Source organism: Aedes albopictus, chromosome 3, assembly GCF_035046485.1.
Source record: "Aedes albopictus strain Foshan chromosome 3, AalbF5, whole genome shotgun sequence".
NCBI classification, from domain to species: domain Eukaryota; kingdom Metazoa; phylum Arthropoda; class Insecta; order Diptera; family Culicidae; genus Aedes; species Aedes albopictus.
Genome location: NC_085138.1, coordinates 200288292 through 200360380, shown reverse-complemented (window position 1 = coordinate 200360380; position 72089 = coordinate 200288292). Strand labels below are relative to the sequence as shown.

The window sequence follows — 72089 nt, the reverse complement described above, 5'->3', positions numbered from 1 at the left end:
CAGTTCCTATAGCCCATAGCTTCCCAACCTTCGTTTCGCAAACCCACCCCCCCCCCCCCCCCACCCAAAACGGTTGCAGGCACACTTCAATTGTTTTACGAAAAGCGCAGTGACGACAGACTGGGGGGTCGCGAGAGCCAAGGTAGGGAAACGTACAGATGTTCATCAAGATTATGCTAAAGGTAACGGTTTCAATTCCCGGTCGAACTTTCGAACGGTCGAACGCAGTATGATTCAGTATTTTAGCAAATGTTTATCTATGTGAAACTGTACCTTTCTACAAAATTGTCTTTGTAGATGACAACACTGTTGAAAAATGAAATATTAAAAACCCATAGGTTTTATTTTATTTTACTTCAGCAGTGCCAAATATAAGAATACTATGTAAGAGTTCGTAAGAGGGTAATTCGCTAATTATTGAACACTACCCAAATGTTGAACAGTTTCTGAATATTTTATTATAAACCTTACTTAAGTAATTTTCATCCAACGTAAACTTATGATGTAGATGCTTATACATGTGGGTCACGATATTGCTGCACGAAACTGCACAATTCTTAAGATTAATTTTAAGAAATTGCTGTTACGAAATAAGCTTTGTGGGCAAATCGACCACAAATATCAAAGGCACACCATAGTTACAAGACATGGAAGGATGTCATTGACAGTTTAACATTGTTTAAAATCACATGGGTAACTCTCGCTGAGACCGTCCCACTATTTGCACACCATGTCTGGCTACTATTTACAGTTATAAAAAGTTGGGTCGGCCATATTGATTTTGGCCGCCATCTTGGATTTTTATACCAAAACTGTTTTTCCACCATGTTGGCAACCGCCGATTTTCAAAATTTTTCGAAAGCGGGGACATTTTTACACAACATATCAAAAATTTAGAGATGTATCTTTTTCCTATCAAAAGTTATCTGCACTTTTGTAAATCATGACACTTTAGCGCACTGGGTCAGGTGCTGGTTGTTTACATAAATGCAGCGTAATTTTACAGTGTTTACGAACATTTATTTGAAATTTGAATCCACTAATGAAAAGTTGAAAGTTTAAGCTTTTCAAAACACCAAAAAACTTTAAAAAGCAATGTCCGCATCATTGAGAAACAGTTAAAAACGGGAACGATCCTCCAAATTTCCCTAATTAGGCTGCAGGTGCCGTTGTGTATACATGCAGGCGTATTCTCTGATGCTGTTGGGTGTCGTTGCCGATGTGCATGGAAATGTATGAAGAAACCGTGTCATGATTAACAAAAGTGCAGATAACTTTTGATAGGAAAAAGATACATCTCTAATTTTTTGATATGTTGTGTAAAAATGTCCCCGCTTTCGATTGACGCAATAATTTTGAAAATCGGTGGTTGCCAACATGATGAAAAAACAGTTTTGGTATAAAAATCCAAGATGACGGCCAAAACAATATGGCCGACCTATGTTTTTATAACTGTAAATAGTAGCTATATCTTTCCTCTTTTCAACAACATTTTGTTATGAGGTGGTTTTTAGAGAAACTTTTGAGTTATAACGGTTTAAATGAGCCTACAATTGATCGAAATCGAGGGATCCGCAAAAATGGTTGTGGCTCTAACTAACGGGGGGTCCATCAAATTGTTAATCAATGCATTTTTCTAACTTTTTTGGGGAGGACTTTCAGAAAATCACCACCATACACATTTTTAAAGATATGGTGTTGTAAATAGTGGGATGGTCTCAGCGAGAGTTACCCATTTTCATTGTAATTTAATTTGAAAAATATTTTTTCTTATCACACTTTCATTATGCATCCCAATTGTCGAACACTGGCATAACCTACGATGTTAGCATGACTGCTAGAATTTTTTTTTTTCACTTTACCTAACCGTGCATTGCATGGGATTTCAAGGGCGTTCCAGGGATGTTCTAGGGGTGTTCCAGAGGGGTTCAGAAAGATTCTAGTGGTTTTCAATGGGTTTCAAGGGCGTTCCAGAGGTGTTCAAGAGGAATTCAGAGTGTTAAGGGGGTCCAAGGAGTATTTCAAGGTGTTCCAGGAAGCTCAGGAGCAACCCACGGGTTTTCAAGGGACTTCAGGGTCGTTCCATGTGTGTTCTTGGGGGTTGAGTGGGTCCCATGGGATTCCAGGAGTACTTTTCTTCTGTCGTTTTCGCTTCTAATCAAATCTTTTCAGCCATTTTTGTCATGTTTAAAACGATTTCAGTCCACTAGAGCTCTCTTCAAATGTGCGATTCCTTGCCATTTAAATGAATTGTCGATTATCTGCGCACAAAACACGAAAAACCCGGAAAAAAATCCGCCAGGGTGAAATAATATCGTATGTCGGGTCAACGTCGGGTCAAATTTTATCAAATGTTGGACCACTGTTGGACCCACATCGGGTAACTATCGTGCCTATGTTGGGTTTGGTGGCCAAAATAAAAACAGGTGAATGATAGGTTGATGTCGAGTTATACGTCATCAATTACGAACAAAGCTTCAACCGTTCAACAATTGGCGAGAACCGTCCAACATTAGGATGAGCTAGCTTAAGGAAGCGTTCAACATTTGGGTTACAGACTTCCCATACAAATGTTATATTTCCTCTTAGAAAATGGAATTTAAGGGAATACAAATTCAATGGGCAGTATAAGGGATAAGTAGATCTAGACGTTCACTGGATATTTTTCAACTAAAGTGGAATTATGCACGGAAAAACAAACGAAAACCAAAATGCCGGTACTAACCGTTCAACAATTGGCGAATTACCCTAGTTATTTAAATAACGAGTTCCAAAATGATGATTTTTACAGCAGAGTCGTACTCAATTGGGTTCTTAAGGGGTATCCGGATTATTTCATAATCAGATTCTCCGACCAAAAATAATCCAAAATTTTATAACTTTTGGAGTCCGAGAACTATTTTCAAAATTCATTTAAAGTTTGTATGGAGAATTTTTTTCGTTCGGGCCGAACTGTCACTTTATCGATTGAACTGTCATTCTATCCACGAAAATTTAAACTGTTTTGTTAATATAACCATCAAAACAAAAATATTGGAATCCAATAAAATCACGTTATACTCGGAAAAATAAGCTCTTTTGATTAGGCTATACAGAATAGCAATATTTTATTCACTAAACATCCCAATCGATGATTTATAAATCATCAGTATTAAACGGATTTGAACAAAAATCGCGCGTAATAAAAATTATTTTGGAATTGCTTGCATCATGACAAGGCGCATAAAATTCAATTATTTATTTATGTTTATGTTTGCTCCAAATATATTACGCCATAATGTAGCTTTTATTTCTATTGTCCTGATTGATACCGCTTTGCCACTAACAAATTGCCATTACGATTACGGTCAGGGAGGCTTGTTCTACGATTGCCGCGTGTTCGAAGATGTGTCGTGAATTGAAGCTACTCGATCCAAAACGATGAGAACGTGTTTGGCATGCTCGTGGCGAGCCTATCATAAACCATACTTGTCAGAGTGCTACGTGAGAACTTGAGAGATATCACCCTACGGCAAGGAAAGTCGGAACAGATCCGTGATCCTCCGGTACAGCACGAGCGCCGCCGCAACACCCTTAATTAAAATTGTCAAAATTAGCATTTTCTGATCGGATCAGAATCACCATCGCTCGCAATTCACGCTATCTCTAGGAAAGACGTATATCAAACCTCCCTCCCGGACCGTGTGGAGTTTGGAGATTGGTTCGCAAAAAAGACGAAAACCATAACAACGTGGACCTAGACATGATGCGCCAAATCAAATTGTGCCGCGATTAAAACTAAATCACTCCACAATGGCAGAGAAATTATAATATTCAAATAAAATATCCACTTCATATAAACACTGACCTTTCAGTCATCACTGCGACTGCACAAAGGTCTATAGCAGGGGTTCTCAAACTTTTTCAGCTTGCGACCCACTTTTGATTTTCAAAGAATTTAGCGACCCACCAGCACGAAAATTTATAATATAAGTTTGATTTTTATTTGCAAATTTAGACTACCTTTTTAAATAAATACATTTTATCATTTTCATAGGTTGTGATAAACTTACGTTACGTAGTCTTCAAACATTGATTTTTGTTTATTGTTATTTTTTGTTGTTTATTGTGTTTTTGTTTAGAACTTATTGTCAGATGAGTCCTCTTGAAATTTTTAACCCTCTAATGGATACCTGGGGTCCATTGGACCCCAGAGCCACTTTGAAGTGGTCGCAAAAAAGTTTGAATTGACACATCGGTCCCGTTTTCACAGTACCTTCAAACTACACCACGATGAGTTATTTGTGTAAAAATAACAAATATTTCATGGCGTACTATAGATTATTTTTTATGTCAAAGTTGAACCGGGCGATTTTGGTCCCCTGGGGTCCATTGGACCCCACGACACGAATGATTATATCTTGTGATCGTCACTTCCTAGAATAATGCTGTCTTCGACAAAATTGTTCAATAGACCAAGGGCAATCTTGTGACGAACAAATTGAATTGGAATTAGCCTAGTAGGTGGCGCCATTGTTTATTCAAATTATGGATTAAATGTTAAATTTAGCTTGAATATCTTGAGATTCGAAATGTATAGGAAGTTCGTGTCTTCGGCAAAAGTATTCAATACATCAAGGATTATTTGGTAATGAAAGTTATTTTAAATTTTTTCTGCAAAATGTCGCTAATTAGTTCGTATATGCCCAGCATCCTAGATTACCGAGTGGCAAGCGTCCTCAAATAAGTACGCTTCTTTTGAAGTGAATATCTTGAGAATAACACAATATAATTACATTCTGTTCACAATACCAATACTTCCAATTTGGTGGATAATTTACTTCAGAATTGATTCACCCGGATACCTCCAGGAATTCCTCCCAAAATTTCTGAAGGAACTCCTACCAGGATTCTTCCAGAAATTAATACAGGGATTCTTTCAGTAATTCTTCCCGAGGTTCCTCTACGATTTCATCTGGGAAATCCACTTAAAAGCCCTCCGGGAATGACTCCCAAAACTACATCAGGAATTCCACCAGGGATTCAACTAGGAATTCGTTAAAGGATTCTTCCACAAATGCTTCCCGAGATTCCTCCACGAAATCCTCCCAGAATTTCTTCAGGAATTTGTCTCCGAATTGCTCCCGGGTTTTCTCCAGAATTCCCTCCCGGGATTCCTGCATGAGTTTTTCTAGGGAATTCACTTGAAATTCTTCCTGGGATTTCTTCAGGAATTCCTCGGGGGTTGCTTCAGGAATTCCTCCTGGGATTTTTCCAGGAATTCTTACCGGTATTTCTTAACGAATTTCTCCCGGGATTCCTCCAAGAATTCTTCCTGGCATTCCTCCAGGAATTCCTCTCAGGATTCTTTCAGGAATTTCTCCCGGGATTCTCCAGAAATTTCTCCCGGGATTCCTCTAGGAGTTGCTCTTGAGATTCCCCTAGGAATTTCTTCCAGGATTCCTCCACGTTGAAATTTACATTCCATTTTATTCGATTTTTCATGAAAATATATTTTGTATCACAGAGAACAGACATCCAAGCCTATAGAAAATTGTCTCGAAAGCTGTGCAAGGATTCATTTTTTTAGCGTTGACAACACTAGCGTCACCTATGCGGCAAGTTGCTACAATTAGTGGTGAGTACGCATATCTACATAAGTTTTATATTCACCACCGACAACAGCGTGGGAACATTGGGATAGCAGCGCCACCACGATGTTGCACTTGTGTTGCCATTTCAAATGAACGTATAATTTCTTACACAGTTTTGAAACTGAGCTTGGATGTCTGATGTCTGTGCTGTGGAAAATTGTGTAGATTATGATCAAAGTATAATTGTATATATCCCATAATCTGTAATATGGACACTATAGATTCCATATGCTTTCCAAGGTGCAGACAACTGTAAGGGGCCGTCCATAGATGAAGTGGCATTTTAGGGTGGTGGGGAGAGTCTCTGATTATGCTACGAGCCATGTATTAGATATGGGAAAATAGGGGAAGAAGGGGGGTGTCAAAAATCGTCAAAAAATGCTACGCCATTTATGGATGGCCCCTAACCAAGCGATCTATCAATTCGTTTAGCCAAACGAGATTTACGGAACGATAACGACTGTGGGTTGTGTGACGTCATTTTCTATTAGTACACACTAAATTCACTATAAAACACTCTAAAATTGCGTAATTCAACTATTTCTCCCCAAGTCTGTAGATTCTATAGTGTCTATATTCGGTAGGTCCATGTCCTGCCAAATAACAGCTGTAGACACCATCTCTATAAATAATAAGCATCCCGCACCAGCGTCTCCCAATAGGAGAGTTCGTATCAAATGGCTCATCAACTGAACATTTTTGACCTACCCAACAACTAAGACACCATTTTTCTAAGAAATCAGGATCCTGAGATATTATGAGATAAAAAAATTGCTGGTGGAATATCGAATCAAACGGTCCATAATCTATATGTTCTTGACCAACCAAACAACTTTGCCGAAGACATCAACTATATAAGTAATCAGGATCCTGAGATATATGAGATTTAAATTTTAATAGTGTTACGTCTGTTTGTCTCTGATTCCTCTTGGGTTTATTCAAATATTACGAAACGCAAAATTTGACAACTTAAGGGCTCCTCCCTTCTCCGTGCAACAACTTTTGTATGGAAAATTTTGAATGAAACGTAACACAGCGCTAGACCACCTCCCACTCCTTTGCGTTACGTAATATTTGAATAACCCCTTTTGACCCGCTGGACATATATGCAGTGCTGAAAATTTCATTTCGTCATATCTAAATTCAACCACCTACAGCTCATTTTAGAAGCTAAACCTGAGAATATGATATATGAAAAACTTGTGCAGCTAGACCAGTTTTGCAAGAAAGTCACGGAAAAACCGCTATTTTTCGAATATTTCAGGTAAATGTCACGGACTACCTGTGAAAAATGCCAAATGATATTCACCGTGAATATCATTGGCATTTTTCGAAGGTAGTCCGTGACATTTACCTTAAATATTCGAAAAATAGCAGTTTTTCCGTGACTTTCTTGCAAAAGTGGTCAAGCCGCACAAGTTTTTCATATACCATATTCTTAGGTTCAGCTTCTAAAATGAGCTGTAGGTGATTGAATTTAGATTTGACGAAATGAATTTTTCAACACTGCATATATGTATGTCTACTCGTCTACAGCAGTGCGATTTACCCTATTGTTTCGGTACGTCTTGCCCTTGTCCGCTTGTTTAGGTACGTTATATCCTGTAAATCGGGAGCATTTTTCAACGCTCACTAGCACCACCTAGCGGAAACTTCCCGAACTAAATTGTTCATCACTAGATAGGCCTTGACTTTCCTAACATCTTTGCTGAAAACATCACCCTTTCAAAATGTAAGGATCACGAGATACGCGAGAATATATGTTGGGGTCCAATGGACCCCAGGGTCCCAAAACGGACCTTCATTTAAGGTATCCTCTTGAGGGTTAATGATATCCTTCATACACATTTATTTTATTACCATTTTTATTGAAATCACTTTTCGGTTGTTTCGTTAAAGCTCAAATTATCGACATTTATCGGAATTTCAAACAAGTTTAGCTTTACTGAAGGTAAGGTTTCTTGTCGAAGTTTGGTAATTTTCTGCTGTTCTGAGCTTTGGCATTTCTATTTTTTATATTTGAACTTCTTAAATTGGCGTGTACGTCTAACAGAAAATGCTAACTGCAAGCAACAACTTGAATTCATTTTTTTTATCAGAACACATGTAAAATCTAAAATTTTACCCTAATCTTAAAACTTCCAATTAAAAACTCATAGTTTTAGAACTCGATTTTAGAACGAAGAAAGTAGTTTCAATATTCAATATACTTAAGACAAGACTTATAATACAATATTTTGAACAGAATTAAGGAAAACCCGAAATTGTAGAAATAATTCTTCCAGAAAGGGATTCTCTAAGGGAGTACTTGATAATTAGAAAATGGTTAGCAATAGCATTCGACATAAATTAATAAAGACTTCGCGACCCATAAAAATCAGCCCGCGACCCACCAGTGGGTCGCGACTCATAGTTAGAGAAACGCTGCTATAGAATAAAGTAGAGGTTCCCGATCTTTTTGTACTCTATCAGTCAAACAATATTTTAACAATATAGGGGAAATTGGGTATTTTCAGCAGTTTTGTTCTCTTCGTCATGATTTTTTTTAAGCTGTTGAACTCAAAGTTTTTTTTAAGCTGTTGAACTCAAAGCCTCAAATCCTTCCCAGCCAAGCTGCATTATTCCATCAAGTTTCAGGAAGTTTGGCCGACAAGAACCTCCCATGACGAAGAAAACAAACGTGCCGATAATATCCATCGTCACCCTATATCATATTGCTTGTGATTTAGTGGCTTTTTGGCGGTTAGGCCCAGAAGTCTTAGTCAATCGTTAGTGTATTCATAATTTCTAAAGCAGTCTAGGTGTGTGGAAATGTTTGGGAACCTTTATTTGGTGTTTATACTTCGAAGCTCTTTTTTGTTCTATCGCGTGCTGAAATATTACCCGCTGTCTTAGATTGAAACATTCCCTCCTACCCTTCAAGTTGCGGATATGCGGAATCATACAGAGATCGAAACCGCTAAATCGCACCAAAAAAACTAAAAACCCATCCATGTGAGTGGTGCGCCTGAAATAATTAGGACGAAGCTCATAAGGATGTCTCGACAGTTGTTGATTGTGCTCATTCTCTTTTCGTCACTTCTCCTTCTATTTTCGCTTCCCCCCGTTTCTCTTAGTGATCATCTCTTTCCACGTACCTACTTTATTCGTCTTAATGCAAGTGCCTTTGTTTCGTTGCCATAAAATGCATCAATCTCAACTATTTCTTTGACAAAAACATGTCAAACACTGAAATTATCGAGCACAGGTAAAAGTTAGTCATGAATTCGTTTACCAATCGCAAGACCACCCACTTTTTTGAGCAACATACAAACGGTACAACATGTAATGCTCACGCAGATTGCCTGTCCCTGCGGCAGTAAAAGAGAAATGATAAACTTTGTTGGCTATTTCCACAATTAAATCATTAAACTAGTCTAGCACTGGTAATCACACTGACGACGATGAGGCAAAACTAATCCTGTACCTGCCGCCTGGTATGATTGCTTCGCCGTGCAATGCTCAGTAGTAAACATTGAAACTCACATTATTCGTCACTTTCCTTTAGTACGGCATTTCGCCAGGTTTAGGTAAATGAGTGTCTGAAGGTGCAATGAGCAAACAATACCGAAGCGGTAATTATATTTTGACCCTATTAATAATACAACGCCAGGCAGGCTGAAAGAGAAGGCAGAAACATAGTTTACTTTATGAAGTGCAATAAATAATCCTCTAAACTCAAATCAGCACATAATCTGCAAGTCTCGTTTGTCTATTCGTTTTTTTTCTTCACGGTAATCATCATTAAATCTCCGAGCGAAAAGCATTATGCGTTATAACTTGTACCAAGCGTTTCCGGATAACGTACGTAAAAGTAAATCATGTGTTTTTGTGTATGATTGGAGATCATTTTCAGTGCCATTTGTTCAAAGTATGCACGGTAAACACCAAATTCATTACACTGTATTTTAAATTGGGTTTGGTAATATCCATGGTAATACCCCTAAACCTATAACATTCATTTATTGCAAATTAACGATTTCGAAAAATTAAATCGTTATCAGAATTGTTCGGTCCTTAGGCAGAGGGACTGGCAGATAGTTGGGAAGCCATTCTTCATAACGTAATTCTTCATAGTAATTTCTTTGCCAATAATGCTCCGATATGCAGACTACGCTATATGATCTTGTTGATCACTTCCCAGCAGCAGGTTCCACAATCATCGTCAACAAGACTGAATAAAATTGTAAACACGGTCAACCCGTCCTGCCATCCGGTAACTGGGTAAGGTCAGGTGACGAATCGTCGTAAACCAAGACGTCAAGAGGATGTTGGAAATGAAAAATTATAACGTTAGAACCGAAGTTGCAAGAAAACGATGAAATTTTGAGGTTTGATGTCGAGAAACGAATTGCAGAACAGCTGAGGAAGCGCAACTTTGCCAATGCGCATTTTTTAAATAAAATTGACAAAGTAAATAGAAGAATGGAAATTTAGATCTTTTTTGTTCAACAAAACTAACAAATTTCACAAACTGGGGACTTCAATTACTCAATTCGACGTTTGTTTTAAATTAAACCTTTTCGTGTTAAATTTCGGACACCTGAAACCTACGAAACCTCTCAAATAAGATGTTACAAACTTCAAATAAGTGTTTGTTATCTAGGTTATGACCTAATTGAACAGGAAGCACAAAAATTTGCATGTTTTGCCACTGAATTTGTGGCACGAACCATTTGGTATCCGAAATCTAACGTGGACAGGTTTTTATGTTGTCCAAAACTTCATTTGACGACTGCACATTTTCGACGTCTTGTCCGCGTTTTGGTATTCGACGTTTTGAACCTAAGCCGCTAAGCAAGCAGGGTAGAATACTGAAACCTTTACCTAATAATATTATAAACAAGTGTGGTCTTTTTTCTGTTTTGTAGGCAATGATGAGTTGAAGAATACAAAATATGTGATATAAGCTTGATTTGGTGTTACGTTGTGTTGTCGTACCAAAGAATTCCTTAAATGCCCGAAACGGGACATGACATTACTCATCATCATCCAATATGAATCACGCAGCCAACGGTTTTGCTACTCAACACTAGACGTTGCAGAAGGACATGTTAGGCGACCATTTTTGGTGGTGTCAAGAGGGCTATGCTATGCACTGCAGGGCTGAAAATCGTCGCCGTCCGAACAGAAAAGTCGACGACGAGAACGGAAGCTAGGCAGTCGTCGTTGCTCGTTCCACATCGGATGACTCATTATAGCCAGCGAACCGTCATGAAAAAAACGTCGTGGTTCAAACAAAATTCTTGAGAGATTTGGAAAGTTTCTGAAGATTTTTTTAAAGAAAAACTTGTATAAATTTTCAAAAGAATCTAAGAGGATATTCCAAAAAGAATCTTAGGAAACCCCTTAAGAATGCATAGTGCATTGCCTAAAGGAGTTTTTAAAAGTAGCTCTTAAGGACTTCTTGGAGGAGTTCCTAAAGGAATCCTTGTAGCAATTTCTAAAGGAATTCTTGAAGGAATTCCTGAAATAATCCTTGAAGAAGGTGCCGAAGTCGAAATAGTCACTAAGGCAATTTTAAAGTAAACTTTGGAGGAAAGCTTGGAAGAATTCATGAGAAAAGTTCTGATGAAATCCTTGGTGGAGTTTCTGAAGTTCCCTGAGAGGAGTACCTAAAGGAATTAAGTACAAGAATTTCTAAAGCAATTGGCATAATTTCCTAACTGGGACAAAGCCTACTTCTCAGTTCTGAGCACTTCGACAGTTTTTAACCAAAAGCTTCCTCTTCCGATGACCATTTAGTACCTACATATTTGTATATCGCCAGACGCGAGGACGCCCAAGGAAATAAAGTAGGAATTTCTGAAGAAACCTTTGAGAAATTTCAGAAGGAACTCTGTGAGCAATTTTTGAAGTGATTCTTAGATCAATATTTGATCGAATACTTGGAGAAACTTTAAATTTAAAAAGATTCATGGAAGTTAACTTAAGTTATCCTTGAATAAATCAGTACAAGATATTTCTGAAAACAAAAATCTTGATGTACAGTGACCCCACACCGATGAATCACCTTAAATTTTGTACACTATTTATGAATCACCGTGTTGATCAAATGGAGTGATCCATAAACTGTGGTCATTTTTGCCGATTCATAAATTGTGGGGTCACTGTAATAGTTGCAAATTTATGAAAAAGAATCATTAGAGGAATTTTTGAGAATATCCCTTAAGGGATTTCTCATGGATTCGTTTGAGAAATTTGTTAATAATTCCTTAGAGAAATCCTTGATGTCAAAAATTATGGGGAAAATGTATATTAAATTGCATAGAGGAATGTATAAGAGACACTTACAATATATTTTTAACAAAACCTTGAAGCATTCCTGAAGGAATTCCTGAAAAACGCTGACGAATTGCAGCGCGCTGCAGCGGGTAAATTGCACATTAAACACTATCTAAAATACTGACTTGTTGGACATTGTATTTTCTAAACTATAGACTGTTTCAGAAAATATAAATACACTAATGATTGACTGCCATTTCAATTTGAGCACAATATCCAAAAAAGTTTATTTTAGATCTCAAAGTAAACATTATATCAAAGTAAAGAATACCAATTTAGGTGATGTTTCTTGTAAAAGTTTAAAAATAGGGCTCTATAAAATTTTAAGTTGCACAAAGTGGTCAAAAACGTAGCATTAGACCGATGCAAATATTATTTTTCTTTTATGTCCGAGACCTCTCATTGGTTACGAGGGGGGGAAATAATAAGGAACAAACGAAAAAAAAAACTATTGAAAAATTTAAAATTATACACACTATTGAAAAAATATTTTTCGACTATTGAAAAATTGTTGCTTGAAAACAATTTATCTATTGCAAATGGTGTTATTTTCCACCATGTTTTTTTTTCGCCCCTTCAATATTTTCGGATATTTGAAGGGGGGAGGGGGGGGGGTGACATAAACAAATTAAATATTTGCATCGGCCTTATAGAAAAGAAAAAAATTCCAATTTCCAAACATAATAAAAGTTACTGTATCGATAAGAAAATATATTTCTCAATTGGTTTAAGTGATTTTCACTGAAATATTTGATCAATTTTGTTACCAATTTCACAACAACACAGGTAGCAACAGACGTTAAGCAAACGAATGTCCTACTTACTGCATTCGTTTTTATGGAATGCCAAACTATGTCATCTAAAGGATCGAATGAGCTGAAAAAATAAATTAGTTTCAATCAAATGGGTAGAAAAAAGCTAAGAAACTATGTGGTAGGGCTTGTTACGTGGAAAATTAAAATAAAATAAGAAACTTGCACGGGTTCGAAACATCAACATCCAATGTTTCGCGCCAATCGATGCTGCCGAATTGCAAGATACAGAGAACTTTTACTGTCAACTGAATGCTGTCGTGGATAATATTCCAAGAGGTGATATAAAGATCCTCATGAGTGACTTCAACGCGAAGGTTGGTTTCGACAACTCGGACTATGCATCACGGATGGCTTCACGGGCAATGAAATCGACCACATCTGCATCAGCCGGAAATGCGAAAATCTTAATGTGCGGAACAAACTTAGTGCCGACATTGCGTTCGACCATCATCTCCTAATCGGTTAGATCCAGCTGCGTATTGCTAGGAACCATCGACAGGAGGAGACAATCAAGCGCCTGTTCAACACACGCCGATTGGAAGACACTGGGGTGAAAAGGTCCTTTGTCGAGGATCTAGAGAACCGTGCTGCAGATGTTCCGGAAGGTGGACGCGTAGAAGATCAATGGAACTCCATCAAGAACGCCTTTATTGAGGCATTCCGGTCGATGAAACCTGTAAAACATCCATCTTACTTTCTTACAAAAATAAAGGAGCAGGTGGGTCCACTGGTCGAAAGATCATACAAGATTACCTTTGTATGGGTCCCCTCACATTACTCAATTTATGGCAATGATAAAGCGGACTCTCTTGCAAAGGTGAACGCTCAGGAAGGCGAGTTCTATGATAGAAGAATCGCACAAGATGATATTTTTCCAATTTGTTCGCCAGAGATCTCTTCAAAGTTGGCAAAATGATTGGCGAGATGGTCAGCTGAGACGATGGTCGCTAGTGTGGGTCAGCGGAACCATTTTCTCAGATCAAAGCTTTTTTGTTTCCGTTTCGGGTCCTGAGTATCTGTGCAAAATTTGAGCACGATCGGTTGCGTCTACACTTTGCGCATTGCAATTGAAATTTGTATGGGATTTTGTATGGGCAAACATACTTTTTTTTGCATTTTTGTCATAAGTTGAAAAAGTTTGTGTGAACTTTTTAACCGATACTGTAAAATGATAGCCTGTGCTGAAAAACTTTGTTGAAGACCGCAAAGCGATCCGATGCTTGTGAAAATAGTTATAACCAACGAACTGCATGCACGTGTTTATGTTTTAACATGTAAAGGAATAACAATAGCAACAAAATCATGCTGTTTCGCCTAACAATGCCAACGCTATAACTTTTTTCATAAGCATCAGATCACTTCGCGGTCTTCGACAAAGTTTTTCAGGACATCCTAGGGTATGTTTTCATTCTATCGGTTACATGGTTTAAGAAAAATTCGAGAGAAATGCGAAAAAGTGTGTTTTCCCATGTAAAATCCCATACAAACTTCAAACGCGTTGCGCAAAACGTAGACATAACCGATCGTGCCCAAATTTTGCAGACTTATTTGCTTTGATCTGATGGGATACCATTAAATTTCTCATTTTTCCATATAAACGATGACCCACTCTAGTGTTTACATTCCATTATTCCTAATGTTTCTTTGCGAGTGTGGTGATATGGTTTGGATGTAAGTCGAAATTTCATTCGTTTGATTTCAAGACTTAAATATGTCCAACCATGACTCGTTAGACGTGCATTTACACAGGATGAACTTCGCGCTGAGCAATGTTTGTACTAAGTGCGGTTCCGGTTATAACGACATCGACCACGTAGTTTGGCAATGCCCAGATAATGACACCTCCAGAGCACTACTATTGGATACCCTTGAGGCCCGAGCTAGACAACCCTTTGTTCTTGTGAGAGATGTGTTGGGGACCCGCGATCTTATCAATATGCGGTCCATTTATGATTTCCTTCGCATGTGTTGTATAAAGGTTTAACCTCCTTGTGTTTTTTTCGCTTCAGTTTTTTTCTGTGATTAGTCCCTTTTGTGCTATATTGCTGGCCATCCGGCAAACGATAACCAGTGACAAGCCCATGCCACCTCCAGAAGCGATACCGAAACCAAGATACCTCCCGGATGTGCTACAACGAACTCTGAATTCTTATCCTCACCATGTCTATCTTAAAAATGATGTGACCCGCTAACCTCGAGCAGCCACGAGTACCCTGGCCTCCTCCCTGTATAAACATACTTAAGAACGCAATAAGTTGTATGTAATTATATTCAAAAAATGAATTCGGCTCCGTGAAGCGTTACACGCGATTGAGCCATAAATAAACGAACTAGATAAAAAAAGCACGCTTTCATCGCCACCGGCGAGAATAATGTGGGTGAGCTACGTATTCAGAGAAAGCAGTCAGTGGATCACAGATGATATCTGAAGGAAGGGAGAGGCGCGAAGGAACGTCGCGATAGACCAAGCGAAAACACGAGGAGCCAAAGCCGTAATCCATCAACGCTATCCGGTTCTAGCGAAGGAAGTGTAGCGCTCATGTAGACGGGACAAAAAAGCTTGGGCGAACTCCCTAGCCGACGAAGGCGAGAAAGCCGCAAATACCGGCGACATCCGTCTCCTCTACGATGTCTCATGTCGCCTTAGTGGGACTAAAATGAATGCTACGATGCCCGTGAAAGACATATCTGGATAGCTATTGACCGATTCGGCTGACCAGCTGAAATTCTGGTTCGAGAACTTTGGAAACCTTTATCGGCCACGCCACCAACACCTCTGCATGATCCGCCAAGGGTTTGACGCATTGCCAGTGTCAAGACCGAAGCTCCATCAGTGCAGGAGGGCTGACTTTGAGAGTTTAAGAAATGTATGGAAAAACAATGAGATTAGTCGACGCCCCCAATTCCAAATTTTCAACGTGAACGTGAAATTAGTGCTGCTGTACGCCAGTGAAACTTGGTGTGTATCAGCGGAGAACACTCAACGGCTGCAGGTCTTCATAAATAGATGCCTGCGGTATATGATTCGTGCATGGTGGCCTCAAAATTGGATCTCCAACGTGGTGGCCTATCGTCGATGTCATCAAAAGCCGACAGCGACAGGAATTCGGGAGCGTAAGCGGAGGTAGGTCTGCCACACATTACGCAGCAGTGGAATCGAAATCTGCAAGCAAGTGTTAGATTGGATCCCAGCAGGTCATCGCAGCCGAGGCAGACCCAGAGGTTCATGGTGGCGCAGCCTCAACAAGGATATGTTTGGAGAATGAAGTTAATTGTTAGAGAACTCAACTATTCTTCAAAATATCATGATATTGAAACGAAATACAAAAAAAATGTGGATCACAATATACTGTATTTTGAAAATAGTTGATAGAAACCATAAAAACAGTTTAATTTATTAAATAAACGAAGTGTATTTCTTCTTCTTCTTCTTTATGGCTCGACGTCCTCACTGGGACTTGGCCTGCCTCGCTTCAACTTAGTGTTCTTTGAGCACTTCCACAGTTATTAATTGAAGGGCTTTCTTTGCCTGCCATTGCATGAATTTGCATATTGTGAGGCAAGTACAATGATACACTATGCCCAGAGAGTCGAGAAAATTTTCCCGCCCGGAACGGGAATCGAACCCGCCGTCTTGGCGATCCATGAGCTTAACCACTAGGCTAACTGGAGACCCCACGAAGTGTATTTATAATTACTGAAACAGTCTATCTAAGTGGTCATCAATAAACTTCGTGGTCATGTTGGGGGGGTTCCGCTGGGTTTTTATGGTCACACGGATATCGTCATTATATGTAACATCCTCTGTATCTGTTTGATTTTGCGTTAAATTCAAACAAATGTCCTCTAGGGGTCCAAAATCGACCGTTACCCTATGTAGCTATCAACCGTTGTTATAATTAGGGTAATTCATGTATTTTGGACAGGCTGAAGACAACGTTGAAAACATCGTCCCCTAGCTTCCTTAGAAAGCAATTGATTATTTTGCAAAGTTACCTATACGCTTATAATATGATTGTACTTTGCGTTCCTGGTGAGAAAAACCTTAACGAAAGCATTTTAAGCTGAGAAAATAGCAATTTCCGATCGCCTGTAAGAATTGCATTTTGGACACCAAATATATGTTTTGGACACCTTCAGGTATTTATAATTTGGACAGGGCAATTATCTCAATGTTTAGCCATGAATACTGCTAGATCATGGAAGTAGCATAAATTAACAAATATTTTCTTACAAATAATCAAATTTCTCCGCTTAACAGGCATCTATATTGATAACTATTACAGTTTTTGTGAAAATCGAGGAAATATCGCCAAACCCACAGAATACGCCTCCAAGTATGCAATCGCACTGCATCCCCATGTAGTTCGTCAGATGACCAAAATATATCAACAGTAGAAAACATGCAATGTATTTTGGACACCACCTATTTTAAGCGTTCTAGATGAATGTTAAGAGATTGGCTGCCTTATGCTTCTTTATTGAACATGTTTAATTACAAAAATGCTTTTAAATTTCTTACAATTATTAATTCAACCATTTTGAGGTGAATATTGTTTGTGACTATGAAGTGTATGTCGTCTTGCATACCAGTGCATTTGAGGGGTTTTAGTGAAATAATTTACATTTTCGATAATTTTGAAGTAAATTCTTAATTATTAAGCGTATTTTCAACGTAAGTCATCAGAATAGGGTCTATTTGATCCAATGATCGATATTGAGAAGTATCTACTTTTATTAGCTCTCCAGAACAAGGCATACATCGCCGTGCATGTCCAAATTACATACATGTCCAAATTATATTTTTTACCCTATGCTATGTTTTTGTTATGCCTTCCCGATCGGGTGGTTCATTGGAAGGACTCTAATGACTATCAACTGGTTGGGCAGCGTCCACTTATTACGCAACGCTAAAATCGTCTGTTTTTGACGAGTTCGATTCCCGGTCGGTCCAGGAACTTTTCGTATAGAACAAATTTCCTTGACTTCCTTGGACATGGAGTATCTTTAGGCCTGCCACTGCAACTGCTTTTGCAAACTTCTTTTATCTTCAACTACAACTGCAACTTAAACTACCGTCGATGGGGGTGACAATGGGTCTGGGGGGTGAGATTGGGTCAAAACGGAGAAACATAAAATTTGAAATAGCTAATCAACTATGACTAATTTATATTGAAAACTTTATATTATTTTAAAGAGGAGATGTTTTTACACATCATGATGCAGAAAAAGATGTTTATCAATAATCGTTTTTTGTTCAAATTGTGGCTAAACTTATATGATGAAACTACTAGTAAATCACTCTGAAAAAATTTCTCCTTCAAATTGTTTCACACAAGCACCTAACCATAAGTTTTCTTATAAGTAGTTAGCTGTAGGTATTACCTGGTTGATGCAACGAAAAAAGTGAGCTGTCAATGAACTTTTTATATAAAAATTCAATATTTTCGACCCTATGTCTAAATATTAAAAATGGGGGTGAGATTGGGTCAAGCAAGTTATCGCGTGCACATAACCTTAACTAAAAATTGAACTTGTTATCCAGTCCCCATTTGATGTAAGAGTGGTGCCGTGTTTACCGTATCTTCATAAAAGTACGCTTTTTTCGAAAATATGTCGAAGAAGTGTCAAGCGAGTGTGTTCATACGTTTAGTGCCTAAAATCATTTATAACAATAAACATGGACAGCTCCTTTAATCATCATCTAACGTTTAGTGTACTGCAATATCCTAATCTCACAAAATAGACTTAAAAACGTTCTTCTTCTCCACTCATTTTTGAAATTTTAAGGAAATATCCTGAAACTACCAGACAGTAGTGGGATTTAGGAAATACAGGGGCTATAAAACCGGTAACATAGCACAATGTCGGAAAGCGAATGAACGTCGAATTTCGGTTTGGTTAAACATTTCTCATGCAATCTTTCAATGCGTCCCTCCCTCATTGTAATGCCCCCTCCTCTCATGGAGGTTGAAACTTTAAATGAGGATGACTATGGTGGCTAAAAATGGCGATACAGCATACAAACGTTATTTTATCAAATTTCAACATTTTTTTCGATTGTATTAGCCCTTTTAGGAGGATTAATCATCTTTTAAAATCACAAAAGTTTTTTTTAGTCATGGTTATATTGTTTTTAAGTAGGGTTACTAGATATTATCAATAAAATTAACTTATATTCATAGATAGGCGATTTCGAATATTTTGACCCATTCTCACCCCCTCTAAGGGGTGAGATTGGGTCAATTTTCAATCATTTGTAGTTTAGTAAGCAATTCATATAATGTAATAATTTCTTGCTAAACTATCAATACCACTTAGAAGAGTATACATACCAAATAAAAAGTTATTCCGACTTCAATTGCATTTGTTATTTAACAAACAATCTTTGAGTATCTGTTTTTGACCCATTCTCACCCCCAACGACGGTACAAAAATAGTTATGTTACTAAAAGTTGAATGACAGAAAAGCTGTTTTTCTGTAATCACGAAAAATTTGCTATTTTTAAAGTTTTTAAATGCAACCACACCAGAATTGCACGTACTGCGATGATAAGATCCGTTGGAAAGCGTTCAACACTGCCTCATCGAATGGACAGGGGAATGGTGCCATAAGGTGCTGCTGCTCCTATCCCAATAACCAGTTCAAATCTCGAGAAGTGTTTTTGCTGCACGGTTTAAAGATTTCTTCGAGGAGGAGACCAAATCCCCTCATCGTCGTCGTCTTGCCAATGCCGCAACAAAAATCTCAAAGGCGACGCAGGACCAAGAAGTGCGAAAGGAGGAATTATTTGTGTTTGTCTGGTAATAGGAAAAAGGGTTCGCACTAAATTTCTCTTCCTTATTTTTCGTGCGCTTGATAATAATCACTTATATGATATAGCAGCAGTAGCAGCAGTGCTAGGCCAGAAGCAGCCGTTTGGTCCGACTTAGGGAGAACGCCACGGAGTATCGAAAGAGGTCACGATGGTTGGTTGTGGGGGAAAACAAGACGAGAAAGGAGAAAAACAGCATCATATCGGCTACCACCTGGTACAAATTCGACTATCATCATCCGAAATCGGAACTGGGAGAAGATTTCTTTAAAGGGGCTGGGCCGATATTGCACCGTTCGTGTCATGTTGAAAATATATACCGAGGCCCTTGCATGGTACCATTTATAATTAATATATCTACGGATGAGAGTGGCTAATGTTGGAAGATCAAATCTTAAGGTTTCCACTACCGATGACTACGGTACGATGAGTTAGATGTTTTTCTCCCATATCATCCATGGGAAGGATGACTGCTATCAAAATTGATTGAACGCAATTATTAATCAAAAATGTTTCACCGGAAATAACGACTTATGTGTGTTAATGTGAGTTTTATTCAAATGTCGCGAGCAGAGTTTCTACGTTAATTGTAAACGGAAATCTGCCGAATTCAGTTTTGAACTATTTTGGAATGTGAATCGAACAGCAAACGAAATCTACGATCGAAAAACGAGAAATGGAGCTCCCCACACGATGCACAGTAGGCACGAACGGACGTTGAAATTGAGATATTAAATCGTTACCTCACGAACGGCTGTTATCTCGAAACCACTTTTACTAGCTGCTGCTAGTAAGATACTGCTTTGGAGAAACTCGATTCACTAGGGGAGCTAATACATTGTCAATAAAGTATAGTAGACTTTAGTACTCTAAAGATTTTTCACGTTGACATCAAACTAATGGTTAGATTTTGTGCTATGTTGATTAAGACTGGCCATCAATATGCACTTGTTTTAGATATTAGCTTGTTTATGCAAAGGCTGTCAATGGTGGTTACATCGACTATGCAAACATGGGCAGTTTTGACGGCTTTGGGACAGAAGGTCGAAGGACAAAGGCATACAAAATGGTCATTAGCAGAGCAAGGAAGCATTCAGTTAATAACTTTGGGAGTGTTCTACTAGACACTGACCTGAAGAACTGGCTTTGTCCCAGTCGAGACGTTATGCCAAAAGAAGAAGAAGAAGAAGTAAGTAGTATTTTAAATGAATGAGAACTCGTATGCTGTGGTTAAATTAAATTATTTAACTGAATTTGCCAAACGTTTCCTGGCGAAACACCAAAATAAATTTTATCTTGAAAACCTGAACTTTGAAATGAGAGCCCTTGTTTCCGTTAGTTGATTCAAAATACTATTAATGTCACATACAAACATATACTATGAAATTCCTGTAAGACGATAACATTTTTGCATTAGATGACTTTCACTACATTTGATACTTTCACTTAGCGTGTTTGCCTGGGTCATAATATTTTGCATTCAATTATTATTATTAAAATTCTTACAAAAAAAAAATCAAAGCCACAGTAAAAAGCGATGACTTTGAGAAGCAATTTCCAAAATTATAGTTACCGTAAACCAGGGTCAAATTGATCTTCGGGTCGAAATTAATCAGACGTTTTTCCGTTAGATAAAGTATGTTATAAATAGTTTTCTCACATGTTTCGTTTAGTATAGGATTCCTACATCACGATACTTGGAAGGAAACTATGTAAAGTATGCTAGATCTAACTGAAAAACATCTGATCAATTTCGACCCGGAGATCAATTTGACCCCGGTTTACGGTACTTTAAGATTCGAAAAATTGGAAAAGTAAGTTATAAATACTGAACACTTTATTTTCGTTTGTTGAAACCTTTACAAATTCAGCGCTATGCGTCCCGAATGCTTCGACAATTTTCTCTGAGTATCGGTACCAGGGATGCCATCTATGTACAAATTATTCTGTAATAAACAGATTTTTGAGCTTCTATACAGTTTTTGTTTATATCAATTACAAATATTTGAGCAAGACGGGCTATTTTATTTTTGTACGGGTTTGTCCAAATTGTTTATGGGAAACAGATTTTACAAAAAAAAATTTGGCATCCCTGATAGGTACTTAAAAATATATGAAAGAAAAATATTAAAACAAAAGTTATAGAATATACACTTTTGTTTGTCATATGATGCATAACGACATCGTTTTGAAGACAATTTCAATCTTGCCTTCCTCAATAAACACATCGCAAGCTATTTTCGTGGAATCCATATATGTTTGTTGCTTCAATGCTCAATTTCGTAATTATTTACTTAGGATCGCATGGTTCTGTTATTAATGAAATATTATTCATATATTGATAAAGTGCTTCAAGGTCTAACCAGTGGATTCATACCGCCTGGGCTCTACATCAGTCATTTCGTCATTTTCCCAACCAAGAAAAAGAGGAAACAATCCCAGCACTACAAGCCAACCGGCCAATCGAGCCTCATTGTGGCTCCTGGGGGGCTAAATACACATCAAAGTGCGTGCCTAGCCAAGCTTAATTGGTCAAGATCGATACAATCATACCCCGAAGTGCTATCAGCCCATGTTGCATGATTATAATCCCAGCTCCGAACGGCACTACTTATGCTCTTTATTAAATATATCATCCACGAGAGACAAACTTATTTGCCATTCCTGGTCGTGGTTGCTCGACATGACACGTAGCTATTGGCTAACGGGGCCGAGGAAGAGAGGAACAAGATACTTTGCTGCGGTGTGGAGTGGAGTGCCTACATATTTATGCTCTACAAAAAATGTGAACAATGCTGCCGCAGAGAGAAAGACGAGAAAAACAAACTTATTTTCCCACAGATTCACACAGCGAAGCATCCCATCGAGGCGCAGCGTATGGCGGAGAATATAACCAACAGAAAGATTTGTTCTGTTTCTGAAAAGCAACGAACATGAAGACACTGCTAAGCGTAGAATGCAGGACGTCTATTTTCTGCAAACTACGATTTATTGTTTAAGACTATTAGGGGAGTTGGTTGGTGGATTTAATATCGCGTGGGTTAAGGTCTATTGATCTCATGTGTTTTTTTTTTCATGCGAATTTCGATGGTTACTACTAAACACCGTGGTGGTGTCAGCGGTTTAAATAATTTGCAACACGTGGGGTAATTCAGCAAGACCATGCCGTATGGTTTTGATTCTCAGTAGCTTCAGCAACTTTCCGTTCTGGCATTTTTCTGCCAGTATTTCGGCATAAAATAAAGTCATTTCATTACAAAACAACTATAATGGATGAATAATACGCTGAAGTAGTTCATTTTTGTTCAGTTAATTTAAATTCAGGCTGTTTTGGATAAAGCTTCGTTTTTGTCGGCATGTACAGCTGTGCCTAGAACAACTATTTTCCACTGCTGTCGTTTTTTGACCAATTTGTTTCACCCTATGTCTACTATAGTGAACATTTAACCGAAAATGTACTGAAATCGAAGAATTTGGTTGGTTTGTGATTTAGGTTATATTTTTCCCTTGCCGCTTCTTTCAAAAAGGTGAGTGTCCATTTTGCCCCGGCAGCAGAAGATATTGCCAAACTTGATTTTTGATATAATAAAGAAGAAATTATAAACATGTTAAGCATGTAGATACAGCAAAACTACTTGCATGTGTTCTAGAAATATCAGGTTTTAATCGACCGGCAATAAATCAATCACTAAATCTTATTTTAGATGGTGTGAAAATTATAATTTCCATGCACAAAAAAACGGAGGACGCAACTTTTTCGTGTAAAACCAAATATAATTTTAATTTCGAATGTTTCTTTCCTGAAACTACGTATTAGACAAATGGACTATATTCTCCATTCATTAAAAGCTCAAAAAAGTTCGCGTATTGCAAAATATTGAGGGTGTCCATTCTGCCCCGGGTGTCCATATTGCCCCGCCTACCCCTATACGAAAATAAAAAAGAGCTTCGTTCTGCCTGATTATTGAGTACTGTAATAAATCTATAAATATGAATTTGCTGCAACCAAGCATTAGAACCAATTACTTAAAATAATCATTCTAGGAAATTCACTTCAATTCTACGGTTGAATTGCTAAGCAATTGAGGAAGTTAGAAGCAAGAGGGTAAGTGACTCAATCCCACATTCTAGTAAATGAGGTTTAAATTTTTTCATCAGTTTTTCATCACACACAAAATCTGTAGAGTTTCAAAATAAACCCATTTTTTTGCGATTTATTGTAAGTTTTTTAATCATCTTAAAAATAATCTTTAAAAAGTTCCCAAAAGCTTAAAATCTGTAAACTATGCTAACCTTAAAATCGTTCAAATTACACAGCGAAACAAAAAATAACTATTGGTCTGACTCAAAAGAAAACTTATGTGTCTCCGACCTATTTTGGGGCGCTGAATCCGAGTCCGGGCTCAGATTTGCTCCAGCACGTCACAATTTTCAGCTATACCCGTGGCTATACCTCAATTTATAGGACAAAAAATACGATTTTGGACTGTTTTGGCTGCAAGCCATTAAGGCGAAACTGGAAGCACTTCCTCATTTTTTCAGAAACCATTTTTTTGTGAAATTTTGTTCAAAAATGATTTTTGCAAAAACGAAAAATATTTTCTTAAAGAAAAATAAATCAGAAGATACCTCGATCCACACTCTACATGTGTACGAAAACCGATTTTGAAAATATGTATTGCTTCGTTATTTAGTAAAACATCAAAAACCAAAAAGTGAGGAAATGCTTCCAGTTTCGCCTTAAGCATGGATTTTTTTTTTGAGCATATCAGATTTGATTTGGTAAAACCTATTTACGAGGGCGTCGGTGAGTCGCTGGCATCTCGATAAATAGGTATCTTCTATTCCCTATCCCTTCCCATCCACAAAATATATTTCTTATCGTTTCAGAGAGCGAGTAATGGCGCTTAAGCCTAGGCTTGTTAGCCAGGACACATAGTCCAAATGCCTGTGCCCCATCCCGGAAACAAAAAGGCCCATGGAGTGACAAATTTCTTAGCTATGTCAATCCCAACGTTGGTGTTAAAAAATCACTTACACTCACATATACACATCTACACGATCAACTCAAATACACTTACACAATATGAATCTTGCCGCATCACTCGCTTATAGTGAATCCCCAATCAACCCATTCCAAATATCCAACACCTTGACACCTATGGGGGCGCCGGTGAGTCGCTGGCCTTTCATAAAGTAGGTGTCATATCATCACATCCTTTCCTTTCCTCGTAACGGAGAAGATGGGCGTGGCCGGCAATGGAAGTTTTCATGTCTTTTTTACTTCAACCTCTGATTGGATAGCTGTTCCTTCCCAAATAGCATTCCATGAGCAATTAGAATAGGAGTATTAAAGTTTTAACATGACAACTTTCAGTATGCAATCTACGAATTACTCCGTTACCACGCAATGCAACGCACGCAACGCATATCAGATTTGATTTGGTAAAACGAAATATTTGGCATGAGTCGCTAATTTAGATCAGTGGTGCTCAAATTAAAGCATAGAGCGGGTCAAAATCAGATTTTTGCACTTCCTTTGGCCTCCCTGAAATCCGGATCTGGTTCAACTGATCATGTTTACTGCAAACTTTACAAGGAATCCGAATATGGAAAAATATTTGAGGTTTACGGTCGTATTCATGAGTTATATACTAGCTGTCCCGGCAAACTTTGTGTTGCCATTTTGGATTGTGGTGGTTTGACAACTGTAAAGTTCATTCCAGCACGGCACCCTAGATTGGTTTCGTGACGGTTGTGTTGAAGTTGTGGCCTATCCATAACAGTTCTAGAATTTCCACATTGTTTCTATTTGTTTGTTTATTTTGCAACTTTTTCTACCTATAAACACAGCCACCATGAATATGAATCGAACCGTGCAAGAGTCATGCTGATCGGTTAATTCGTTCGTAAGTTTTGTTGCCTCAAACACATTTTGAACCCTCGAGTGATTGCGTCGTTGTATTTTGTACAACACGTTGAAAAAATCTCGCTTTTTGTATTCAGCATTAGCGTGGTGCTGGCGGTGGTGGTCAACCGCGCGAGTTACGGAAGGTTAAGATAAGATACTGGAAAATCTGACCTAAATGCGTCAAAATGTTGTAACGTCGCGGTACAATCTTTCTCGACTCACTTCAGCAAAGATAATTGAAAATGAATGGAATGAGACGAATATACGGACCATTGATCACAAACGTTAAATTGTGTTGATTGTAGAAATCTGCTCTGTGATTTAGGCCTCCTCATTCCTTAATCCTCGAGCGATCGCGCTGTTGTATTTTGTATAACACGTTAAAAACCACGCTGTTTGTACTCAGCATTAGCATGGTGCTGGCGGTGGTGGCGCGCGATTTACGGGATCTATGACATTTGGTCGAAAAACATTTAGTCGAATGACGTTTGGTCGAATGACATTTGGTCGAAAGTACATTTGGTCGAACGGACATTTGGTCGAAAGGACATTTGGTCGAAAGCCATTTTTTGAAAAAAGAAGCATATGACATTTAGTCGAATGGACAATTCGTCGAATGGACATCTGGTCGAAAGGCACTAACTGATGAAAAGAGATGTGAGTGGAAAATAATGTTATAGATTATATTATTATTTATATGTTATGTTATTGAACAAGCAAGCCTTGTTGAATAAATGTACGACTCGTGCTGAAAAAAAATCATCATTTTGCAACTTGTTGCATAAATAACTATTTTGATTCGCGTTCAGTTCATATGCAACACTGCGTCAAAGAATAGCCTATGCTTAAGTTGCTTTAATCACGACTGTTTGCAGTTATACTCTTGGGATCTTTTCGGCGTATCAGTCTTCTCGTAAAAATAAAAATCTACGGTTTGATTTCTTTCTCCTATGTTTAAGGACAAAGGACTTGAAATCCCACTTCAACAGTGTATCAGAACTTTAGACGCACAATTCTCAGGAAGCAAGCTTCAAACAACAGTGCATTTTACAATGCTGTTTTTGGTCACTTATAATAAGCTTGAAACAAGAAGATCAGGTGCGCTGGTTTTGTCTACGAAGAGATTTGTACGCTCGAAGACGCGAGTAAGTGCCAAAGTCGGCCATTGTGGCGGCCATTTTGGGATCCTAAGCAATCTGTGCTTAAAAGAAGGAAAAATATCCGATGTAAAAATCTGCAGCTATAACATCCAAATATCAAACGGAAGAACAGCTTGTATTCAAAAAGAGAAATTTCTTCTGAAACATTCAGTAGTTGGTACAGGAAAACGCAATGAAATAAATAAACGTGAAAGAATAGCCTATATTTCAAAGAAGGAAAAAATCATGATAAAAAGACAGCAGCCATAACATTCAAACATAGCACAAATACGAATTTTGAAAGAATAGCCTATGTTCAAAGAAAGGAAAAATCATAGATGAAAAAATCACAACCATAATGTCCACTCTTCACTCTCAGCATAAATAATACACTTGAAAGAACAGCATATGTTGAAAAATATTTGATGGAAAAGCCACTATGTTATACACAAAAACGCAATGAAATGGTGAAACTGGAAAGAAGAGCCGAAGCCTACACTGCACTACAATGTTTGCTTTTTTATGTTTGATATAATCAAACACGATTAAATTGCTATACGACTTAACGTCCATTCGACCAAACGTACTTTCAACCAAATAAGTACAGTAACATATAAATTATGATACCGAAATCTATAATATTATTTCCCATTCAAAACTCTTCATCAGTTAGTGCCTTTCGACCAAATGTCCATTCGACGAATTATCCATTCGACTAAATGTCATATGCTTCTTCGTCAAAAAATGGGTTTCGACCAAATGTCCATTCGACCAAATGTCATTCGACCAAACGTCATTCGACCAAATGTCATTCGACCAAATGTCCTAAAGCCCGATTTACGGGAGGTTAAACAGGATTGCAACAGTTCCACTTCCCATGAAAAATGCACTTTGAAGTACCACGGAGTTCATATAAAGTTCCAGGTAATACTTTCTGACTGCGCTGCTTTAAAGGCTAACAATGAGCCTTGCTGCAACTTCGCACATAAGTTCCAGAAATGCTCATTGTTAGCCTCTTGAACTGCTAGAAAGCTGCTTGAAAGCTGTTGAAGTTGCTAACCGGAACATTGTTGAATTTTTCATGTTTTGTGAGTAACTTGATATGCTGAGAATTTATTTTACATCGACGCTGCGTGAGAGCCCTATACTCTACCCCAACACTACAAGTGCGATTAAGTGTAGGGGAAGGTGGGGTAATATGCACCCCCTAAGCAAACGTGGCCCAATCACTAAGATTAAGATTATTTTATGGGTGTCTTGCGTATTGAAAGTTAGTTTACTTATTTAACTAAGTGACGCCAACTTTTGGTCCGCGTGATATCAATATTTCCGAATCAAATTAACAATTTAAAAAAGTGTTACGATTTGAGTGCTGACAAATAGTTGGGGGCAAAACGCACCTTGGGGGCTGTCCATAAACCACGTGGTCATTTTTTTTGGGACTTCTCAACCCCCCCCGCGTGGTCATTTGTCCATACAAAAATTTTTTTTCGTCCATACAAAACGGTCATTGGCCGAACCCCCCCCCCCCTCCCCCTCATGACCACGTGGTTTATGGACAGCCCCTTGAGGTGGGGCAATACGACCTCTGGCATTTTCCGCTTTGAATTCTAATGAAATACCAGGCGGCTCCATCTTACTATTTACGGCAGCAAATGGAAGGTGTAGGAGGCGGATGGTAGGCTGTCTCCATATAATCGGCGCACAATCGCTTAAATTGCGTGCGCTTCAAATCAGACAATCTTTCCATATGTGGAAAATCATCGTTTTCCACGCTTTTCATTCGAATATTCTCGTCATTCTTGGGCTTGTTCGGCTCAGTTTTATGTCTAGTTAGCTTCCATCTGACGGAACTTCACATATATAGTGAAATAGCGTGAGGTCGTTTTGCCCCGGGGGTGCATATTACCCCAGGTTACCCTACAGCGTGTGAAATCTGACTGGAATCAATGTAAAGTAGCCCAGTTTACCTTATCGTATCAAGAGTCTACAGGAGCGCAGGGGTACGACAGTAGGTTACCACGCAGGAGGACCCAATTCAAATTTTCATAGGAGTGTGTCAGGTAGAGTAAGTTTGGTCATGTTCCACGCAATACAAGCAACAACAGCATCTCTATGGTGAATTTGAAAAGTGCGTTTTTGTGTTTACATTCATTTTGAGAAAGTTCTATCAGGAGCTGCTTTAAGCCACTTTTCAGCTGTTGTGATTTTTGTAAAAGGTTAAGATTTTCGACATTCAGCCAAATTTTTCAGAAGTTAAACTTTACCGTAAAAAAAAACAAAAAAAAATCGGTGGAGCGTTCGTTGGCTTCTTGTCGAAATTTGTTGAATTTTTGGTATTTCAATATTCTTGATATTTTAACTGCTGAAATTGGTGTGTAAATCTAAGGGAAAATGCTAACTGCAAACAACAACTTGAACTCATTTTTAGTGAACTCAAAGAAAATCTGAAATATTATCAGAAACTTCTGATTGAAACTCATAGTTTCAGTACCCGAGCAGAAGTAAATATCAACAGCATAATAAAATATGTTATTTTGGTATAATAACTGGATAATGTAATCAGTATTTTTTGTGTTATTAACATATCTCATTATGTTATAAACTTGTCTGTCATAAGCGACAAAATAACAAAAAATATAACAAATAAATGTTCCTGGAAAACAAATTCAATAAAATGTTTTGTTAGATTTAATAACAACTTAATAATAATGTAATAAAATATGTTATTTTGGTATAATAACTGGATAATGTAATCAGTATTTTTTGTGTTATTAACATATCTCATTATGTTATAAACTTGTCTGTCATGAACGGCAAGATAACAAAAATCAAAACAAAAAAATGTTCCTGGAAGACCAATTCAATAACATGTTTTGTTAGATTTAATAACAACTTAATAACAATGTATTTTACAGTGAATATGAAAACTTGTTATTGTTGTGTTATAGTTCATCACATATTTGTACATTTTTAATAGTGCAATAATAACAAAAATTGGTCTACAACAAAGTATATTATTGAAATGTTATTTAGTGGATGAATCTCAATAACAAAATATGATTGCCCAACAAAACATCTCATAAAAAAGTAATACTTCGAAAAGTTAATAATAACAAATTAGGATATAAAAACAGGCTATGTGATGCTGTTGTTATGATTTTGATATTCTCCTCTGCTCGGGTACGCGGAAAATAGTATCAATATTCGATATATTCCAAACTCAGATTAATAATATAAAAAGTTTGAATATATTTAAGAAGTAACCTAATTTCTAGAAATAATCTGCCGATTCTCCAAACGAGTATTTGTAAATTTGAAAATTTTGAATTAGAGAAACGCTGCAATCAAAACTTCAGGTTACTTAGGTTAAATTTGCAGGCTCAAATTAAGGAGCAAATGTCCACAATACACTCAATTTAACGTTTGTAATTGTGTTGTTTAATGTTGATCGACTCCAAAAGTCTGCAATATGTTCGACGCATTTTTTGAGAACAAACCACCAGACAGAAATCTTTATATTTATTTATAGTAACCGTACGATTTGCCAAGTCCTGCTCCGGAATCATCATCACTATCATCATCATCACCATCATCAATTCATAAGAAATTTTGGACCAAACCCTCCTTTATAAAATCTTACATTAAGGTGAAACATCATGAAATCCCATAGCAATGTTGCATACAAACTATAGAGGCACAAATCTGACGAAAGAAGCATCGAACCAAGCCGTACTTGTTTATCCTGGCTTTGCTCACTTGCAAACAGAAGCAGCTTTTTCAAATCGAGCGCATTTGTTTACGATTTTTTAAGATTGGAGCTCTTGAAAACGTGAGTAGGGGTCCAAGTCGGCCATTGTGGCAGCCATGTTTGTACTCTCTGATGTTTCTCCTTAATGGTGATTGGCAAAGCAAATCATTCCATGCTACGAAAAAGGGTCGTTCAAATCTGACCTTAATGATTTTGTTTCGATAATTGTAAATATTCAAAAAAAAAACTCAATAAGAAAGATATGATTAATATTATAACTCTACATTCCATCTGAGATTAAGGTGGTAGTTGTTTTGTAATTGTACATATACATAGAAGGAAATGACCTTGATAACTTTTCCCAAGTACCACACTTGTCACCGAAGAGTTCCGACAGCGCAGCTTTTGGTTGCGCAGAAGTCACTGTGATTTACTAGAAGTAGGAGTTAGCATTTATTAGATAGAAGTTATTAACAGTGACCTCTGCGTTACAAAAACCTACGCTGCCGTGACTCATCTGTGACATGTGTGTTATACTTGAGTTTCATCTTACACTCACTTCATTGAAGAACAGTGCCTTTTGCTCTCAGTCATAAAAGACCATGCGTCCCCACGATCGGTGTCTTGCCTATCGACCACATTGTGAGCAGTTAACCGACTGAATAATAAATAGTTAGAGGTTAGAAGAAGAATTACAGTTAGTAATGTAGTAATGAACCTACAAGTCCGTGCAGGCGGTGCTGCAAGGGTATTTTTGTGTTGCTCATTGCCTTTTGGACAGCATTGATTATATTTTTGACAAGAATAGTGTAGTGTTTGTCTTAGGTGTTGCATAAATATTATATTATAAACTTATATAGGGATTATTAGGAGACAAAAATGCCAAAAACTTTTACAGAAACACGTTAGAGTCCGTCCATAAAGGGCGTAGCATTTTTTGGCCAATTTTCAACCCGACCCCCGCCCACCCTAGCATATTTTCCCATACCTCATACAGCTCGTGGCAATTCCAGGGACCCCGCCCCCACCCAAATACTACGTCATTTATGAACGACCCCTTTGAGCGATTAGTACATTTGTTTTCCATTTGCACTTGCTTGGTGACCCAGCACGAAATTTAGTTGTTTTTTTTTATAATAAATGAGCTTGTTAGAGTAATGCGGGGCGAAGATCGCAACTAACAGTCTCCACAAAATAACTATTAAATGGAAATCAAACAATATCGTTAGCACTCCATCGGGGTCATTTTAATTTAGCTAAGATTTCGGCTATTTTCCGTACTTAAATTTAATAAATACTAAAGGGTGAGTCGATAATTATTGTGCCATTTTCAAACTAACAAGTGGAGCCTGAACATGTCCACATGGAGGGCGTTAATTGAAAATGTCGTGAATTAGTGAAATTCGTATCCTAATTTTGAACCTTTACCAAAAAGTTGAAATATATAGGGTATTGGTTCCCTTTTTAAGCATGTGGCTCCCATTTTCATCGTACGAAAAACAAAGGATTGAAGCGATGTTTGTTTTGTTTCTTATTTTTGTATGTTTTGTTAGAAGTGAGCACCCATGAAAACAAAAAGAACGGAATCAATCGGTGCCGTAATCGCTTGTTTTCGGATAGGATGAAAATGGGAGCGTGAGATTACTGATGGCACACATCCCCTACATATACTAAACTACTGTAAAAATTTGGTTTCATTTCGTTAACTGTAATTAATTTTCAATCAGTTGAAGGTAGGGTGGCACAATAATTAACGATTCACCCTTTAGGGGTATTCACTAAACAGATTAAATAACTGCGTAAGCCCTGATTATTTGATTATTGAAATGTTTCATGAAAATGCAAATGAAATAATCAAAAATAGCCTTGGTACTTACGACGTTTAATCAGTTTACGCAGTTCAGTGAATCCCCTATTTTTAAAATATGGTTTATTGAAAACACCTAAAAAAAAGATCTGCACAAAACGTAATTTTGAAAAGATTTTTCATTCAATAACTTGTAACAAATATTTTTTTTTCCGTTATTCTTCTTCGTTATGGCTTGACGTTCCCACGGGAACTTGGTCAACCTCTCTTCAACTTAGTGTTCTTTGAGTATTTCCACAGTTATTGATGGATGGGCTTTCTTTGCCTGCATGAATTTGTATATTGTGAGGCAAGCACATTGATGCACTATGCCCAGGGATTCGAGAAAATTTTCCCGACCGGAACGGGAATCGCCCGCTCCGGATTGGCGATCCATAGCCTTAACCACTAGGCTATCTGGAGACCTTTTTCTGGTCGTAATTTTTGAATGGTTTAACATAGCGAAACAAAATTTAACTAATGGTCTGTCTCAAGAGTAAACTTATGTGTCTCCGAAAGATTTTGGGCCTCTGAATCCATACCCGGGCTCAGATGTACTCCAGCACGTCACAATTTCGAGCTATACCTTAATTTATAGGGTAAAATATGCGATTTTAGGATTTTTTGACTGAAATACATTAGGCATGCAAATATGTTTTTTGAGCATTAAAAGTGTAAATTGGTCAATTAACATCTAAATTAGGGATTCTTGCAAAATATTTCGTTTTACCAAATCAAATTCGATAGTTTTAAGCGATTTATATTAAGTACGATATTCCCCATACAAGTCACCCTCCAAAGTTGCATGCAAGTTTACTTACTAACATAAAATGCTAAAATCTATCAAAATTGATTTGGTTAAACGATTGATTGATTGATTTGTCTTTATTAGAGAGACTTTCAGCCCTTGGCTGGTTCGTCTCTCACTTAGTTAAACGACATATTTTGCATTAGTCGTTAATTTAGATGTTGATTGACCAATTTACCCTTTAATTGCTTGAAAAACTATTTCCTTGCTTATTGGCCTGCAATCAAAAAAGCCCAAAATCGCATATTCTACCCTATAAATTGAGGTATAGCTCAAAATTGTGACGTGCTGGAGCAAATCTGAGCCCGGATTCGGATTCAGCGGCCCAAAATCTGTCAGAGACACATGACTTTGCTCTAGATAAAAAAATGTTGCGCTGTGTAATTTATTATGACAATCTTCGACTCAAATCTTTACAGCTTGAACAAGAGCATCATTTCTGAACATTGCGTTAATTACATTATCTCATTTACTCGTGCATTTATCGCTAATCGATTTTATTTTATCAAGCATTGAAACATGCTTTTTCTGGTAAAAATATTCAAAACTACAAATGAGACGACTAAAATGAGATGTTTGCCAAATCAATGTTTGTGTCGAATATTGTTATGCTAAAATACAAACCATGAGAAAGTTACAGCTAATATTGTTAAAGCATTTGAAATTTTCGAGCCTTGCTAAGTTGAAAATTTTTGTCTTGACATATTCACAAAATCTGTGTATTTTGGTTTCAATGACATTTAAATTTGAATCTGCAAGCTAAAAGGGCCGAAATCGAAATTTTCAGGAATTTTTAAAACCGAGAACTTATATAAAAACTTATTTGAACTTTGTATGGAAGCGATTTGATGAATCATTCCTCGTCGGATTTTGGATTGGGCAAAGCTGTCAAAAAGTTGCCCAGTTATACTCCGCGGTGATTAATCCTTATTAGTACAAGTTGCCCAGTTGCCAAAAGGTGATCCCAAAGAATCTCTTGGAAATTGATATCAGGTATCAAAATGAAGTTCTAAAAATCCAATAAACATTATAGTGGCTCAGCAAAAGGTGTTCTTTCGTATCAAATGTGAAAATCTATGAATTTTCCAAAAATTCAAAAACATTTGTAGAGCTCTCGTTGAGTAATGAAATACTAAGCAAGTTAGGCACCGACATTATATTTTTTTAAGATGCGCACCGTGAGGTAAAAAATCAAAATCCTGTTAGTTGAATGGACAAACTAGCGAACTCCACAAATTTGAACAGGAACATTTACATATTGAATTCAAAACTAACAAAATGTAAAAGTTTTTAAATTTGAACAGGAACATTTACATATTGAATTCAAAACTAACAAAATGTAAAAGTTTTTAAAGAAGCAAAAATGAAAGTGAAACTGTATTTTTACATCAAAAACCACTGTTGAAAATGCTCTGACATCCATGTGCACAACAGAAACATATGCTCGATAAAACATTGAAATCTGAATTATGAAAAGAAATCCACGTACTCCGGTGGGAATCGAACCAACGACTGCCAATTCCCTAGACGGTCGCTTCTATTCCTTCAAGCTACGGAATCACTTGACTATCTCTGTCGCCAGTAGGCGTAGAACTGAACTCGATTCCACAGTCACACACGGTTTTCAAAAACATTCCCGTAGCAAACTTGTATAGAAAGCTCATGAAAATGCAGATCTTAGCTCCCACATTGCAAGTTTAACCCTTATACTCTAATACTCCTTTTTCTTTGTTTTATTGCCGAACGTGATCGATGCTGGTATTGTCTGATGAAAACTGTTTGGACATTAGTATACATCAGTTACTATATCAGGATGATACTAATCCAAGTTGCATCTGCTACATCTAACAGTTGTCCATGCAATTGCGGATAAGTAACCACGGACAGTCAATCGTGCTGATTTTCATGCTCATAACTTAAGGAACAATAGTCCATGAATTACTGCTGGTCACAAAATTGTCATCTACTTACCTTCAATACAAGATCAAGTCAGCATTCTGGAGCCTTTCTGGGGGGACTGTCGGACCTTTTCGAGTGAAACATTTGTGTTACATTTTCATCCAGTTTTATTTCGTTTTTCCATATAATTTAAACTTTGTTTTTTTTTTTCAATAAACTTCACATACGTCTTTTAAGTATTATCCATATACTCCTAATCTCATTCGGTTTCTCATCTCATCGCATTTGAAACTAAAGATCTATTTGTACACGTTGGAAATTAAATATCTCTCAATTTAAGAGTTTTCATATGTGTGTTTTTTACGAAGATTACATAACGTGCTTATTGGCTAGTTTTTGTGGTGATGTTGTTTGGAACATAAAAAATGGCAACGTAATTCAGAAATGATGAGCCATTGCCGTTATGGAATGACTCGGTTGAGGTGATCCCATCCTCTGACGATGGGGGACTTTACACACAGCATTTTGGTAACAAAGTTAACGGAATTGGTAGAGTTTCATGACGGTAATAAATCAAAGAAGGGTTTGAGCAAATGATTTCGTATGATCGTGATGATCGATTTTTTTGTCTTCTAATGCTTTACTTTAAGAATACTCTTTTTACACTGGTACTCTGATTCACATTTTTATGCGCCACGAGTAATTTGTTTGTCATAATTATTGGTTTATACTTTTCTATCAAATACACATCCAGTTATTACAACGATTTTGAAGTGATATACTGCATCCAATTCGTTATTTGAGAATTTTGTTCACTCATAGTTTTAACTCAAGATGGATATGTTCAATTCATGGAAATCAATTGATATTTGCTAGGTTTGTTTCACAATAGTGGATATGTCATTCTAATGTGCAATACTCAATTTAAATCTACGATAGATTTCAAAATTATTGTTCTCTTGTGATATGCTGATTAGCTGCAAGTATCTACTCAAGTGTTGGATTATAATCCAAATGAGCGGTGGTTGTCGATCAGTGGTAACATTAGACTATTTGAAATTGGTAAAACAGTGAAACTCAGATAAAAGTTTGGCACAGGTAATACTCCCGGTATATACAATTAGGGTAACAAATAAAAATAGTTAATCTTTTTTTCTGAATGTTTCACTAGTTGTTGGCACATAACCAGAACAAAATATATTAAAAAAGTACTGAACAACGGTAACTAAAAGTTCACTTACTTACTGAACAAAACAAAAGTTCCACTTGCTACAACATTCACAATGTAAATTCTAACGGACTTACAACCTGATTGGAAGATCATAAATTAAATGGCTCATAAAGAGAGGATGGCAATAATAATCATCTAATACAGTGCAGGATAAAACACTCGAACGAAAGAAACACCATCATCGGCGAAACCAACTTGTCTGTTATGCTGAAGATGCCACAACATGATGCTTTATGTCTTGGAAGGGTGGGAGCTTTAGGTTCATTCACAACGTTATGGCAAAGAGGAGGAGGAACGACGAGACATAAGTAGTGGGGGTGAGGAATCCACTCCTAGACGTTCGCGCGACCAATCAACAAAAGACTCCCGACGGAAGTGTGAACGGGAGTTTGGTTTGTTGTTTGGGAGGCCCGAGCAGGAAATAAAAATGAAGCTGGCAAAGAAGTTTTGTATTTTTTTAACTTCATTTATTGAAGGTAACAGCAGATGTTGTATTTAATAATGTGATGACGATGAACGCTGTAATAGAAATTAAAGTTTAGGATCATCGTTTTTAACGTTATTAAGCAATGTGTTACACCAACTTGCTAACACTTCTAAATAATCTTGTCATACAAAATAAACCAAAAATTTCCTACTCGGGACACACTGCAAAGGAACCGGGAGACGACCGCCTAATGAATTCAGTTGAACCTGAACCTCGGCCACGAGCTCGTGCTATTGAGCGGGCGCCGTCACAGACAGAATGGATTTTATTGGACCCGGGACGTAGCAGCAGACACAGAGATATCGGGGATCGAAACAAACGCGGAAAACCTGTAATCCTCAATAATAGGTAATTAATTAATCTAACACAACCATTTGATAATACAGTTTCGGTACGAAGGATTGTTTGTTTCCGTTCCAGTTTATATTCGCGCGCAAACATATTTCACTATCAAGTGTATGCGCTTCTATGTGTGTATGTTTTTCTTTTTTATGTTTCCGGTAGACACGAGTTGAACGTTTACGCTAATGTTTTTTTGTTCTTTTGCATATTTTTTCCAACAACAAATATGATTCTTTCGTATAGAGTACTGTTTTCATTTGTTTTTGTTTTACACTCAATTTGTTTCCTGTTTTCAGCAGGATTCATTTGTACATTTGTTCTGTTGTCTTCATTGAAAGATTGTGTATCTGTATGGTTTGCAATAATCCATCTACTCTATTATAACACTGTCCAATCCATTGTGAGAATTTCTCCCCGTTCCTGTGATGACGATAGTTGCTGTTTCAAGAGAGGTACTTGTTTTGCTTTCTATAGCATAGACGTAGCCATTGTTTTGTGATTTTTGCTTGTTTCTCTATTAACGGTTAATATTGCTTTAAAATAATTTTCAAAATATTTTCTCAAGTTTCCTTTGTATTCACCACTATGAGGTGATTCAATTCTCCGTATGTGCTTTATTACAATGAATACACATATTATATTTGCTTTAGTTTGCGTCATCAGTTTTGTAATATAAATGTAAATATCGTTTTATATTAAAATGTATAACTTTGTTGAATTGCTTTACTTATTCTGCGACGGGCGTTCCTGTAGGGCGGACTTCCGTCGCATAATAAGAATTGTAATAACTATTGAGGTAGGTTTCTGTGCTGACTTATGCTTACGCTTTTGCTATTTCAATTCTCAATTAAACTAGTGATTGGCTATTTGTCAGATTGTTTTTCATTCATTTTTCATTACATGTTACATTGAGGTAGTAGTGTACTGCACCTGGTTTTGGCAAGAGGAATAATGTAGGTAACTTTGTTTCTTGTGATAGGAAACGATGGTTTTCGTACAAATAAAAATCTTAAGATTCATCAAAACGAAAAATAAAATAAAATATGAGAACATTGAGATTTGCAAACTTTACCATTTCGGCTGATGCGTCCTTCTGTGGGCAGTCCGTTGTCCGCCTGTTGCGATCACGGCTCAGGAGTCAGACAACGGATGGGAACCCATCGTCATTCGTCTCCCACCATAAGTGCCTTCGGGTGAACCTGATTGGCCAGCTTTCCGTTGAGTGGTTTCTTCATAACAGCGGTCGTTTTTTTTCGGTGAGTTTCACAGTGTTTCAGCATGTGGTCCTTGCGAATGAATCCCTTGCCGCACTGATCACATGCATACGGCTTGGAACCACTGTGGAGACACATGTGCCGTCGGAGATCTGTCTTGTGATTGAACTGCTTGGGGCATAGCTCGCACTTGAACGGTTTTTCACCTCCGTGTTTTGCTAGGTGCTCCTCGTGCGACTGATCGCAAGGGAACCGTTTTCCACAGCGATGACATTTGAAAGGTTTATCACCAGAATGGAAAGTTTTGTTGTGCTGCGTCAGATAGCAAGACTTATTGAAGACTTTATCGCATTCTTCACACCGGTGAACTTCGGTCAGACGAGTTTCCGACGGCAGTGCGGTACCCGTTGATGTGATGCTAGGAGAGCAGGGTCCTGGCGAAAGGGATGGCGCCGTCGCTGCTAGCTGCGGAGTCGGTGTACGGAGTTCATTAAAGAGCGAATCGGTTGCCTGATATGGCTCCGGTACATTCGGTGAAAAGGGGGGCGCCGTATCACCCTGATACACCTCGGCGCCCCCCGAATACCGATGAAACCCCAACCCTGCTGAATCCGCTGATGCACTGTCAAACCCATTGATTGTAAAATACTGATCGTTCGATATCATTTCTGTGATCTCCGAGGATGTCGTGTGATTACCAATAATATGGTGATAGTTCGGTGCCTCCGGCAGGATGGTTTGGAATGATGGGATGCTGATGTTGATAGTTAAAGGGTTGGTGGTGTGGAATTGCTCCGTTGTACTGATGGTGTGCTGACTGAGCAGCGGCGATGGAATGCTGGTGGTGGTGATGGTGGTAGTAGGGGTTTGATCCGTTTGCTCCTGCTGTTGCAACAGTTCCATGTTGCTGTTCGAGAAGATCTGCAGGCCCCTCGGTGGGGAGACTTGGACGGAGGGACCTGCTACCCCGTTTGGGGGAACCGTTGATGAAGTGTTTTGAAGATTGGCATTGTACTGGTGGAACCCCTGTACTCCTGTTGTAAACCCCGGTGCACTGCTGTATTGAGCACCATAGTCGGGACTTCTAGGAGGGTCGGGAGGTGGTACTGGCTGTTGTATAGGTTGTTGTATTTGAGCAGCCGAACCACGCCTTCCCTTGTTACCGTAGTTCGGATCACGACCCGGGTGGTGATGAATGCTAATGGGCAACGTTGCGGGATCTGGTTGCCCACTTGATTTCACCGCATTTTTATGCAGGGTCGTGTTGTAGTGTCGCTTCAAATGACCGGAACTGGTAAACCACTTGTTACAGGCAGTGCAGTTGTAGGTCTTCGGCCTTCGTGCTTCATTAGACTTCCACGCAGTTCCTTTCGATGGCAGCGCATTGTTGGGAAGCGACGAAGTGGGAGGCTCGAAGTTTCGGTATTGCGAACTATTCTCCTGTGGTGTCGTTGTGCTGGGAAAGTCCGACGGACTTGTTGTCAATTGATTATTCTCGCTAACTTCTTCGGAGAACGACTTCACCGGTTGGTTTGATTGCGGAACTGCCGACGGCAAAGTCGGTGGAATGTTATACTCATTTTTAATCGGCGCAGGAGCCACAATAGCTGTATATTCTGGTTTTACGTGCATTGCGGCATGCTGAGGATAGTCTCCTTTAATTGATGGAGTTGTTGAGTATTCCGATTTGATTTGAGGGTGGTAATAAGGTGCCTTCAAATCATGTGTCGGATGCGGTGGCATGAAGTTGTGCGGATCATGTGGCCACATCATCGGATGACGTTGCATCGACTGCAGTGGGTGCAATGAGTTCATCGGCGGTAGCACAGGCTCAGGAGGATATACCATCTTTTGCGAGTCGAGATCTAGAATATCCGATGCCGGCGGTTCTTCTTTTATAAAGGGTGGCGGATTGTTTCCATAAGGATAGCTATTTTGCATATCTGGTTCTTCGCTTCGATTCATGCTGTTACCCTCGGATGAGTGTTGCGTAGGAGGTTGTTGCTGAGATTGATGTACCGATGCGTCATGCTCGCTTAGAACATCGTCCGAGTCGCATACCAGACCACACTTTTCACACTGAATAGGAGAAGGAGATGGAGTTGGAGGAATGTGCGATCCGCTGGTTTGTGGGGACGTCGTGGTTGTTGTCGAAGCTACCGTTGTTGCTGTTTGTGAGGTAGGGTTCTGAGTACTGCTGGAGGAACTGACCACTTGCGGACTCAATCCAGCGCTGTTCAAGGGTGACGTACCGTTTGTAACACTGTTGCTTGAGCTCAGGGAAGATGGGTTATGGTTTCCGTTGCTGAGGTTATTGTTATTGTAGGGGTGGTATCTAACTGAAGGCACTGCTTTGTACTCTGATTGAGATTGACTATGGAGGTGTGGTGGAGGCAGTGGATTACCGTAATCAATACTAGTCGGATGATAATAAGGATCGTAACCGTGAATGTAGGTTGGATAGTGCATATCTGGTGGGGCAATAATTGCAGCTGGCTGTTGATATGGCGATGCCCCGCCAGTAAAACTTTGTGGCGTACCTGGTTCCGGAAGAGTAGGTGGCTGCGGAGTCGATGGCTGATTATCACTTGAATCTGCGGCTGCCGCGATGGTTTGATGCGGCGATGACGATTTTGCTTGCGACTTCAATGATGGTTGATTGTTATTTTCAGTGTCTGATGTTGGCGTAGACGACGTTGTTGAACTAGGTATGCTTGCCGTAGACGTGGGAGCCCAACGATTCATGCTTTCATGATGATAGTGCATGTGCACTTGCAGTGACGACGAACTATCGAAATAGAGCCCACAGTGAGAACAACTGTGATGCCCACCTAGGCTTTGCTGCGTATGGGGAACCCCATGGAGAGTCCCCCCATTACTGGCCATAACTCAAACACCACACACGTTGCACTTTCATTAATTCGTCCAGTTTTTGATCTTCCAGTTCCCAAATGAAACTCAACCAATAGTCACACTCCCAACACTAACGCAACGTTCTTCAGGGTTTCGTTTTTCCCACCAGTTGAACTTTATTTTGCATTTGCTTCAATACGATCGACGACTTTCATCGGATGTTCGTGCACAGTAGAGTTCCACAAATCACATTAATTAACTCAATATTAACAAAGAGAAAACACAAAATTTATTTATACAAAATAAAGACTTAAACTCAAAAGAAACTAAAACAACAGTTCATTTCCGCCGAAATTTACATAGAATAACAATAAATTTTAATTATCACTGTGGACAACACCACACACTCCACTATCACGCGGCGCTGGATTTGCTGAATGCAGTGTCCAAACGATTTTCTCTCTTCTGTCCGGTGTCAGCACTCTGCTCCAAACTATTTCACCTCTAGTTTGGGTGCTGTGCTGTGAGAAACGGAAAGGAAACTAATTCACGTTCGCTTCGGCCGAGGACGCGTTGTCAAATGAAACCTAAATATAGCTTGGAAACAAATAGAACCCAACGGCTCAACAACTGGACGTCGCCAAACAGTTTAAGCGAAAATATGTTTAATCTTCTCCATCTCTACACACACTCGCATCCACTCACTCTTTCTATCATGCACACACTCATTTTCCTCCCCCTCCGACCGACAGCGCATCGTATCGTCTTAACACGTTGCTGGTCGGCCTAAGGTCGGTCTTGTACATAGAAGACTGGCCAGTACGTCTTATGTACAGCACCACTGGCGACACCACCAACGAAAGAGTAAGAGAAGGATACCCTCCGATATGCACACCAACACCATCAATCCCGCTGGCTGTGCACCTCGGACCGACTGGCTGACTTGCTGCCTAGCTTTGGCATGGGTTATTCTATCACAACCGAATCTGAGAGTCCGGCACAGCTTCAGCATCAGTTCATTTGTAGTACATGGCATAAACTAGCATGCCACTGTGACTTAGAGCATCATCGGAACAACAGTGTGTGTGAGAGAGGGTAGGTGACAAAATTTGCCCACATCCTACCCCAACCCGATGACTGCCTGACGGGTGTTGTTCAAGGAGCAGCAGCAGCAGATCGGTCTAACATTTGCAAACTTCGTGTTGCTGAAGATCTTCACGGCAGTAGGTAGTTAGGGTGGCAGTACCGAAAACAGACTCAATTCGCGATCCATAACAAATAGTGAACACTTGTTTCTATCTCTATCAAAAAGCTTCTCAGTGTGAGGCTGGTTTATCCTGAAGAATCCTAGGCAGTGCTAGAAATGTCATTTCGACGTTTCTAAATTCAACCGTATCCAGCTCATTTTAGAAGCTCAACCTGAGAATATGGTATATGAAAAACTTGTGCGGCTAGACCAGTTCTACAAGAAAGAAGAAAGTCACGGAAAACCTGCACTTTTTAATATTTAAGGTAAATCAGGCCAAACATTTCAATGGGTCCTATCTACATTTGAAAGGCTCTCTTCGTTCATTTTCTCTTTCAATTATTGGAATGAAATAGTACACTTTTCAACTACTTTTGTAGTACAAATCAAAAGACGATTGTTTCGACCATCGTTCTATGCAAGGAATGAATGAATGAATATCGATTCATAATTCAAACAAACAGTTGAGATATTAACGAAAGAGAGGGAAACCAAAGAGTGCCTCTCTTCTGCAGATTAGACCTTTAGATATGTTTGGCCTGAAATGCCTACCTTCGAAAAATGCCAAATGATATTCACCATCCAAGGGTTTCTCTGAAGATTTCTGCAATGATTCCTCCTAGAATTACTACGTGGATTTATCCAGGGATTTTCCTAGGGATTCTCTAAAAAAAATCTGGAAATATCCATGCGATCTATAAGATTCCGTTTCAGATATTTCCTAATAGTTGTTCATGCATCCTTTCTATGATACCCCCAGACATTCTTTAAACATTCTTGCTGGAATTCCTGCAGGACTTTATCCAGTAATTTCTACAAGAACTCCTCTAGTGATGTATTCACAGATTTCTGTAGATATTTCAGCAAATGATTTCTATATAAATTACTCCGTGCATCCATCGATGAATAAATCTACGGATGGTACAAATTTTACAATTGGAGGAGAGCGTGCCCCTGGAGCCGAATGAACAAATCAAGCGATTTTCCTAGGGATTTTTTTAAAGAATTCTTCTAAGGATTTCTTCAGAGATCCTTCTATGAATTTCTTAAACTGTTCCGCTATTAATGCCTTCAGTCACTCCTTGTATAGAAAATCCTCTAGAGATTTCACTAGGATCCCTCTTTTAGATTTGCCAATTGCGCATTTCTGGGGGTTTCTCTTGAAAATTTTCCTGGGTTACCTCTTGGTATTCCTATACGAAAATCTCTTGGTATTGCTTCTGAAATTCCTGTTGGAAATTCTCAGCATGAATTGGAAGTTACCAACCCATTTCTGCTGTGATTTCTCCTGTAACTGCTCGAGATATTTTCCCAGTATTTTTTTCAAGAATTTCTCCATGGATTTCTCAAGGCATTTGATCTGATATCCTTCCAAAGACTCCTTCAAAGATTGCAATATGAATTCATTTGAAGATTTTTCAGGAATTCCTACAGGAATGTCTCTAGGGATTTCTACGGAGATTTCAGTAAGGATTCTTTCAGAAAATATTTGAGGGTTCATCCGGACCTTCTGTAAACGTTTTTGCAGAAACTACTTACGGGGCTCCTTGCCTTGAGGGCTACCTCCTGTAATTGCTCGGGTAATTTCTCAAGGAATTTTCCTAGAAATTTCTTCAAAGAGTTTTCCAGAGATTTTTTAAAGAATTAAGCTATGGAAAATTAAGCCACAGAGAAACAGACGTATCACTTAGAACAAATTATATTAAAAATCATCGCCACGAAATCCTTATCGCCCAATGTTAATCATGCCGTGTTTGGACAAGCCACCACCAGATGGCGGTAGTGAGCAAACGTCAAGCAAAAACACTGCCAGCGCCGTGACGGGTCTATTGACCAACAACCGAATATTTGAATCAACCGTTAAATAGGTAATCGATGGTATGCGAGTAGAGTGTGACGTCTGTTTCTCTGTGATTAAGCTCTGGAAGTTTAAGTGGAAAGGCACCGGAAACGTAGCAAATACGGGCAGTATGAGATATGACATACTTGTCAATCAGATGCTGGTTCATTTTAATTTATTGAAAACTAAAACTAGAAGTTATGATTTATGCTTCGCTAACCAGTTCCGCTTCCGCTGCCCTCTTAAGACCACAATTGCTGTAAGCTATGAGGACACTGTGTTACAGTAGGGATGTTATGACAAGAAGAAGAAGAAGAAAAAGAATTAAAAGATTCAATAGTTCTGCAGTAAATTGCAAAAACAACATTCATCATTCCAAACCACTAAATTGGGAAAAACCCTTCCCTTGGCGCCACTTCTGTGCACGGGCCTGTTCCATGTAATGTTAGTTCTAAGCAAAGTTTGGACCGTAGAGTAGCACCACTGGATGGCAAACTGCCAGTAATATATGTGAGTCGTAGTAGAAGTTCATCCTCTTCTCCTCTGGAGGAATAAGAAACACACCGTGGGGCTTAGCTGGAGAAATAAGTGTTACAACCAAAACTTGCGCTGTCGTGACTCTTATAACTCTTATATAACATGTGTGTTGCTTGGGAATGGAATTGTGTCATGCACAAAATCGCGAATCCGATGTACGGTGAACTTGCTCATTGGTAGACTTTAGCTCCAGCTTTGTAGAATGAAACAAAATAACAAATGCCAAACGTTTTTTACTAATCATGCGAAAAAGGAAATTTTGCTTCGTAGAATGCAACAAAGCTTTGCAGTCATCGTTGATGGTTGAGTGTATCGCAGAGAAAACAAAACAAACAACCTGTTTTCATGTGCATATGACGGTGCATGTGCGAGAAGAGAAAAGGAATCATGCTCTCAGTTGGATGCAATAGTTAATTATAAACAGAAACAGAGTTAAAAGTGCTCTGGTTGCTTCCGAACGGTTTCAAAAAGCGCCTACAGATGGATAACTACCACTGTAACGTTGAGCACATAGTGGGTAAGATGCGATGCAAAGAGATAAGAGATCGGATAAGCGTCGAAGCACACTCTGTGGAAACTATATGCAGAACGCATGAACCATACATAGTAAATGAGTTGCGATGAGTGCTGAGATGCGATGGAGCTGCTTCGACGCATGTGAACGCAAGAGAACGCTTGTCGGGTATGGATTTTATGATCGCGCTCGTTGGGTATGTAAAGCAATGCGGATTCAATGTGTTGGGCATGCTAGTAGGTAATATAAAATGCGTTGATTTGTTGTTGTTTTTAAACATAACTCAATGCTTTTCCACATGACTTGCATTTTGATGGACCAGATGTAATAAAAATTTATCATACTGTCTATCGATCGCCATGTAAAATAACATATTTCATTGCATATAAAATAGTATTCCATCAAATCGTTTAAGTTATTTTACAGCATACACACTTAGAATAAATTACAGTATTCGGTGAAAAAAATCACCGAAACTGGTCTGTAAACAAGCAAACTACAGTATTACGGCGAAATCGATGAAATTGCAGGAGGAAATCGGCGAAATCTAAGAAATCACCGAAGAACCGGTGAAATCAGACAAATTTACAGGAGACTTGTGAATATTTTACCGAACAGATCGGTGATGGGACTATTTTACCGTACTACTGTAAAATGCGTTTGACAGCCACGCCGGCAGCTTCGAGCATCTGTTCTATTAGAATTTGCGCATCATCTCCAAGCAAGACTCTCTTGTACAGTGGCAGCAAGTGTGGTTCCTGATCAGAAGGTCATGTATTCAATCCCATCATCGACGTTTTTTATGATAATATTGTTTTTTTGTGCTCGCATAAAATTGCCGTAAATTTGTAAAATTTACCGTACGTTCAGTGATATTGAGAATTCATTTGTAAACAAACATACCGAACGTTCTGCGATTTTTACGGTAATTTTGTAAAAAGTACCGAACGTTCCGGTAATTTTGACAGATGCATTTTCCTGAGATTCGCAGTACGTTCGGTGGTTTGAAAAATCACCGAACTTTTTACCGTACGTTCAGCTGTTGAGATTACGGTAAAATTTTACCGTAATCCGTCATTTTTTCTAAGTGTGTAATTTTGTTATTATATCTGGAGCTCGATTTGAATACAGTCAGGTTTTTTTTTACGCGGGGGATACGTACCGCGTAAAAAAAAACTCAGTTCAAATTTCGAAAAACCGCGTAAAAAAGTCTCACCATTTCTCGACGAATCATGCAAAAATAAGACAATGAAATTTTTTTTTGTATGGAGTTTTCATTTACGCGGCCGCGTAAATCAAAACCGCGTGAAAAAAAACCTGACTGTAGGTTGTATGTGCTTTTGTCGATATAAAATTCGATCAGTTTATTTTAGTCATTGTAGCAATATGGCAGATATTTTGCAAACTTTCAATGATGGAACAGAAAGCCTGTTTTGTGAGGATTCTGCTGTATGTATCAACTTTGCTCAATTTCAACGGTTTCCGCTATAATAAGCGAATCCAACTGATCGAATTTTTAATCGACAAAAGCAAATACGCCCTATTCAAATCGAGCCCCAGATATGTACTTAATTGCTAAAAGGATTCTGATTGAAAGGTTCTGCTTTATTCTTTGTCAGGCAAAACTAGATCTCTTAACGAAAATAGTGTGACGTCGATTTCGATTGATACTCTTTTTCCTAATATATGATGAATATTGTGTACTTATTTCTTGTAGATATCGCCGAAAATTTTGAAAAAAAAAATTATATTGCCGATGTCAGCACAATCAAGCAATGTTTTAATGCCGAAAATCAGTATAACAGTCTCATATTGATTTAAACTGAAATCAACACTCAGATAGCCCAGTCCGGAAAGTAAAAATATGTGTATACATTAGAGTGGGTCATCGTTTATATGGAAAAGTGAAGAATTCAATGGTATCCCATCAGATCAAAGCTTTTTTGATACCATTTCTGGACCCAAATAAGTGTGCAAAATTTGGGCAAGATCGGTTATGTCTAGGTTTTGCGCATCGCGATTGAAGTTTGTATGGGGTTTTACATGGGAAAACACACTTTATTGCATTTCTCTCATAACAAGCTCGAAATTTTCTAAAAACGTGTAACCGTTTAAGTGAAAACATAGCCTAGGGTGTCCTGAAAAACTTTGTCGAAGACCGCGAAATCATCTGATGCTTATGAAAAAAGTTATAGCGTTGGCAATGCTTGGTGAAACATCATGATTTTGTTGCTATTGTTATTCCTTTACATGTTAAAATATAAACACATGCATGCGGTTCGTTGGTTATAACTATTTTCACAAGCATCGGATCGCTTTGCGGTCTTCAACAAAGTTCTGCAGAACATTCTAGGCTATCAATTTACAGTATCGGTTAAAAAGTTTCGGACAAACTTTTTCAACTTATGGCTAAAATGCAAAAAAAGTATGATGATGATTAATCTGGGCTTGTTAGGGGAATATCTGTAAATAAAAAGAAAATCGGGTTAAGTACGGTTCCTTTGAATTCCACTAAGAATTTGCATCCTTTGACAGATACGTATTTCGACCTCAACTGTAAGGTCGTCTTCAGTGTCTTGTACTTGACTTGTAGTCGAGTCAAGTACAAGACACTGAAGACGACCTTACAGTTGAGGTCGAAATACGTATCTGTCAAAGGATGCAAATTCTTAGTGGAATTCAAAGGAACCGTACTTAACCCGATTTTCTTTTTATTTAAAAAAAGTATGTTTTCTCATACAAAATCCCATACAAATTTCAATTGCAATGCGCAAAGTGTAGACGCAACCGATCGTGCTCAAATTTTGCACAGATACTCAGGACCCGAAACGAACCCGTAACGTGGGTAAGATCACCTTGGAATGGTGCGTTACGGCGTAAGATCTACCATACCAAATTTTAATCTTGGCATTTTCCAGTCTGGTTAATTTAAATGCAGGATCAAAATTTGGTTTACTTTTTTTACTGTTTTTTTTTTTATTAATTGTTTTTTATTCTATTTTTGTAATTTGTTTTTCACTGCTAATGTACCGTTTTTTTTTTTCAGAGGGATGCAGGTAAAAGATTCAGTGGCAGGTAGACCACGGTGTCCGCGTCGATTGCTTCGAGACGAGTTTCGTAATTTCGCGTTTTTTTTTTCATCGAGTACAATTTCGTAATTTCACGGGTGTTGATGTGTGTTTCTTACGTTTCTCATTTTCGCGAACCTCGTTTTACGCGAACTATTTTTGATATAAAAAAATGAAATGGCTGGAAGCCATCCGGTAGTTAACATATAGTGATCGGGGCGTGAGTGTGGTATCCGGGATCAGCCGTACGACGCCAGCTAGCAGTAGATGCGGTTTTGTTTTCTCGAATTGATTGTGCGGTGGACATTATTCCCTGACATGTCGCGTATGTGAGGACGTATTAAATTTTTCACGAGTGCATCGTTCATAGCAGAACAAGAATCGGTCTGGTGATTGTAGTAATTTGTTTACCAAAACAAAGCCCCTAACAAATCATTCCTTCCCGTATCCTAACTTCTAGTGATTACTCGTAGTAACGCAGAGAATTCCTCGGTTATTGGCCTAAGCGAGAATCACGTCATCACTTCCTTCCCTAGCCTCAATTGACCTGCATTCGGACGCGGCCGGCGCTGGTATTGCTTTTTAAAAAACTATTGGGATACCAGCATTTACACAATAAGGAGAAGGCTAGTCCCAAGCATTATCTGTTGGTTCTTTGTGTAAATGCAGCTGTCCTTGCAATAACAGAGGAGCAACCGCGGGAGGTCAATCATGCTCATGCTCATGCTCAGATACTCAGGACCCGAAACGGAACCAAAAAAGCTTTGATCTGAGAATACGCTTCCGATGACCCACACTAGTATACATAAAGACATCGCTCACGCGGATATAATTACATTTTATACATTCTTTTCTCAAATAATTAATTTAATAATCTCAATCTTGTACAGTGACACCAGATTTTTTTTTTTGAGCTGGTCGGTTTTTGCTATTGCAACAGGATCAAAACTGACTAAGCTATAGCGAAAAAAAAACGGCCCGCGCAAAACAAAAAGAGGGTGCATTTTATCTTTCCGCTCTTATAGATAAAACGATCATTTCACTACCCACATCGAAAGAAGCGCTTCAACATACAAGCGACTTCATCGATCAAATCACGCGAGTCGTTGATGCGCACGAAATAGGCGAAAAAGGATGTGAAAACAACATGTGCACCCTCATTGAAAATCTCATGCACTATGGCCTATCAAACATCCCTCTTCTCAACTCATAACTTATCGCATCCGATCGCATCTCACCTTACCCACTATGGTCACAGCCTAAGATATCAATCAGTAGATAGGGTGCCTGTACCAATTATGGCACTACCTAAGGAAAACTATTTGTACAAAAATAACAAGAAGACCAACGAATGTCATCAATATGTTAAAAGATAGTTTAGTTTCCATACTTTACAGGAAAAATATAGAAACGGAGCCAAATCTACTTTTAGTATTTATTACAGCGTGTGCCAATGATAGGAACCCTGTACCAGTTATGGCTACATTTTTTAACTTCGGTTCCTTTTCGCACTATTTGCATGCATTTCTTACGGAGTTAGCCATAATTGGTACACTATGGCGAAACAGGGTGCAAGGAAGCCGAAATTTTAAGGAAAATGATTTATTTCTACCATAATTAGAACAAAATGTGGAGTTTAAATGAGCGCAACCATCTTTTGTGAACGTGATCTGTTGTTCTCATTTTTTTATTGTTGATTTACATCATTAAATGGTGAAAATCAACTATGGCGAATAATTGGTACTATAGCTATAATTGGTACACTTACCCTACGTGTTTCTGAGCTTGTGCAGACCAAGCAGAATCGGCAGTATGCCTGTAATATACGTTTGCATCTTTCAGCATCGTGTTCATTAGTAAAAGTCAAAGCGATTGAATACTAGTGCCTCTGGTGGAAAGATCGTGAGCTGAAATTCAAATTCATCGTTAAGTTCATGTGTCAAGTTTTTTTTTTAAGTTTCAATCAGGGATGGAAAATGTAACGGAATTTTATGAAAAAAAACATGCCATTTTTCTATTTACAGTATGGCCCATAAAAAATGCGACAGTTTTCAAAGCCATTGTTCCCCTACTTCCAACCGATTAATCTTGCATGTATCTATTGGATAATATATTAGAGATAGCATAGAAACATTGACCGATTTCATTCACATGCCTTTGGAAATATAACGTTGAACATATGGATGCCGAAATTGTCCACGCGCCAGAGGTTGTTTTTTAAGAATATAATTTTCTTTAAATTGATTTCAGCCACATTCAATCAAATTTTATTTTCAAAATGGTACTTTCATGGCTAGACAAGGTCTTCAGGAGTTCATTGGTTCGTCGGACAAGAACGAAAAAATTATTGTCTTTTAAATTATGACACATTTTCTGAAAATTGTAATTATCGAGACAAATGATAACTTTTAGAAAATATTATGTTTGAAGCATGAAACTGTTTTTAAGTACTTAGTATTTGTGCCTATTATAGTTACGGTGTAAGATCTACCATTTCAAGTTTTGATCTTGCTATTTTCCAGCCTGGTTTATTTAAATGCGGGAACATTCCAGGATCAACATTTGGTGTACTTTTTTACACTATTTATTTATTTATTTTTTTTATTCTATTTATTTTTCACTGCTAACATACCGTTTGTTTCAGAGGGATGGAGGTAAATTTAACCTATATATAAATAACAATTTACAAAAATATAACAGTGGAGAACGTATCACAGTTTAATACTTTTTTCTATTTCAGATTTACAAGCAGGCAATCAGTGATCAAAACGACGACGTATCACTTTTTTTTAGAAAGGTCAAGATTACCGTACGATACAGTGACAAGTAGACCACGTTTTCCGCGTCGATTTATTCGTGCCGAGTTCCATAATTCGGTTTCTTTTTCGAACATTTACGATAATGTATTTTTGTTCATCACACCTTCAACTTATATTACGCATTGCGAACATTCGCGGATAATAAATATGTACAACGGTTTTATTATCCGCAATCTTATTAACACGGGAACGCGAAAAAAAAAGTAATACAAGAACATAGCTACGGCGCGGGTTTCTGTTTTTCAGCATTGGCAGTAACACTAAACGGAATTGCATACAGTTTATTTTCTGACTGAGAAACGATAAGCTTAAAACGTGCGTTATTACGAGTTGATCCGACATAAGTGTGGTTAAATAATTATTCATACCCGGTATATAATTTAATACACAAATATACAATAAAATTATTGTATTCTTCCGACAGTCGGCTGGCGGAAGACTAAATCACATCAAGGGTTGCATAGCTCACATCACTTACCAAAGTGAATCCAGATCTATGTAACTTTCTATCCCTTCCCTTCCCACTAACAAACTTCCTTCCTGTGACAACCGTGGGGATGTGGAGGTACACACGGTCTCTAGTAGCAACGGATGTCACACCAACATTCCTTTCCTTCCCCGATGACCGTAAGGACGTGGCCGGCGCTGGTACTGACAATATAAAGTTTTGAACCTTCAAAATTGCACATTGAGGATGGAAACCCTGATAAAAACGATCATAGAGATACAACAGAATGTAGAGTTACAACACGCTGAAATGAATGGTAGTTACCATGATTTCAATTGTTTAAAACGATAGAGTAACAACAGACCCTATGGTTTTCCACCATAGCATGTATTGTAAATGTCACTTTTACAATAGAAAATGGGGGTTGTTATGTATCTTTACCATAAAAAAATCCAAATTTTCTGGAGCAAATTCAAGTCAACTACCATTCAATTTATGGTGTTTTTATTATTGAAATATCAAGTGCCATTCATTTTATTGTGCACATATTGTAGTTCCAATACATAATTTTCTGCAGGAAAATAAGTACACAATATGATTTGTTGTTGAACAATCAACTTTATCATTATTCAATGGAAGTTTATGGCGATTTTATTGTATATTTTTATCAGGGAAGCTACATCCAGGCCCATCTATTTGGTTCCCTGTGCAATGTTGACTGTTCTGGTCAGTAACGGAGTAGCAACTACGAATTGTACGGTCATCTCATGCTCATGCTCATACTTAGCATTTGTACTCATTATAAAGGTAGGTTTAAAAGCCTTCATCGACATAATTTTTTTTTTTGAAAAATGTTCAAACAGTGTGAAGTTTTTTAATAATTTATCTTAAATACGGGTTTTCATGTAGCACATTTTTCAGTTTTTTGTTCCTGAACATTTGAAATAATTTTCAAAATATTTTCCACATGTGGGCGTACTTAAAAGTACATATTTCTTCATGGTTTCCATGTGTTCAAAAGTTTTTATCTCAATTTATTTTGCTCTGAATATTAGAGGAAAACCTGTTTTTTTTTAGAATTTGGTAACAATTAATGGTATTCCATATACGTAACCAATAAATATTTTAACAAAAATTTTAGCGATCCTGTTTGTCAAAGACCTTCTTATTGTATCCTAATCCATTAGAATTGAATTGAAATCGAATTGAAAATAATTAGGATTGAAAATTGAATTCATTAGAATTAATGCATTAAAAATCACCAAATACCGCAAAAAAAAAATGGAGAGTCGCATTTTTTATGGGTCATACTGTACAGCACTTCCTATGTAAATTTCTGCTCTTACGCATCAGCAGGGGATAATTCAGTAACAAATTTTGAAAACGACGTATAATCAATGGTGCAGCATTGATTATACGTCGTTTTCAAAATTTGTTACTGAATTTATCAATGATGTCGTCAATTAACATTCGTCTAAACGCAGTGCAATTAGCGAAATTAGCAAAAATTCGTTATTTAATAACGAAATGACATTTTTATGACATTTCCCATCCCTGGTGTTACCTCTATTCGTATGTGCCCTTATCTTGTTCGTCTTCTCCCATATTTGGCCGTGCACAAAACTGCATGTCAATTAGTATACATCATTATTAGGGGCTATTCATAAACCACGTAGAGCAAATTTTGACTATCTCAGACCCCCTTCCTTCTTAGAAGACTTTTGCTCATACACAAATTTGAAAATTTGTATGGAGCGTAGAATTTGGCCGGCCAAGCCCCCTCCCCCTCTCCTCTTGAAGTCTACGTGAAGTTTATGAACTACCCCTCATAGGGAAAAGTGCCCAAAATTGGTCGCATTGCCCAAATAGTCCCACACCCTACGATCCTAAAATTTAAACCGACAAACCGGCTATCCCCTGTTCCGTGTGTGAGTGTTAAAAAGAGTAGCGGAATATTGAAAATCATAACAAAGCATAAAAATCGTCTAATGGTGTGCTGCTCGGTAGTGACTCTCCCCAACCAGCTAGTGCTGCTCAGGAATGGCTCTCAACCACGTGTTCGGGTGGTACAAAATTTTTGCGCGCCTTGTTTCGAAACTGAGAGCACTTCTCGTCGTTGGTTGGAATCGTTTGGCGCGTCTCTTGGAATGCATTCTTCTGCTCAATCTCACCATGGTTTCGGAGAGGTTTCTACCGTGAGCGAAAGAGACAACCGGTGTCACACCTAATGGACTGATTCTGCTATCTTCTTACCACACGACCATACGAAAAAAACTCGCTCGAGGATCATTCGGGGGAGGTTGAGAGAGAGCCTGTTGTTGTTTTAGAAACCAACAACTGGTCACTACTGCAGCAAGCATATGGGGAGGGGGTTGACTGAGCGCTGAGAATGAATAAGGAAAGATTCCATCAGAGATCAGAAAGGACAATGGAAACTATAACCGACTGGACCACTCTGAACTACACTACCAACACTAGCGCATTAATTAGTTGCGTGGCGCTTTCCATTGACGCTTGCAGTTGGAATTCTTCTGTGTTCTTTTTTTCGTTTGTGCAGCTGTCCGAGGAAGGATAACGTTGGGGTACGCTAGGATGGCGGGACATACTGTCGACCGTGCGTCCCACGAGAAGGGATGCTGTAGGTCAGATTTTATGTAATTATTAAAATGACAGGTTCCGTTGCCCCTTTATTTGACGTCTTTAAGAAATCTGATGTTGATTTTTAGAGGAGTTTTAAGGCGCATTTTATAGGAACTTTTTTTTACAAATATGTATACTTAAATATTTTATTACCGAGAACCATCTTTAGTTGGTGTACAGTTGGAATTCTTATAACAGCGTGCCATCCACCAAAACTACTAAAAATCAGCTTAGATGGATTGGATTATATGGCACAAGTGTCCCAAATGAAGGATAACGTGCCGCTGGAATCACGCTGAACTTCACAGAGCAACAGCAGTGGGAAGGGAAAGTTGTCAGAATGCTAATGATTAAACAATGGTGTTTAACTGGGATCGGCAGCCCTTCTTGGCGCTGTTGAAGGTATAAAGCTATCCACGAAAAATGGTCAGGAAATAATTTGATAGCTTGCAAACAATCCATAGAGCAACACCAAATATATGAAAACAGTCAATTTGAATCCATGGATTGTTGTTGAATTATCCCTTTTCCATAAAATTTACGTTGACTTTACAAATGAAATTCCAAATAGCCAAAATTGTAAAATAATCCATAACTAAAAGTGGCAGAACAAATCCTAAAATATTGACAATAATCCTTGAAACCATAAGTATAATAACATGTTTAACAAAAAAAGCGAATGATCCACAGAATAGCAACAAGTGCAAGTGTCTACAGAGGACCATTGAGAGGTCAAGAAGCTGAAGGAAGCTATACGGAAGGTGAGCAAATGGTAAAGGGAGGGGGGGGGGAATGAAGAAGACCCTCTCCTTGTCGCAAAATCCCTTCTTCATCACTCTGCAGCATTCGTAGCTTTTCATCAAAAATCTTCTCGTTTTTATTTTATTTTTTTCCTGTATATTAGGGATCATTCATCCAGTTTTATTTAAGGACTTAAGGATCACTAGGTTGCCTGAACCAGTTATCACACTACCAAAGGAAAACTATTTCTACAAAAATAAGAAGAAGATCGAAGAATGTCTTCGATATGTCAAATGATTGATTTGCTTTCATACTTCACAGGAAAAATATAGAAACGGAGCCAAAACTACTTTTAGTATTTTTGTAATCATAAATTCATCAAAAAAGTAACAAATTTGATGAAAACCAGATAAGAGCATAGATATAAAATGCATTAAATTTTTATCATGCAGATAAGGAATCGTAAATTACTCTGCACTACCAAAAGCTAACAGCCAATTTCTGCTTAAAAGTTTGAAAATAATGGAAATTTGTAGGGTGTTTTCTCAAATTTGCCACATTTCGCGGCATTTCGCGGGATATTACATATTTCGTGATCAAGACCATATTTCGCGGCTTCCGCGAAATCGCGAATTTCCATTGTCCCTAGTCATAACTGGTACACTATGGCGAAATAGCGTGCAAGGAAGCCGAAATTTCAAGGAAAATTATTTATTTTTATCATAATTTTAGCAAATTGTAAAGTTTGAATAAGTGCACTCATCTTTTGTGGACGTGATCTTTTGTTTACATTTTTTTTCGTGTTGATCTGCATTGTTAAAGGCTGAAAATCAACTATGGCGAATGTGAGGTACTATAGCCATAACTGGTACACTGAGTCTATATTTATCTTCTGAATGTCGTTTTCGTTGAAACTTCAGCACACTTTCTATGCAAATGTGGAGCATTATTCAATTTAAGATAATCAATATCAGGGAAAGTGTTATTAGGGGTTGAGTGCTACATCCAGCAAGTGCTACATCACAGGGTATTTAATAGGCACTAATGAATAGATGAAAAAAAAAAAAGTTTTTTAGGAGGAGCGCTCTTCCTAGTATTATATAAAAAAGTGTCTATTAAAAAACAAAATAATTCCACAATTTCCTATGAATCCTTAACACTGCCACACCGATTTTTGTAAGTGTTCTATAAAATATCAAAAAGCTATCAATTTATCTTCCGATTTTTTTTCATGCATCATTCGTTTCTTTTTATAAATTTTCATAGAAATATATCACCATTTCAAGCAGTAGAGCCTGCAGTGACTATGATAAAGGGTGGTAAGCATGGTACACATAAAATGTACTTATGTCAAATGGCTTAATTTGGAGGGGGTTAGAAGCAAAGGAGTATATGTGACAAAAAAACCCACTTTCGAGTAAAAGAGGTTAAAAGTTTTTCACCAATTTTTCGCCCCAGACAAAATGTTTGGAGCTTCAAAATGGACCCAATTTTCTCTGATTTATTGTAATTTTTCTAAACATCGCAAAAATAATCTTGAAATGTTCCTAAAAGCTTAAAATCTGAATATTTGTTTAATATCCTCAGCTCAAAATCACATTTAAAGCAAATATTCCTTGTCACACACAGAATTTTCACATTGTTGAACCAACAAATCTGTTTATCAAGTTCAACCTAACATTCTTGACCTTGACATTCTTCAGAAAACAGCATGAGAGAACGCCGCTCTTGATAGTTGAAGAGTGTATATTTACACTCACAGACAATAACACCGTTGCCAGCCCTTAGAAGGCATGTAGCAGAACCAAATCGTCAGCTAAATCTACAATTGGGTGGCAAATGCCACGAAAAACAGAAAATTTATTGTTATTATATAATATATTTATAAATATGAAAAAAAGGTTTTAAAAGGTGTTTCATTGTTTATCATAAATAAAAACAAAACATTTTAAGAATATGGTCAAAACCCTACCCTAGCATTTGTTTTCAACAAAAATGTTTGTTGGAAGCATAACATATTTGTTGAAATGACAAACAGGCCACGTGAGGGGAATAACAATCACAATTGTAAATCCAACAAACGTATTGAGTTGAATTCAACAAAAATGTTTTTATGTACTGAGATTACAAACATGTTTGTTGAGTTTGACCCAACATTTTGTTGAATCCACAATACTTTTTTCTACGTATGGACAGATCGGGCAGCGAAGAGATTGGTCGGACAAAAGAGGCACAAAGAAAACAACAAAGAAGGTACGGCGTAAAAGCGTAACATGGTCTGATGTTTATAAAATTTATGCTTTAAAAATATGCTGAGTGAAAAATCTGATGGATAGAAATGAAACTTGCAATACAGTTACTCATCCGCTCGGTGAAACTCGAACTTACGACTAGGGGAAAGAGGGGCATAACGCCCCAGCTAAGTATATGTGGTCATAAACCTCAAATGATGCTTGTTTTAAGGTCGTTTTCTGCCTTGGAGAGCAGTTTACTCATTTACCTAAGAGACTGACCTGGCGCGCGTGTCCACAAAATTTCCCATTCAAATAAACAATCAAAAAAGTGTTACTTTTTAGGTGTCGGAAAACTGCAGGAAGCAAAACGCCTTTTTGGGTGAGGCAAAACGCCCACTGGCATTTCCCGCTTCGACTTGTTGTGAAATACCAAGGGGCTCCATCGAACTCTTCCCAGCAGCAAATGAAGGAGTAGGAGGCGCGTGGTAGTTTCATGGGTTGATTCCATATAATCAGCGCGCAATGTCTTAATTTCAGTGCGCTGCAAATTAGGGAATCTTTCCAAATGTGAAAAATCGTAGTTTTTCACGCTTTTCTTTCGAGAATAGCAGCCGTTCTTGAACTTAACCTGCTCAGTTTGAGTTCTAGTATGCTTGCATCTAACGGAAACCTTCACAATATGATGAAATCGCGTGAAGGCGTTTTGCCCCCCGGGGGTGTTATGCCCGCAGTTCCCCTACTATTCTCTAGACAGGCGCGTTACCACTAGACTACGAGAAGATTCGAAGATGTTGTGATTTCCCTGAATTGGATTTCAACTCAGAATTCCAAGGTGATATCATTTTCGTAGACCACACTTCTTTCGGATGAATTTGATGTCCATCCCAAATACTACGTATTTAAAACCTAGTGAGGGCGTATTGTTTTGGGTGTTGGAAGTTTACAAGCTCAAATATTACATCATGCTTTTCATTGCGTTTCGAGGAATATTTATATGTATTTTGTTTCTGGGGAGGTTGAGAATAGCTGTAAGTGTATTTTAAGTTTTACATATCTGTTAAGTTCAAATTTCATTTTTATAAGTTTAGATTAGTGTATAGAGTCTAAATTTCAATAAAATTAAACCCATATTACAATTACGAAACGAAAGGATTAATTGGACTTCGGAAAAAAATATATTTGGATGTTTTTTCTCTATTTTTTAAGAAATGAAAAAAATGCTGAGAAACAGTACTTTGTAAAGTTTATTTAGAGAATCATTTCTTAGAGGTTAACAATTTTTTTAAGTATAATTTAATTGTTCTATAGCTTTCATAGTATAAGTTATCCACTAATGCAGCAATTAAATGTTTGTTCAATCCATGCTTGCATTATTGTAGTAATTGAGATGACTTTTATATGGTGGGATTTAGAAAACTAACAATGATTCGATTGCTGCAGGGAACCCAAGTAACACACTTGTCACCGAAGAGTCACGGCGGCGCAGATTTTTGTTGCGCAGAAGTCACTGTGACTTACTTCTAACAAATAAACACTTACTTGCTAGAAGTAAGTCACAGTGACTTCTGCGCAACAAAAACCTGCGCCGCCGTGACTCTTCGGTGACAAGTGTGTTACTTGGGAAGGGTAGTTTCATTTAAGGACAGACTTGTTAGAATCCCAAAATGGCCACCACAATGGCCGACTTTGGCACCTACAAACGATTTTGATCGCAAAAATCTTTTCCTGAACAAAACCAGCGCACCTGAGCTTCTGATTTTAAGATTATTACAAGTGAGCAAGAACAGAATAATGAAATGCACTATTGTTTGGAGGTAGCTTCTTGAGATTTGTGCGTTTGAAGTTTTAATGCACTGTTGAAGCGGGATTTCAAGACGTTTGTCCTTAAAACAATCTATACGACGCTCAAAAATCTGTATAATACAGGAAAATCTGAATAACGCAAATATTTGCATACTATAAATAAATTTGTATAAATGGCATCTCTGCTTCTCAGCCATCCTCGAGCATGCATCCAAGGTAATAAAATCTCGATTATCACCATAACCCTACACATAAAATTCCCAAATAACGACAAAATTGTAATAATAAAGAACAAATACTAGTTAAATGAATACGGCTTATGGTATCATAAATTTAGATCATGTCATCACAAAATGCGGAAAAAGTAACGTCGAGGCTATTGTTCAGTTGCAACTATCTCAGTGCAGAAGCATGCTGTCACAAATCAGTGTGAGACGAACCTTTACATTGTAGTTTTTTTTTTAATCTGTATTAACGAGATTTTTAGCCCTAGGCTAGTTCTCGGGACCCACGCTTTACTTCCCTTCCGAAGGAAGAACTCACATTTTGCGAGTTTGTCGGGAGTGGGATTCGATCCCAGGTCCTCGGCGTGATAGTCAAGTGTTCTAACCATCACACAAGGTCCGCTCCACATTGTAGTTGTATCTAATAGTTTTTAAATTACACTCACTCTGTGGAGAATCACTTCATAGCTCTGTCGGACTTTGGTATGCGTGTGCGACCATTACTCAACTTGGCAAACTTTTAGATACAACTACAAGCTGAAAGTCCTACACTGTTTTTTTTTTCAATAGCATGCGTCTGAGCTAAAAAAAATAGCAAGTGAGTGTAGGGGAAGGTTGGGTAATATGCACCCCCTAAGCGAACATGGCCCAATAACTATGTCTTGCGTTTTAAAAGTTAGTTTATTTACTTGACTAAGAAACGTCAACTTTACCGAATCGAATTAAATAACAATTAAAAAAAGTGTTACGTTTTGGGCGATGAAAAACTGTTGGGAGTAAAACGCACCTTGAGGTGGGACAATACGACCTCAGGCATTTCCCGCTTTGAAATCTAATGAAATACCAGGCGGCTCCATCTTACTATTTACGGCAGCAAAGGTGTAGGGGGAAGAGGGGAATAACGTCCCGGCTAAGCATAGGTGGTCATAAACCTCAAATGATGCTTTTAAGGTCGTAATCTGCCTTGGAGAGCAGTTTATTCCCTTTCCTAAGAGACTTCAACTTTTGGCCCACGTGCCCACAAAATTTCCCATTCAAATTCACAATTCAAAAAAGTGTTATTTTTTAGGTGGCGGAAAACTGCAGGAAGCAAAACGCCTTTTTGGGTGAGGCAAAACGCCCGCTTGCATTTTCCGCTTTGACTTGTCATGAAATAGAGGAACTGCGGGCAAAACGCCCCCCGGGGGCAAAACGCTTTTACGCGATTTCATCATATTGTGGAATCTTCGTTAGATGCAAGCAAACTAGAACTCAAACTGGGCATGTTAAGCCCAAGAACGGCTGCTATTGTCGAAAAAAAGCGTGAAAAACGACGATTTCCCACATTTGGAAAAATTTCCTAATATGCAGCGCACAGAAATTAAGACATTGCGTGCTGATTATATGGAATCAACCCATTAAACTACCACGCGCCTCCTATTCCTTCATTTGCTGCTGGGAAGAGTTCGATGGAGCCCCTTGGTATTTCACAACAAGTCAAATCGGGAAATGCCAGTGGGCGTTTTGCCTCACCCAAAAAGGCGTTTTGCTTTCTGCAGTTTTCCGACACCTAAGAAGTAACACTTTATTGAATTGTTTATTTGGAGGCGTTTTGCCCCCGGGGGCGTTATACCCGCAGTTCCCCTAGTAGGCAGATGGTAGTTATTAGGTTGATCCCATATATTCCATAATTCCATCTAATCAGCGCTTCAAATTAGACAATCTTTCCAAATGTGGAAAATCATCGTTTTCCACACTTTTCATTCGAATATTTTAGGCATTCGTGGGCTTGGCCGGGAGCGTGAGGGCGTTTTGCCTCGGGGTGCGTATTACCATAGACTAATTTCAAGACCTCGATGTACCAAAGAAAACGATCAAATTTTCGGTGACCAGTCCGGTACCCAATAAATATTCATAACCGTGTATTTTTTTCCGTGTAAATTGCCTTTTGTGTAAATTTTATTTAGCGTGTTACACTGATCTGACAGCTCTGACAGTAAGGGACTAAACATAAATTACGTAAAGTGAGTACCGAGGATTGTTCACAATCTGCGAACTTGACTGCGGAAAAAATTGCGACCATGACGCCGCTGGTATTACCCTAATTCTTTGCAAGTGAGTATTCCCATTCCTGACGGCAAAACAAGTCATGATATCATGACTTTTTCTTAAAGTGTGCTCTCATTACCTAAAATCACACCTTTATCGCTGAATCTTGGCTATTTTGACCACATTCGTGCTAGTTTTTTTTTTCTGAAAATTCATTTGATTTTGAAAACATGAGTTTTCACAGGAGTTGAGGCAAATTAAGCTCTATAAGCGAATAACAGAAAAATTGTCTTTTACTCAAAGGTACTCCCACTAACACGTCCGCATTCAAAAGACTACACACCGTCGTCAGCCAGAGGCTGTACAGACTGAACATAACTTACACTAGACAACGGACAACATTTGCGACACCCAGTGGTCCAATGATTAATTTTTCGTTTAACGAAACAAATTCACCGACTGGAGTGGGAATCGAACCCACACTCCGTGGCTTACATTACGCCTAAACGGCTGGTGCTGCTAACCGCATGGCCACGAACCCCACGTCCGAATTTATCTTTTCTAAACTAGCTGTCCCGGCAAACGTCGTTCTGCCTGCCTACTGTGTTTTTTTGAGATGCAGCGTTGTAGAAAAATGCCCTGCAAAATGGAATTACAAACTTTTTCGTTTTCGATGTGATGTTCCCGGTCGATTTTTCCAATTATTTTTTTTTTTAGAAACACGTTGGAGCCCTACACGAATAAAATACTGAAAGAATGGTGTAGATCCGTTGGCCCGTTTCCGAGCCTATTCGTGACATACAGGGGATAGACAAAATGATCGGGACAGGCAAATTTTTCCCTTCTCAAAAAAAGTTCAAATAGCTGTAACTTTTCGAAAAGTGCATCAAATATTCTCAAATTTTTACTGTAAGTTGATATACTAGTTGTGTAGCAGTGGACAAAATTTGAAAACGATCGGGCTATTCTGCACGAAGTTATAATGATTCCAGAAAAAGGTAGAATTTTCCGATAGCCAACTTTGAGCTGTTATATCTCCGGATTCAATGAACCGAATGCAATGAAATTTTGACCATTCATGACTTATATAATAAGCTTTGAAAAACTTTTGACCAAACCTAAAATTCTTAACACGGAAGAAAATTATAACGATTAGATTATTTTTCTAATAAAAACCCAAATTTTCTTAAATTTCAACATCGTTTCAAAATTCAAGATGCTAATTACAGTTCATTTAAATTTCCCCAAATTGTCTTTAATATAAATATGCTTTGAAAGAAAGTAACAACATAGCCGAAAGTTCATTGAAAAAGTAATGGGATGCATATTAAAAATATACCAATTTACTAAAAAATCATAAAATAAATGAAATCGCTATAACTTTTTCTCTTGTTAATAATTTCAAGTTGAGTCAAACGTTTTTCAGAGCTCATTATATAAGTCTTATATGGTCAAAATTTCATTGCATTCGGTCATTGAATCCGGAGATATAAAAGCTCAAAGTTGGCTATCGGATAATTCTACCTATTTCAAAAATGCTTATAACTTCCTGCAAAATAGCACGATCTTTTCCAAATTTTGTTCACTGAGACACAACTCGTTGATCAACTTACAGTGAAAATTTGAGAATATTTGATGCACTTTTTAAAAAGTTACAGCTAATTGAGCATTTTTTGAAAAGTGAAAATTTTGCCTGTCCCGATCATTTTGTCTATCCCCTGTACAAACACCATTAAATTTTTATTTATATAGATGTGTATGCCCTTCTCACATTCACAATATTTAAGAAATTTTTGAGTATGTAAGCTACCATTATTATTATTGACTTTTTACTATGGGGAATTTAGCCCGAGGCCGGTTCATCCTCGTGTAAGCTATCACTCCTCGTTAAGAAATGTTTGGAATTTATGATATAAATTAGAGACTTATTTATATTGTTTACGCTAAGGTTCCAACTCTTCGGTAAAAAAATGCAAAAATAACAATTGAAAATGCATATCGAATAATTTAATACACTATTTTAACGTAAAAAATGTTGAAATATATCGAAAATACGTTGCTGCACATAACTGCAAATGATTTGCTCACATGGACATGGATGACGTGACCCGCGCTCTTGAGAGCAAAAAATACACTTTAACGCGCTCCACCTTAATCAAATGCAAGACAACTGATAAATTGCGGTGGGCGTTGGGTGTGGGTAGTTGGGCGTAATAAGAAACATAACTGTAATTTTGTGATTATCTGAAAGATAGACAAGAATTTTCTCTCGAGCAGTTTCAAGTTATACCAGGTACAGATTAGATTATGAGTAGAACACTTTCAGAAGAAACCAGTTTTAGGGAAGATAAGAGGTAGAATCACATTCATAGTGGGTAACTTTTTATTTTAATCTTATTGTTTTGAGATAAAATTCAAATTGGATTAGTTTCCGACCGGATCAAATTCATATTCTTTCTGAGTCCGGTAATTAAAATAGACTCGGACGATGCTTACCATAGCAGCAACCCTTAGTAGTCTGTAGCTGCGCATCGGACAAGACAGTTCAGTTTAAAAAAGGATATGCTCCGAACAGGCGACTTCACAGTCCTCGGATATTATTGGGATTTTGCATCTCTGTAGTGCCAAACTGAAAATATTTTATGAAACAAACGTAATGTTTTCATAGAATGAAAATTCAGAATAAGAAATTAATCATAATAAAGGCTTAACAACGAAGGTACGAAAACGGATCTATCAGTGTTCGGTGGCAAAAACGCTTTTAATTGGCAGCAAAAAATAGCATTTTTATTTATTTGTGCAAGTCGTATGATTATAAAAATTAAAAATGCAGGAATCGTTCATTCATCCTGTGTGAAGCAGTCTGATTCCCATCCACAAGCACAAAACTGTTAATAAAAAAACAACGGTTTCTGATACAACATTGTATTTTCGTTCGACAAATACTACCAATATACATATAATCTGTTGCATTTCCATTTGAATGATTTTATGATTTGTGCGCATGCGAATCGGCACAGGGTAAACGCCAGGGTGTTGAGTTGGGACTTCTGGCATAATTAGCGAAACCCGCGTTGACCACCTAGTTCACAACTCATAGTGCAGAGGAAAAAAATCGGGTTCCCACATTCGATACCGAAAAATTGTCAATATTCATGTGCCATGTTTACGATCATGCTCCCGGTCTACGAGTCTTTGTCCACGCTCTCGCCGACCACCGCTAGACCGCGGCCAAGTTCTTCACCTCAGCTCGTGCCTTATGGCCGGTTACGGTCGCATCGCCAGCTTTTGACAGCAACACTCTAAATCTCCACTGCCCCGTGTGTTCCACCCTAGGCAGCCCGAAATGAATCCATAAAAATTTATGAACATAATAATTTGTTTCATAATTTAATGTCGACGTAAATTAATATTTTTTCTACGCTGTCTGGCTAGCCAGCTCTCTAACACGAATTTCGTTCGAAAACTTTCGGATATGTTCGCAGGGCACATTTCTCTATTTCGTCGTCTCGCTTGTTTTATTTTTTGGTTTCCCTCATCCCGAGCTCGGAGATTTTTGACTGAAGATATATGTGCTCGTCGGTAATCTTTTGATATCGTGTTTGCTTTTTTATATTGTTCTAATTTTCGTTGCGATTTTGCGTTGATCCACTATGGCCTGTTGCCTCGTGGGTTTCGCTATAAAATAGACTGCAAGCGTTCATAGGAAACATAATGACATTAATTATAAGCTAGTCAAATTTATGCTTTTCTATATCATTCAAAGTCTACTGACTGTTATTACATGTGCAGTCAATCTTCCGAGATGGCCCCGAAATGGGACAAGCTGCAAAAAGATCATATGTTATATGATTTGATGGAACGTTTCCTTCTTCTTGGTCTTCTGACGAGACACATACACAAAAGTCTGCGAAGCAGCGGCTCTATTTCAAGGTCCTTTCCTGAAGTTTTATAGATTTGCTTCTCTAGGGCAACACCAATACACAAACTTGTACATCAAAACTATCCTGATGCTGGGTGTAAATGGGCAAAACTGACAACGTAGCATCCTTGCAGTTCCAATCCAGGACGATGCGACGACGACCGGCAAAATAGAACAGCAAGAAGAGCCCAAACTAGAAAAAGGATTCCTTTCTCGGTCGAGTTTTTGTTACAGCTTGGCAACATAGAACGAAATCACCACAGCCAGCCAGCATCCTGGGAACAGGCTGCGATGCGAGACGCACTGCAGTACGCGTGGAATGGAAGAAATAGCATAATGACTGTTAAAATCCTTCACACGGCTGCTGCATAATTCTAGAGTCTACTAGCTCACGTACAGCCAAATAAAGTAGACGCAAAAATCGCTTCAAGTGTTTGTCTGCAGAGAGCCTGAAAAGAATTATTTAGCGAAAACTAACATGTGGTCTTCAGAAAATATACTATATGTATATATATAATATAGCTTCGCATTCGCATCATATTTTTATTGGTGGTGTGGGAGTAGAACTATCAATTATATTCTGGTTTAAAATTTTATATGAATTGCGAATTTAATATCTGAGAGCAGGCAATGACTTTTAAGATGCAATTTCAACTGCTAACTGCTCCTTTCCAAATGAAATATGTTACCATTCAGTATTACCAAGCAATTGGGTTTTTCAGGGATATCCGGATTATTTCATAATCGGATTCTCCGTCCAAAAACTAGTTGAAATCAAAAAATTTCATAATTTTTGGAGTCCGGGAACTATTTTTAAAATGCATTTAAAGTTTGTATGGGGATTTTTTTGTTCGGGTCGAACTGTCACTTTATCGATTGAACTGTCATTCTATCCACGAAAATTAAATTTGTTTTGTTATTTAACCATCAAAACAAAGGTATTGGAATCCAATAAAATCACGTTACACTCAGAAAAATTAGCTCTTTCGATTAGGCTATAGAAAATAGCAATATTTCATTCACTAAACAACCCAATTGTTACCCGCCGATAACTCCGGCTGTTCTTGCTGGGGACGTGATAGTCTCGATATTTAAATGACGATTTTGCTACTTATGCTGCCATGCTTCAAATCTCGGTACGGTCCAGGATTTATTTATCATAGACTTATTATACTTCCCTAAGCATGAAGTGTCTCATCGACTGTTATTCATGCACGAATGCAAAACTGATCTATAGGCAATAAAATCCTCGGTGCATATAAAACACTAAAGCTACAAAGCAAATTTTGTTCGAATGAAGATAGAGCACTTCAGAAAGTAGAAAAAAGAGATAACTGAGAAAACGAGGGACGAAAGTAGTACATAGTGCCACAACTAGCAGTTGAAACGTACTGGGTGGTAGCACCAACATCAATGCGCGGGTAGTGCTATCAAAACGTCAGACCTGAGAAGCAGCAACTTTGTTGTTATAGGCAGAGAAAACGGTGAAAACCAACCAGAAAACAAAAAAAAAAAACTTGATCAATCGGCGCTGAATATGATGGGTTTGATTTTAGGACAAAACGCCGGATGCCAAAATATCAAAAAGACAAAACGTGGAAAACGAGTTATCGAAGCCAATTGTGAGTTAAGAATCGCCATTTTTTCACTCCCATCGACGTTTTGACCCTTTCGACGTTTTGGCAATCGACGTTTTGTCACTCAACCATTTGGTGCAGGCTCAGATAAATTTTGGGTAAAAGCAATCTTTTACTTGGGGCTTCAGGACAAAAGACATTGGACTTTTGTCCATTCCATCGTTTGCCCCTTCCGATCTATTATCATTCGACTTTCTCTCATAGATTCATAAGTAAACGTAACCAGACTTCAACCAACAACTGTCCGGCGATTTACCCTCTAGTAATGTCTGTCTATTTGAGATACTTGTGAACTTCGGGATCTCCAGTTACTATAGTGGTTAAGACTATGGATCGCCAATACGAAGACGGCGGGTTCGATTCCCGTTCCGGTCGGGAAAATTTTCCTGAGCATAGTGTATCATTGTATTTGCCTCACAATATACAAATTCATGCAATGTCAAGCAAAGAAAGCCCTTCAATTAATAACTGTGGAAGTGCTTAAAGAACACTAAGTTGAAACGAAGCAGGCCAAGTACCAGTGCGGGCGTAGAGCCATAAAGAAGAAGAAGAAGAAGTGAACTTCGAAAAATACTCTAGACTAGCCTAGCCATCATTGTTGGTCAACAGATTCTACAACCCGAAGATACTTTGCTGGCTAGACAACTTCCAGTATAAGCCTAAGCCGTTCATAGTTACAAAACATCGAAAGACAAAACGTCGAACGCCAACAGGCCGAATGCCAAAACGTCGAAAACGAGTGTTTAAGCAAATAGTGAGATCTTTATTCTTATAAAGGAAACACATTCTTTCACATTCGACGTTGTCATCAAAAGCCGATAGCGACAGAAATTCGGGAGCGAAAGTGGAGGTGGGTCGGCCACACTCTACGCAGGGACGGAAACGAAATCTGCAAACAAGCGTTAGACTGGAACCCAGCAGGACATCGCAGCACAGCAGAGGCAGACCCAAAGACTCATGGCGGCGCAGCATCAACAACGAAATTAAGCAAGTCGACAGAAATTTGATCTGGCCACAGGTCAAGGCGATGCGATGGCTGGCAATCGCCCTGTATGGAAATCTTTCAATTCGGCCCTCTGCACCCCACGGTGGTGCCCAGAACTAAAAGTAAGTAGTAAGAAGCGCAAGGATTACGAAGAAGCTGTTGACCTGCTGTCTCAATCACAAAAACATCGCAAAAACTTTATTTCTGTACAACAAATGAACTAGACGCTTTTAAGCTTGATTATAAAAAACTGAATAAACTGTTTATCTGCTATCATTGTAAGTAGGGATGTGGGAGAGCTCTTAGGCGCAGGGATGTCCTTGAGAAATTCATCGGCCTCACAAAGCACAGTACAGAGCAGATTTGTGCAGAGTATGTCTTACGCTGCCTTGCCCGATCTCTTCCGGGTCGTCGCCGGGGTGAGGCAAGGATATACACTATCACCGGTACTATTTTTCATCGTTATCGACGAGATCTTGGTAGGCGCGATTGATCGTGAACCAAATCGTGGGTTACTGTGGTTACCGTGGAGCACCTAAATGAGTATGAACTTGCTGATGCCGTTGCACAATGGACCGTGGCCGTATTTAAGTGGAAAATAATAATAAAGCCAAAATTATTAGCTTTAGCTATATGCAGTCAGTCCTAAAATTCGACCATGAACTAAAATCTCTTAGGAGAAACGGTTTTCTTCCAATATGTTTTGATTGTTTGTTTTTTTTTTTCGGAATACTTTGTTCTGATCACTTTTTATACTTTTAATATCACACATTTTATTTTGTGGAGATGCCGCGGGCTGAATTTCTTCTTAATAAAGCTAATAATAATAATAGTCACACATTTTTGTCGAAGACGATAAATTCGTCAGAGTCATTTTTGTACGAAAAATTCCATATAATCAAAATTAATTTAAACGCTTTAAACGAAAAAAAAATTGAAACCATTAAGAGATCAAAATAGAGCTGGGGCCCGTGGCGTAGTGGCTACACGTTTTCTTCATAAGCAGATGGCCATGGGTTCGATCCCAGCCCCGGCACTTTCGTCAGTTGCTCTTTCCTCCTGAGAGCAGCTGACACTGACCCTCTTCAGAGCCCATGGCTCAAATGAACTCGGATACTTGGAAATCGGCGAACGTGGGCGTGAGCGATGAGCAGGAAACCAACTCCACGGGAGCGAGGAGCGTGTTCACCTCGTTGGCCAGGGTATAGCATAATTTGGCTCTACGCCATTCTGTGTTCTCTAAAATTCGGCCAGTGGACTTCGCTCAGTCCTAGGATGCATGCCTCAACATCTTGCATTTGCACAAAGGTGTGTTTAATGATTTCAAACATTACACAGTGTTACTAGTAGGTAGGGTAGCACACGTGCTACCAGGACAAAAGACCTCGGCAAGCTTGGCAGAGCAACGGCTTGTCATGTGAGGCCGGGTTCTACAACAACCTCTTTTTCTGGCTAGCGTGATCTGGAGCACCTCTCTCTGGTCTCAAGGTCGGCTGGAGTGGAATCTATTCGGCTAATCAGACCTCGGATATGTGGGGGTGTAATAAAGGAAACTAGTGTGGTACAATTTCAACGATATATTGCCCTAACCCATAGTTTCCCAAAGTGTGGGTCGCGACCCCCCAGGGGGGGGGTCGCCGGCCTTCATCCAGGGGGTCGCGAGGGACAGTTGAACATTTTACTGTAACAGACAACAAATGAGGAAATTACTATGGTGGATCGCAAAAAGTCTGCTGGCAAAAGGGGGTCGCGCACCCGAAAAGTTTGGGAACCTATGCCCTAACCGTTACAAATGTGTGTGTGTGGGTGTCACGTGTTATGTATGTGCTGGTTCTTATACTACCTGGCCAGCCGGCAACTGCTGGACGAACGGGGAACAACCGTGGATCGGGTTGTATATCGGCCTTCGGGGACGCTACTGGCGTGGTAACGAACTGGATAGGCGCACCGGTAGATGAACGCCGAAATCTCAGCTTCGCAGAATCGTTTACGGCTCTCGGCACGTCTCGTGATGTACACCGCCGAGTTCTGAAGAAGTCCCTTCTTCTCTGAACCCCCCCAGGGATGGATCGTTAAGGACTCCTAGCCCTTCAATGTCACGCTGGGTTGACCTGACCTAACCTCTATTTCGCGTGAAGCTCAACGGGTCCTATGTACAAAATATCCACTTTTAGGCCTAATCTTCAATCGGGGACCTGATTTGGTTTACTCCAACTTTCAACTTTAACACCTCTCCAACTTTACTCTCACTTCTCCTTAACTTTTCTTCCAAAAAACTTCAGTTTTGCTTTCCGTGAAATAACTTCTTTCTGGGATGAGGTCTTCGTACAAAGTGAACGATCCAATTCTTTTTACGCTACCTAGTCCCCCTACCGTCCTATAGCCTCTCTCTGTCCCTTTCTATCTTTTCATTTTCCCATATCCACTGAACTATAACTGTTCTATCGTTCAACTTTTGTTTTCTTGTAGTGTACTGTGGGTATTTTGTGTACCAAATCTAGGGGTATGTGTAGGGCATTTATTTAATTTAAATAATTATATACACGGAAACACAAATACACGATTTAACAGATAGGATACACAAATTAACACAAAATCTACAGACTGACTGTTACAAACGGTAACAACAGCGCAACATTTTTTTGTCTCAAGAGCAAACTTATGTGTCTCCAAAGGATTTTGGGCCGGAATAATTGGACATCTGAATTAACGACTCATGCAAAACATTTCGTTTTACCTAATCAAATTTGATAGAATAGCATTTAATGTTAGTATGAAAACTTGCATGCAACTTTTGGAGGGTGACTTGTATGGGCAATATCGTACCTAACATAAATCGCTAAAAACTATCAAATTCGATTTTGTAAAACGAAATATTTTGCATGAGTCGTTAATTTAGATGTTAATTGACCAATTAACCTTTTGATTGCTTAAAAAAAAATATGTTTCCATGCTTAATAACTTGCAGTCAAAAAAGCCCAAAATCGCATAATATGCCCTATAAATTGACGTATAGCTCAAAATTGTGACGTGTTGGATCAAATCTGAGCCCGGATTCGGATTCAGCGCCCCAAGATCTGTCAGAGACACATAAGTTTGCTCTTGAGACAAACCAAAAGTTATTTTTTGTTACGCTGTGTAAAGGACCCCTAATCGGACTGGAAACAGGATCAACCAACAGCCACACAACAACATCCTCGTGCTCATCATTCTACCATGATAGGGTAGAAAGTGAAAGCAGCGCAACGGCAACCAGTTCGATGTAGTACAATTAGAATAAAAATACATTTAGGCGCTGTACAAAGTGTATGTACAGCTTCCAATAGGAATCGCTCATGCAGTGCCCTAGTGGACAATAGAGCTGTAAATTGGGTTAAGTGATTGAAGAATAAAAAAAATAAAAAGATAAAAATAAGATCTTTCGAACAAGACCAAAAGATTTCAAATCCGCTTGTGCCTTTTTGAGATAGTGGGTGTCAAAAATAAGCCTTCTTTAGAAGAAAACCATGAATAACTTTTTAAATTGAGGATATAGAACTTTACTGTCTTTGGAAAAAATGTTGCATATTAAATTCTCTAAAACTGCTTGGATCAATTTTTGTTTTTCAAAAAATCAATGTATATAAAGTTATCGAAAGGGTCTCCAGTTAGTGGTTAAGGTTTGGGACCGCCACTCCGGAGACGGCGGGTTCGATTCCCGTTCCGATCGGGAAAAATTTCTCGACACCCTGGGCATAGTGTATCATTGTACTTGCCTCACAATATACAAATTCTTGCAATGGCAGGCAAAGAAAGCCCTTAAATTAATAACTGTGGAAATGCTCAAAGAACACTAAGTTGAAGAGACGTAGGCCAAGTTCCAGTGAGAACGAAGAGCCACAAAGCAAAAAAAAAAGAAAGTTATCGAAAGATTTTTTTTGGGTGTCATTCTAACTTTTTTGTTTAAAAAATAATATCTCTGAAACCATAAGAGATAGCAATATGATTTCTTTGACAAAGTTAGTCAGAATTAAGTGTTAAGAGACGAATGCCGAGTACGGTAAAGTCTCTCTAAACAAAAAAAAAAAAAAATTAAGTGTTTATCAACATTGTAGAACATTCTGTTGCTCTATATGAAAAGTTGACATTTTGATCTTTTAGATTCGGTCGAAAAATGGCGTTTTTCCATTTGATGTGTAATTGAGTGTGTGTTGAGAAATCCGTGGATATAATTCGTTTTTAAAATTTTGCACCGCGAGTAGATTTAAACAGTGAGAATAATTTAAAATCGTGAGATTTGGAGTAATCATCGCGAGTGTGACGATTTTGGATGCATGAAACGCGAGCCGGTCACTG

General features: G+C 38.3%; 1 protein-coding gene across 1 annotated transcript; it reads right to left on the bottom strand.

Moving 5' to 3' along the window:
- Positions 1-36416: 36416 nt before the first annotated feature.
- LOC115261505 (mucin-2-like) lies at positions 36417-42358 on the bottom strand. The gene has a single exon (XM_029863238.2). The coding sequence runs from the start codon at positions 41099-41101 to the stop codon at positions 38165-38167; it is 2937 nt and encodes a 978-aa protein (XP_029719098.2). The 5' UTR covers positions 41102-42358; the 3' UTR covers positions 36417-38164.
- Positions 42359-72089: the final 29731 nt, after the last annotated feature.

Coding starts and splice junctions, on each gene's coding strand:
- LOC115261505 (XM_029863238.2), bottom strand. CDS start 41,101: ATGGCCAGTAATGGGGGGACTCTCCATGGGGTTCCCCATACGCAGCAA.